General features: G+C 46.5%; 2 protein-coding genes across 2 annotated transcripts; both read left to right on the forward strand.

The window, feature by feature from the left end:
* The first annotated feature begins 19790 nt into the window (after positions 1–19790).
* On the forward strand, positions 19791–20831 carry LOC119321338. Its single transcript, XM_037595058.1, has 2 exons — positions 19791–20144; positions 20397–20831. The coding sequence occupies exons 1-2, from the start codon at positions 19791–19793 to the stop codon at positions 20829–20831; spliced, it is 789 nt and encodes a 262-aa protein (XP_037450955.1).
* Positions 20832–25651: 4820 nt separating this feature from the next.
* On the forward strand, positions 25652–27272 carry LOC119323853 (protein SRG1-like). Its single transcript, XM_037597564.1, has 4 exons — positions 25652–25889; positions 25947–26212; positions 26508–26835; positions 26952–27272. Exons 1-4 carry the CDS (start codon positions 25686–25688, stop codon positions 27147–27149), a joined length of 996 nt encoding a protein of 331 aa, XP_037453461.1. The 5' UTR covers positions 25652–25685; the 3' UTR covers positions 27150–27272.
* Positions 27273–72089: the final 44817 nt, after the last annotated feature.

The raw sequence follows: 72089 nt of genomic DNA on the forward strand, positions 1-72089 counted from the left end.
GGCCTTGGGCCGGTTCGGATGGGAGGCTGCAGGAGGGCGCGCTGGGCCTCGAGGGAGTTGGGCCGCGGCCGGGCCCACGTGGCCGACGCAGGCAACGGCGCAAGGAGCAACCGGCCTTGGCCCGAGGCCGAGGCGAGGCTTGACGGCGGCGGCGGGACGAGGGAAGCCGGCGGCGGGGTGAGGGATGGCCGGAGGAGGGGCATCTGGGCGAGGACGGCGAGATCCGATGATTCTCGGCCGGAACTGACGCGAAACGGCAGCGGCAGGACGATCTCCATGGTGGCGGCGGCTACCTAAAGGAGGAAGGGGTCGGCGGGGTGAGCACGAGAAGTGGAGGAGGAGAAGGTAGAGAGGAGGAGGCGGGGCTCCGGCCTGGCGTTGGCGCTCGCCGGCGCGGCTGCCGGAGTTGCTGGCGGGATGCGCGAGGCGGCGGCGGTCGGGGTCCCCTGGAGGCGCGGGAGGGAGCTCCTCCCTGGAGCAGGCGGCGCGGAGCGGGCACCTTGGGCCCAGATCGGCCCGGGGCGGGCCGCGGATGGGCTCGGGCGGATGGGGGCACTGGAGGGAGGCGCAGGGGACGCGTGGAAGGCGGGGAGTGGGCGCGGGGGCGGCGCGGCTGACTTGGCGGCGGCGCTGGGTGGTGGCTGGCGGCGGGGGCAGCGCCAAGTGGTGGGCAGGAGGTGGCCGAGCACAGAAAATGAGGCGCCGGCGGCTGGGAGGTTAGGGGAGGAAGCTAGGGGTAGGTTTAGCCCAAAAATGGCAAGGGGAGGGGGTTTATATAGCAGTTTTTGGCTAGGGTTTGGTCTAGGGGGGTTTTGGAGCCCTCCGATCTCGATCGGGAGGTTCCGGATGCGAGGGGGGTTAGGCAGGCCTAGGTGGGCTGTGTAGAGGGGGTTGGGCTGAGAGAAGAGGGGAGAAATGAGCCCGGCAACTGTTTCAGAGACCGAAACGTCCGACGAATATACCGACTATATCGCGGTTATATATTTAACGGTTGGGCGGTCTAACGAACTCCGAATACGATGAAACTTGGCAGGCGCTCTGTCTACACTATAATAAGACCGCACGACAAGTTGCATCCCATTCCGAGAACATTTTTATGCCACTTATAAAATAATATTTTGGAGGTGCCACGGGCGCGTGCGAGTGTGTCTGGGCTCAGAACGGACAACGGAGAGAACCGGCGGAACACGAACGGATGCAAGTTTTATAAAAACGATGCCGATGCAATGCGCATGATGCTATGAGATGAGATGCCTGACATGAACAAAAAGCAAAACGAAAGACAGAAACCCAACCACGGAGGAAAAATAAATCACATAGCCGGAAATGGCAAGAGTCGGAGTTACGAATATGGAAAGTTGTATCCGGGGTGTTACAACACTCCACCACTACGAGAGGATCTCGTCCCAAGCTCTAGGATGGTACCGGAGGGAAAAGGAAGAGGAAGAGAGGAGGTAAACTAAGTTGCTTCTTTGACAAACGAGTGAAACCATGAACCTTGTGAGGTTGAGCAAAATGAAAGAAAGAAAACAACGAAGATGAACAAGATTGCAAACAATCCGTTAGAAAAGAGGAACAAGGAACATTATGAGAACTTGAAGGTTGAAAAGACATGAATGACGAGCACAATGGACAAGAAGGAATTGAAACCACTCTGGTTGAAATGAGATAAGAATGAATAAGAATGATATAATTTTGACAGCACTCCGACTGAAAAGAGAAGCAAAACTTGATAAGATGAGAGAACTCGAATGAAAACACGACACTCCGGTTAAATGGATAAGCATGAAAAGAACATGATCCTCACAAAACAAGATGATGAGTGAAGAGAACAACATCACAATGCCTTCGGAAGAAAGAATAGAAGATAGATCACTGGAATAAAAGAATGGAGAATAAAATGCCAACTTCTGCCACAAATGAGCTTGGAAAGCACCCTTCCGAGAAGGTTATAACGAAGTTGTTGGAAAACCAAAAACGAAAAGAATAAGCTTGTAGTGGGCTTATGGAAACATCTCAACATTATGAGGTGACATTCTTCCACTAAAGAAAATCAATTGCTTGTTTGAGATCAAAGAGGAGATGGAAACTTCTTTCGCCGAGAGGATAGGAGAAAACTCGGATCATTGATAAGCACCACAAATAGCAACATTCCTTAGGGAAATCTTTAGGTGAAATATAACCCAAGATAACTCCAAAGAAGAGATTGATGGATTTAAAACACCCCATTCTTGACAACATGTGAATCGAGAAACATGAATGGAAATTGTCCAGAATGATATAACACCACCTCAAAAAGATAAGGTAGAACGAATTGCACTTCGAAATGCAAGATGAAGAATACTTGAACTCCTCAAAACAAGACATGTGTTGAGAACCATGTTTATTTTTGAGTATAACTTGGCAGATCATAGATTCGAGAGAAATCTTGAAGAACAATTGAAGAATGAAAAGAATCCTTGATGAACCACCATGTAGAGCCTCCATGAAGAACTCCGGTAATGAAAGGATGATAGAAAGAAAGAGAAGTTGGAAACACAAGGTGAAGCCTTGCAATGATTTAGATGGAGCTTTGCGATGATATAACCGAGAGAACTTGGAACTCCGGGAAGAAAAGATGAAACATCTCGAATCGACAAATGTGACATGATGAACAACTCCGGAAAGAAGAAACTAGATTACTTGGATGAAACAATAATAAGAATTACGTTAAGCCTATCCTTCACCAATTTAAATTGATGACAGGCAACGGATTTGGCATACTACTTATTCTTGTAGAAAGGATTAAGAGAGATATAGTGTAAACTTGAGAAGGTCTTGATGGAACCACCGGTGGGATTTGGAAACAACGAATATTTGATATCATAACGGAGGAACAGAAATCCTTCTTCGGTCTTCAAATGTTGAGAATGGTGATGAGAACCACCATGAATTGTTGAGATACTCCGAGAGAATGAAAAGCGAAGGGGGTTGAGCCAACGATGAAAAATGATTTGAAATTGATCTTGGAAAAGATCTGACTGATGAAATTCATTCTTACATCACACTTGAAAAGAATTAGGAATGACTCCAGAATAACTAGAAGAGTCAAGTAAGATCCTGGGAAAAGACCTGTGGGTTAGGGCCCACTAAAAGATACACTGTTGAACATTTGATTGAAAGGGGGGATTGCACCGGTTGAATTAAATGACTTGAATGAGATAACAACCTCAAAATATATTGAACGTATTGAGAATGGAAACACAAGTCTTGTGAGATATCTTAGCACTCCAAAACAAATGAATAGCCAGAGGTGAGTGATTGAGATGTGCATCGGCATGAGAAAGCATTAGAAATGAGTAAAGGAATATGATCAACACTGAAAGCTTGAAATTAATCCACCGGAGAAGAATACGAGAATGAAGAATGATGAACTTGAAGCTCGTGAGCATCTTCACGAGGGATCACCGGATCAGAACATTGATTGAAAAGAGTGAATAGACTTCACATGAATAAATGGATACTTGATTAACATATATGAGTCCTTGCAGAAAAAGGGTGGGAGGGCGGGAAAACAAAGACAACTTGGGACGGATGAAACGGATACCGTTGAGAAAACTTAGAATTGATCTTGCGGATGTTGAAAATGATCGGATCCACTTGAAGAGAAGCACGCCGGTTGGAAAAGAATTAACATGACAACCTCAATGATCAAGAAGGATTAGCACTCCCATAGAAATATGAGAACACCATTTAGGAAAGGTATGGATTCAACACTTGACTTTGAAGCAACTCGAATACCACAAATAAAACAAAACAAAGGATTGGCTTGCAGAAATAAGCCGGAACAAACATATGATAGAGATTTCGTCCGAAGTTTTCGTGGTGGGTCCCACACGGGCTCGATTGTACAGCACCATCATGTACAAGGCAGTGCACATGACATAGAAGTGTCCCTGAACCAGCATAGCCAAGGGTTCTTTCAGACACAACGAGACCACTGTAAAAACGACCGTGGAAAGGCGGACCACTAGACATCGAATCCCAATCTCATATCATGCATCTGTCGAAAAGATATTCTAGGAACTACTTGAATTCCCACCTATATAACTCCCAAAACTTTCTGCTTATGCAATCTGGTGTTGGGGATACAGGGGAAGCAATATATCTCACCCAAACTATGAATACCTACATCCAGCTGTATCGATCCGTCAACACATAACCAAGAAACCTTCGGAAATCGTGTACCTCAACCTTCGAAAAGCATCCGTTATACGAGTTATGGCAATACTCCCGAACTCCCCAGTACTGGGTGACGTCGAGGTTATCTCACCAACAACTGCATAAAAGAGATTTTCGATGTCGGCAAAACTCAGGTATTCCAGAACTGCAACGATAAAATTGTGACGACAACACCTCGGAGCTCAACTCCCCGGGTCGATGCCACATAATAGACAGGAGGCACCAAGAACAATGTTCTCGTCACAAAATCATCGGAACGATTCCAAGATACCCGCGTGATCCTAAAAAAAATTTAGTGAAATTTGAGGAGAGGAAAGTCAAAACATCTACGTCAGGAGACCTCACCAGAGCGACGAAGGGGGCTGAGGAGTAAAAAGAATCCTACTCTCTGATATATATAATCCTAAGACTCAAAATTGTTTTCTTCTAGACTCAACAATGGCCAACAATCAAGGGGGCTCCTATGGTCGGTCGAGGCTCTGATACCAACTTGTCACGCCCAATATGCGACCCTATCCAAAAGGAACTCGAAGGTCCCACCAAGGATAGACCCGCATATTGAAACGCTTTTGCAAGGTGGATATCATTACATCAACATTACATAATAGATGGGGATACATACATAAGGCATACAATGCCACACGAATACAACATCACAATACATCAGAGCATTATCCGACTATGGATGAAACACAAACAGAAACTCAAACGACATCCACCCTGCTAGCCCAGGCTGCCGACCTGGAACCTATCCCCTGATCGAAGAAGCAGAAGAAGAACTCAACGCAAGCAAGCATCGCTCTCGTGTCATGATCATCGCATAAACCTGTACCTGCAACTGTTGTTGTAGTAATCTGTGAGCCACGAGGACTCAGCAATCCCATTACCATGGGTATCAAGACTAGCAAAGCTTAAAGGGAAAGGAAGGGGTAAAGTGGTGAGGCTGCAGCAGCGACTAAGCATATATGGTGGCTAACATACGCAAACAAGAGCGAGAAGAGAGCAAGCGGAACGGTTGTGAAACTAGCAATGATCAAGAAGTGATCCTGAACTCCTACTTACGTCAAACATAACCCAAAAACCGTGTTCACCTCCCGGACTCCGCCGAGAAGAGACCATCACGGCTACACACGCGGTTGATGCATTTTAATTCGGATCTGGTGTCAAGTTATCTACAACCGGACATTAACAAATTCCCATCTGTCTATAACCGTAGGCACGGCTTTCGAAAGATTATACCCTGCAGGGGTGTCCCAACTTATCCCATGACAAGCTCTCGCGATCAACGAAGGAATAGACCTTCTCCCAAGAAGACCCGATCAGACTCGGAATCCCGGTTTACAAGACATTTCGACAATGGTAAAACAAGACCAGCAAGACCGCCCGATGCGCCGACAATCCCGATAGGAGCTGCACATATCTCGTTCTCAGGGCAACACCGCATGAGCAATCCGTACAACTAAAACCAGACCTCAAGTTTCCCTGAGGGGGCGCTGCAAAGGGCTCTAGTTTGGACCAACACTTAGACAAGCTCTGGCCCGGGGGGGGGCTGTAATAAAGATGACCTTTGGGTTAATTACTCCCAAGGGAAATATAGGTGGTGGTGAGGCAAATGGTAAAACCAAGGTTGGGCCTTCCTGGAGGAGTTTTATTCAAAGCGAACTGTCAAGAGGGTCCCATAAATCACCCGACCGCGTAAGGAACGCAAAATCCGGAAACATAACACCGGTATGACGGAAACTAGGGCGGCAAGAGTGGAACAAAACACCAGGCATAAGGCCGAGCCTTCCACCCTTTACCAAATATATAGATGCATTAATAATATAAGAAATATTGTGATATCCCAACCAAAATCCTGTCCACCATGGAGCAATCTTCAACTTCACCTGCAACTAGCAACGCTATAAGAGGGGCTGAGCAAAGCGGTAACATAGCCAAGCAATGGTTTGCTAGGAAGGGTGTCAAAGGTTAGAGGTTCATGGCAATTTGGGATGGCTTGATGAGCAAAAGATAGGTAACGCAGCATAGCGATAGAACAAATCAACTAGCATAGCAATGATAGTAGTGAGATCCAGGGTAGCGGTCATCTTTCCTGAAATCCCACTAGGAAGAAGAACGAGTCCATGAAGAAGACGAACGGGAGTAGTCGAACGAATCCTCACAATCGCAACATTACCAGAACTAAGAAGCAACACCAGAAAGAAATAAACAACATGGTAAATGCACGAGCATAATCATGGCATGATGCACAAACAAGTATGATGCATGACCGGTTTAATAAGGCATGGCATGGCAAAGTGCAACAAGCAGTACTACAAGTTAAGTCGAGCTCAATATGCAATGAGTTGCATCTTGATGAAACACCACATCTGAGTTATTTAGTTCACTCTCGTTTAGGTACACAACCATGTTAAATGTTGTTAAATATGGCAAGGGGTGAAGCATATGAAAAACTTCCTACTTAGACAAGTTTAAATGAGGCCGGAATAACAAACAACAAGTCCGGAAAATCCCCATATGCATATTTTAGATTCAGTACTGTTCTTCCCTAAACACCATTTTATTGTTGTTAAACAGGAAAATAAAGTGCACCATGTTAAACTAGGCATTTTTCCACCCCATTTACATATAAAGTTTATTTAAAACCGAGCTACGGTTATTTAGTTATGAATTAAATCGTTTTAACATGGCATATTAGCAAATTTAAACAAACAGCAAGTTAAACATTTTAAACTTAGATGAAAGTGGCATATTATTAATCTACACAATTTTCTAAGCATTTTACATATATGAATTATTTACAAAAGATGCATGGTTTGCGAGATATTAAATGCATGAATATTGAGGGGTTTTCTGCAAATTCGTTAATTCTACGGATAATGTTAAAATCGTTGGACAGGGAAAAAAATAGCAACGGGCCGAATCTAGTCAGCCCACAAGTGCACAGGAGGGGGATCTGGAGGGGGCTGCTCACCTTGGGCCTTGGGCCGGTTCGGAGGGGAGGCTGCAGGAGGGAGTTGGGCCGCGGCCGGGCCCACGTGGCGACGCAGGCAACGGCGCAAGGAGCGACCGGCCTTGGCCCGAGGCCGAGGCGAGGCTTAACGGCGGCGGCGGGACGAGGGAAGCCGGCGGCGGGGCGAGGGATGGCCGGAGGAGGGGGATCTAGGCGAGGACGGCGAGATCCGGCGATTCCCGGCCGGAACTAACGCGAAACGGCAGCGGCAGGACGATCTCCATGGCGGCGGTGGCTACCTGCGGGCGGAAGGGGTCGGCGGGGTAAGCACGAGAAGTGGAGGAGGAGAAGGTAGAGAGGAGGAGGCGGGGCTCCGGCCTGGCGTTGGCGCTCGCAGGCGCGGCTGCCGGAGTTGCTGGCGGGATGCGCGAGGCGGCGGCGGTCGGGGTCCCCTGGAGGCGCGGGAGGGAGCTCCTCCGTGGAGCAGGCGGCACGAAGCGGGCACCTCGGGCCCAGATCGGCCCAGGGCGGGCCTCGGATGGGCTCGGGCGGATGGGGGCGCTGGAGGGAGGCGCAGGGGACGCGTGGAAGGCGGGGAGTGGGCGCGGGGGCGGCGCGGCTGACTTGGCGGCGGCGCTGGGTGGTGGCTGGCGGCGGGGGCAGCGCCAAGTGGCGGGCAGGAGGTGGCCGGGCACGGAACATGAGGCGCCGGCGGCTGGGAGGTTAGGGGAGGAAGCTAGGGGTAGGTTTAGCCCAAAAATGGCAAGGGGAGGGGGTTTATATAGCAGTTTTTGGCTAGGGTTTGGTCTAGGGGGGTTTTGGAGCCCTCCGATCTCGATCGGGCGGTTCCGGACGCGAGGGGGGGTTAGGCAGGCCTAGGTGGGCTGTGTAGAGGGGGTTGGGCTGAGAGAAGAGGGGAGAAATGCAGCCCGGCAACTGTTTCAGAGACCGAAACGTCCGACGAATATACCGACTATATCGCGGTTATATATTTAACGGTTGGGCAGTCAAACGAACTCCGAATGCGATGAAACTTGGCAGGCGCTCTGTCTACACTATAATAAGACCGCACGACAAGTTGCATCCCATTCCGAGAACATTTTTATGCCACTTATAAAATAATATTTCAGAGGTGTCGCGGGCGCGTGCGAGTGTGTCTGGGCTCGGAACGGATAACGGAGAGAACCGGCGGAACACGAACGGATGCAAGTTTTATAAAAACGATGCCGATGCAATGCGCATGATGCTATGAGATGAGATGCCTGACATGAACAAAAAGCAAAACGAAAGACAGAAACCCAACCACGGAGGAAAAATAAATCACATAGCCGGAAATGGCAAGAGTCGGAGTTACGAATATGAAAAGTTGTATTCGGGGCGTTACAAACCTATGGCCCCCGGGACTATGTTTTTATCATATAAGTTTCCAATCTATTTTATTTTGCATCTTTAATTTTCAATCTATATCATAAAAATACCAAAAATATTAATCTTATCTTATTATCTCTATCAGATCTCACTTTCACAAGTTACCGTGAAGGGATTGACAAGCCTTTATCGCATTGGTTGCGAGGTTATTGTTTGTTTGTGTAGGTGCGAGGGACTTGAGAGGAGCCTCCTACTGGATTGATACCTTGGTTCTTAAAACAGAGGGAAATACTTACGCTACTTTGCTGCATCATCATTTCCTCTTCAAGGGAAAACCAACGCAGTGTTCAAGAGGTAGCAATATCACTACAAGAAAAATGCTCATCTATGACAAAAATTAGTGACCGCAATTTAATTAGTCATAGATCCATGACCAAAATTCACAAATTAGTCATGAAGGGTGTAGAAGGGCTCAACCCCTATAATCTCATGACAATTCGGAGCCAAAAGGTCATTATTTGATTTCATAGAAAGGTCATAAAGATATGAATGGTGCATACTACCTTATTTCAGTCCATAATGACCAAAATATATCATCATAAAAACTTGATAATGGTGAGTAGATGACAACTCAGCAATTTTGTCTATGTGGCGGACATATACGTGATGAGTGGGCCTTCTTTGGGCCAAAACTGGACGTGTCCCTTTTTCTGAACAAAAGAAAAAAAACAGGGCCAAGTTCGTGACTTAGAAACGAAACCTAGAAAAAGAATCCCCAATCGTGTTCGGCGGCGGCGCGGCTGACAGCGGGCGGCGCCGCGGCCGACCATCACCTACGCCGGCCAGGCAGCAGGTGGCGCCGCGGCCGACCATCATCTGCACCAAGCGGGGAGAGTGCGGCGCCGTGGCCGTCCATCATCGGGTGGCGGGCAGCGCCCGGCAGCAGAGGGCGTCATCTGCGGAGTACAGACGGTGGCGGACGGCGTCATCTCCAGAGCGGGCTGCGTAGGGCGGCGTCATCTCCGTTTCTAAGTGCTGCAGTCGAACAAAGCTTCTGTTTTGAAGCTACAGGTAAGTGCTCTGAAGCTGCTGTTCTCACTCAGCACACAAGCTTACTCCTGAGTATTGTAGCTCTTTTCATTCTCTGATCATTTGTGTGGGGAAAAGTACTCTCGTGCATGATATTAAAATACTGTGGCATATTGTGGCGTACTTAAATCATCTCAACTCTACTGTGGCCTATTGTAACTCTACTATATGTTTACCTGCCATCTCAACTTTGCATCGATATTACATTATTAATGGTTCAAAATTTGAGAAAATTTTCCATCTTACACACATGCATGATATTAAATTGTTATGTGAAAAATCTACTCTTTCTATCATGGTCATATCTGCTGAATAAACCCAAGTGTGCACTAGCTAGTGTTTATTTCTTCAGTTTCGTCAGTTTCGTCAATTTCGTCAGTAGTTTGAGGTTGTTTTCTGAATAAACCCAAGTCTGCATAACTCACTCTCCTTTGCATTGCAGACTATGCAAGGAAGAATTGCGGCAGGAAGATAGTCATAATGTTGATGAAAGGCTTGAGAAAGGATTTGCCAGATGGTTTCAGAATCATGTGACTTCTTTGCATGTGGAGAAGAGAGAAGAGGTAAGTGATGATCTATATGCTTTGGCATGTGGACCAGCTTCTGGAGTCTTATCGTATTCAGCATGTGTTATTGAGGGTGTCTGGTACCACACAACGGACCGTGAGAAGAATAATAAGGCGCAAAACAGTGGAGTCATGGTTGAGGGAACCAATGATAGTGAAGTCAATGATGATGGAGAAGAGGAGATCATTGACTTCTATGGTCAACTGAAAGAAATCATCAAGTTGCAGTATAACTCTACCCATGGTGTCAATCATTCAGTTGTCTTATTTCGTTGTGATTGGTTTGATCTGGATGCCAAAAAGACAGGACTTAAAGATGATGGACATTTCAAAAGCATCAATATTGGAAAATGCTGGTATAAAAATGATCCTTTTATTCTGGCAACACAGTCAACAAAGGTCTTTTATTTACAAGACACAAAGTATGGTGGAGATTGGAGAGTTGTGTAGAAATTTCAGCATAGACATTTGTGGAGTGTGACTTCCTGAACAAGTGCTCAACTAAGATGGACCTCTTTGTCATTCTGGAGCGTGTTGGGATCAAGGAAGATGGGTGACCAAGGAAGATGCCATGAAAAAAAGATGCCATGAAGTGGTTCCAGGTCAAGTATGAGTGTGTCATCCTGAAGAAGTCCCATGGTAGCTAGTAACCTTTCGAGTCATTGAGTTGTTGTTAGAGTTTAAGTCAGTCACACTTCATTTGGAATTCTGGATCATGGAATCGTATGTTTATTGGTACAAAGCTGCACTACTAATTTTACCTAATCTGTTTATTGAAGCAGTTGGTTCTGACTTAGTGTTGTGTGGGTTCAGACGTTGTAATGTGTGGGTTCAGACATAGTGTTGCGTGGCCTTGGTTCAGTTGGGTTCAGAAACAACAGTCAAATAGAGAACCTTGGTTCAGTTGGGTTCAAGGATCCTTCTAGAAACGTATTTTTGAAATTCAAAACAGAACCTAAAAATGTTTTTTTTTGTTTTTTTCGAAAAAGTGACGAAATATTGGAAAACATGAACAAAATTAAATGATATTTTGATTCCTGAACAAAATTTTGAAAACCCGAACAATTTTTGAAAAGATGAACAAAAGAATTCAAAGTAATTGTAAACAAATTTTGATTCCTGAACAATTTAATTTTTGACTATGATTTTTTTTTTTGAAAAGTGAATTTATTGTATCGTGAACAACATTCTAAAGAAATTGTGAACAAAGTTTGATTCCCGACATTTTTTAATATACGACGAACAATTTTTATGGACAGTGAATTTTTTTAATGCATGGTAAACATTTCCGGAACATTGCTGCGTACCTATTTTTTTAGCCCTTAAAAGACCCATTTCTTCTGGCTCACCCGGTTGGTCATCAGGTCCGTCATCATACAACAAAGTTGACCATACATAAATGTTGATTCCGCATCCACACACCGAGGTAGGCCATTGCTCGCATGTTAGTAGGGATGATGACCTAGCTATTGTAGGTCGAGGACGAACCGGAGCAACAAGTAGATGTGGAGGTGGAGGCTCGAGAGTGGGATCAAATACGGAGGAGATGCAAGTGCGGGAGGTGGAGGTGAAGGTGGGAGGGTCTGGGACATTTGGATGGCCCTCGAGAGGAGGAGGAAGAAGAATGGGAGAGGGGAGCAAGGTAATGAGGATGTTGTACCCCATTATTCTAACATACATCGTTTGATCTTACCACCATCACTGCCTCCTCCTATCTGTCCACATGTCTACTTTTTCTTGTGACCCGTTGCAGAATACTCTGTCATGCCTTCATGTTGGGAGGTAAATGGGCATGTAAGGATTTGTTTCTCCCGGTGCAACGCACGTGCATTTTACTAGTATATTTAAACTCCCAAGATCATAATAAATTCATATGAACTTGGGAAATTATATATAACCAGGACACATGCCCGTGTGCTGCAAAGGGAGAGTCTGTAAAAAGGAACATGTAGAAATTAGAAAATCAACATAAACCAAACTCTACACACTCAGGACAACATCTTCCACTCTGAATTGGCATCGCAGAATGGAGGGACGGCGGAGGCGGAGGGACAGGGGCGCGACGGCGGCGGAGGGATGAGGGTGTGGTGGTGGGGGAGGGATGGGGGTGCGGCGGCAGTTGAAACCCTTGGGCAATTGTTGCTTTATTATTAGGTAAAGATATATCATATTGTTCACAAATAACCGAATCTTGATAATAAATTCCTTTCCCCCTAAAAAATGAATCTTGATAATAAATTCATTTCCCCCTAAAAAATATAATGAATGCCATTAATCCCATGACTCGTTCTCTTTCCCAACCACACGAGAGGCAAACGAGGAAGAGAAACCGTTGCCCCCTCTGACGATGACATGTACCTAGGGTAAGGTCTTATTCAACACTCCAAAGAAACAAAGCTCCTGAAGCACAGAGACATAGGGTTTCCCTCTCCTACGTACCCCCTACCTCTATTGTCAAATCTGTTCCCGTGACACCCTCCATCCACCGGCGAAGCTGCTGGTCCCTACCTCCATCTGTCGCTCCGGCAGCGGCTACAGGTGGGGACCTCGGCGCCATGTTATTTCACCGTCAACTTGTTCGCTCCAGCCGACACAAATGCTCCATCACCATCGCAAACCCTAGATTTGAAGTAACCCCGATGAAAAAATGTGTGTGGAAACCAGCAAGCTCCGACAACCCCGTGTCAAGACACCGCGCCCGAGGAAGCAAGATCGGGCGCCCCTGCACGATGTTATATGAAGGTTTTCTTTTTTTTGATTTTTTAATTTGTTAGTCGGTTTCAAAATGCAGTCAAAAATGCCGGCATAACTGTTCATACCTAGGGATTAAATATTGTGAAACTCTTGATGAAATAGATATTTGTGTACCTAATTTTTTTTAAATAACAAGTAAACTATAAGGGAGTTGTAGTTCAAATTTTCATAAAAATCACTTAATTATTTTTTCCTCCCGCCACACATAAAAATAACAAGTAAACTATAAGGGATTTTTACCTCGCGCCACACCTAATTTTTTTTCCGCTGCTGCCAAAATTTTTCCCGCTCCACACATGAGGGTATTTTTGTCATCACAGAACACCACTACACGCCCGCACCGCACGATACGAGGGTATTTTCATCAAAGTAATTTAGCCGCACCGCACCATACCGCCGCTCCCGTCCCCCAAATCCCCAAATCCCCTCGAACCCTAGCCGCCCCTCTGCCCTCCCCACGAACCCTAGCCGCCCCTCGAGCACGAGCCGCAGCCGATCCAGCCACCGGCAGGGCGGCGCGAGCAGCGCCCGGTCCTACCACCGGCGGGGCGGCGCGACCTTGACCTCTCCAGGTACAGGGCCTCCCCACCGGCGGGGTTCCTGTGCTTCCCCGCTCCGGCTCGCCCAACCCCGCAACACACACTCCACCACCACATCTCTCTCTCTCTCTCTCTCTCTCTCTCTCTCTCTCTCTCTCTCTCTCTCTCTCTCTGCACCACCACACTCCACTGTTTCTCACTGTATTTCTTATGTCGTGGTGAAGGTTGCAGAGGTGGAAGGAAGCAGAGGACGGCTGCTCATGGAGGTGCCCAAGTACAAGCAGACCATCTTCTCCGTCCTCCCCTAGGTAACTTCATCTTCATCCCACATCCAAGTAGGTGTTTCGTTTGAACTAAATTTGATTCAGTTTCCGGACAACTAGGTCTGTTTTTATCTGGCGTTGCGGGAGTCTAGATAGCTCTGCAATAGTAGACTCATGACGTGACCACGCAGCTCTAGTTCTGCTAGTCCCCATTGAAAATTCTGAATCTTCATCAGTTCTGCACTGGCTGTTAATTTAAATATTTAATCCTATTGCTACACTTAATTTCTGCAAATTTAATGAACTGGACAACTGAATGCAAATGTATTTTATTTGCACTTGCTCTCAACTGAATATTGTACGAAGACATGATACATAAGCAATCTTTATCAATAGCTAAAAATGTGTAGGCTACAGCTTGTGTGTGATAGTGTGACTGATGTCAATGACAAGTAGTGAAGTGCTTGTGTCTACATACTATTATATCTGCAACTGTTTATCTACCTTTCAAAGCATCATCCCACTTTATATTTTTAATAACTTGTAACTGCTATGCTGCTCCCTAGGCCATTAACTCGTCCAGCAAGCAAGGCAAGTAAACCAGGCAACAACCAAGCTGACTAGCACAGTTCCAGTTCCCGTGAGATCTACTATGACAAAGATGACAAGGAGCAAGAAACTTGCAGGTATACGACTTGTTTGTTTAGTGTGCTGTTTGGGTTTCTATGGACGTGAATTGTGCTTTGTATAGTTTCGTGCCTAGCTAATGTTTGTAACCTATTAATCGAAATTTACGTCTTTTAGGATTGCTAATAGTTCGCTCCTGATATGTACTCTGTATAAAAAATAAAATAGTTCGCTCCTGATTTGTATTTGTATTCTAGGATTGCTAAGAAACTCGCAGCTCAGTTGTTTGTGTTGTCTTGCTTCTCCTATGCATTTCAACCATTAAGTCTTACAATTATATTTTTTGTTCATGTAAAGAAGCGCCAACTACTGAATATGAGAAGATTAGGGCTAAAAATATGATGAGGAACAACCGAATATTCCAATCACTTGGCATCGCTGCATTAGGTATGATGGTTAGGAACTCAAATCAAATGCAGCAAGGTAGTGCCATCACCGGTGGGGACTCAGCTTCTGCCATAACACAACAAGGCTCAAGCTCTGAGTACAGTCCTGACGATGAGGTCATTGAGGAGGATGAAGTTGATGATATTGTAGTGGAGAAGGAAGATAAGGTGCTAATTCTACCTTTGTTTTTGAGGGATGAGGGCTATTTGTATGCTATATGTGCTTGAGTGCTTTTACTAATTTTTGAAAGACATTTTTTTGCATGAGATCTAATAGTTGTCTCTTTTTTATTATAATGCTTTGAAGGTTTCTAAGAAGGCAAGGAAGTCAATCAATAAAAAGACTAAGAAGAGTTTTGATAAACCTTCTGAGATGGCTCCAGGAAAAACAAGGGTGATTGCTCCAGCCTCAGGAGGCTCAAAGAGGGTGCTACCTGGTTTGAACTCGGATGAACATGAATCTGCTCGAGTCACTAGGCAAAAAACAAAGCTGTCTCTAACCAACCATGAAGAAAGTCTTGTGCAAATGGATGTAGGAAGCCCAGCAAATGTGGATGAAGGAAGCCTCCATGTGCACGTGGATGTAAGAAGCTCAATGCACGAAGATGAAAGAAGCCTGATGCATGAGGGTGAAGTAAGCCTGATGCAGATGGGTGAAACAAGCCATGTCCCATCTACTCTGTGCACAAATCAGCCAATTGAAGTTCCTGAGTTCTCTGACCAACAGCTTGACCAACAACGGCAAATGGACGTTGAAGGCAAGTAATAATAACACATGATCAGTTATGAAATCATGAAATGCAAACTTGATTTATGTTAACTGTATGAATGTCTCAAGAAGAAGCATTTTGACAATGTACCGGCCAATCTAGTGAGTGTCAAATCTCCTGATAAGAATGTGACAGATGCGGAGTGGCAAAGGCTGGTCAAGATGTGGTCTATCGCAAGGCACAAGGTATTCATACTGTAGTTCTATGTGAAGGAGTTCATTGTGTCTATGTTTACCATTGTGCTTGTTTTATCTTGCCATGTTCATACGATAGCTATTTAGCTGGTATAATAATGATGATGTGCTTGTTTACCATTGTGTCTATTGTGCTTGTTTTATCTTGCCATCGTTGTGCTGCTTGGAGAGATGATGATAACATTGTTTTCATGCTATTATGGCTGCATACACTTTTGAACTGCAACTTGGATTGCAATCTGTAGGAGCCTTTATGGTTGCTCCATTAATTCTCATGTTTCTTTTTCCATGGTAGGAAACCTGTCAGTCGAACAAGGAGAACCGTTCCAAAGTTAAGTTCCATCAGAAAACTGGTTCTCGCCCCTACATTTCCCATGTGCAAGCTTTGGTAAGGATCTCTCATGTTATCATTTGCTACTACAGTGATTTTTTCAGTTGTTTCTTATTGTTCCATTGTGTCGTGAACAATTTCAGAAAGAGGCTCGTAAGGGTGAAGAGTTGACTGCGTTTGATCTATTCAAGGAGTGTCACAATGGCAAGAAGACTGGTTTCTCTGAGCCAGTTAAGAAGGCGATAGTAAGTTTCTAGTATTCTTTTTCGTGTTGATGAGGCTTGTTTACCTCATCCTTGTTACACTTGATTGCATTATATGACTTCTGCTTGACGGATTTGATAGAGATGGTTTTTTCAAAGTAGTACCGTATATGATTCATGTTTTGTTATAGTTTGTTTGTACCAGTCCTCTATTTCATTGCATTGCATATTCATTTTGGTACTAGAAATGAGACAATATTCAGGCAATTTTAGTTCTTGTTGCAGTCCAGTAGGTATTGCTTGTCGTTGGACACTGTTAATTAAGAGAGAGCGTTGTATGCTCTTTGATTATTTGTCTAGTGATTGCCTGAAGCATCTATCTTCCCATCTTTCGGAGTGGAGAAACTCTGTCATTTCATATACGATCTGAATGAAATGTTTAGGACTTGTGGAAGTGGATTTCTCTGATACTATATACTGTACTAAAGAAACAACATATGCGCTCCTGAAACGTACTACATTCTTCGCTGCTCCATATTCCCATTTAAGCTAAACAGAGATGCACATAGTTGCCTAATTTAAATTTCAACAATGGTTTGTTGTGTATGCTTACCTGTTTAATAAACCTGGTGCCATGCTTCTTTCATGTAGCTGATAGTAACTTGCAAAAAAAAGTGATTCCCAAGGATGATTAATTCTGCTTGCCTGCTTCAAAGTTTTCAAATAACTAGTTAATTAGTAGCATGGAGACTGGATTATTATTTAGTCAACATTCTTGAGTAGTTTGCTTATAAAGTTTCCTAGTTATTCAGAACCAACTGCAATGACATGTGTGTGCATCTTTCTTTAAATGTCAGGCTGACATGGAAAAAGCTATGGAACAAGGGGTACCAGAAGGTGGAGAACCAAAGAATGTTGCTGCTGTTGTTGCTGACGTTCTCACTAAAGAATGTCCCTCCAGCACATTCCTTCAAAATGTTGGCCTTGAGTCGAGCTCCAAGAAGAAGTTCAACAAATCTGCAGCTGCTTTGGATGCTCATGTACAAGAACTAGAGTATAGGCTTGAGAAGGAGAGGCGAGTCGCTAAGCTGATGCGAGAGGAGCTTGTTGAGGTCAAGAAGAAATCAGAGGAGACCGAAGCTGCACGCGCCGTAGAGTACCAGTTGTTACTGCAAAGAGTTGAGGCCACCGATGCTAGATTTGCGCGTCTCATGGATCTATTCGAAGGTAAAATAGTTTAGTACGGCGTGGTTGATGTTGGCTTTGGGACTTTTGATGTTGAGTTGTTTTGACCTGGGGTTGATGAGTTTCTTTGACTAGACATGTGAACCACAATATGGACCAAAGATTGGCTGTGGCTTGATGAGGTTGTGTTTTGGCTGGTGCGTCTTAATCTTATGAACATGGTGTACTGATACTAAGCTACAGGCTATGTTATTTTGGTTGGTGCATCTTATGAACTTGTGGTGTAATGATACTGTTGGGCCTAAGTTAATGAAATCTTGGAGAATTGTATTGGTTGACTGCCAAACTATGCAATGATTTTTTTTGAGCTACTGTTGGTTATTGGCTGGACCGAAAATACTAAATTTTATGAGTGGGCTGGCTCGTCTCAAGGCCCAATATAGATTTTTTTGATAGAAAAAGATTCATATATTTTTTGTTGGTTAGAGAGAAGGGCTGGCCCAATTAATGATAGATTGAATAAATGGACTGCACATTGCCTGAGCCCAAGAACTAACATTAAAAAGTCGTGGCCCAAAAATAAATGTAAAAATGGGCTAAATTATTGGGCTCAGCCCATTAAAACAACTGATTTGGACTGATCCTACGTGGCATCCACGTCATCATTTTTTCCATGTCAGTGCCACGTTTGTTCAGCCACATCAGATCCTACGTGGCCTAGGCTCATTAGTAATGACCATAATTTTGGTCAAAGATTTAACGACGAAAATTTTGGTCAAGGGCGGTCATGACTAAAATTCCAGAAAAGGTCACGTTTGTTCGTTCTTGACGGTCAACTGTTGACCTTCCGAATTTGGTCAAAAAAGGTCAATAAATGAAAGCAATGACGAATTAACGACCAAAATGGGGAGTCATAATTAACCGTATTTCTTGTAGTGTATCCACATGCATATCAACTAGATACTGGTTGACTGTTCTCGTAGTTTTCTGATATGCAATTTTCCTATCCATATGCAGCAGTTGTATTTGTATATGACTTAATTAGGCTTCTAATGTGCAAGTTTTTTTGGATCCATTGTACCTTTGCATGACCAAATGCATGTGCAAGTTTTTTCGTCATCCTGAAATCTATCCAGTTTCTTGTTTTGTACTACTACCAATTTTTAGGAAAGAAAGTCATACCAAACTTAAATAGGTATATTTTCCTTATGCAGTTATGCCTCGTCTTCCCTTAAGTGTGAGGCGTGGAAGGAGAAATGCAATATTTTTTAATCTGACCACTTCCATTATGCTTGTATACTATTATGTGTGGTTCATGTTTGCATTAGCTTATAGGAGAAAATGTTGGCAAATAGAAAGGAGAATTAAAATTAGAGAGTTAAGGGGAGAGAACTTGTATCGACTAATTGGTGAGAGCGACGCCATGTGTATAAGTCAACTTCGTATGGATAGGAGAACATTTCATATATTATGTGAGATGGTGAGAGATGTTGGTGGACTAAAGGGTACAAGGAAAACATCATTAGAGGAGATAGTGGCATCATTCTTGTATGTATTATCACACCATCTCAAAAATAGGTTCTACACATGATGGTCGGGTTCTTAGGGATGCCATCTCACGGCAAAATGGGTTGCGTGTCCCCGAAGGCCAATATTATCTTGTCGATGCTGGATACACAAACGCAAAAGGATTTTTAGCTCCATATCGAGGTCAAAGATATCACTTGGGTGGTTGGACACCACAAAATCCACCTCGTAGCACAGAAGAATATCTCAACATGCGCCACACTAGAGCCCGAAATATAGTAGAAAGGTGCTTTGGAAGGCTAAATGGTCGGTGGGGGATTTTGAGGTCTCCTTCCTTTTTTTCCCATGAAGACCCAATGTCGAATCATCATGGCATGCACACTCTTGCATAATCTTATATTGCAAAAGATGTCTGTCGACCCACTTGATATCAACGAGCCAATAATACAAGAAACATTAGAAGACGTGGAGGGAGAATTGGACCAACCAGAATTCATCACATCTATCTCAACTTCGAATGAGTGGACAAATTTTTGGAATGAACTTGCTCAGGGCATGTATAATAGACATAGGGCTGCTAGGGCGCATTGAGGTATAAGTTGTTTCTATTTGTTCCCTTCTATATATATTTCCATCTTATTTACATTTGTTCCCTTTCAATTATATTTGCAACCTACAATTGCATGTTGTTTGCATTTGTTCTCTTTCATATATATTTGCTATCTCATTTGTACCCATTATTGCTTGTGCAGATATGGACCGTCTGGATAGCTCGAGCACGTCTCGTGGAAGAGGCAAGAATAAAAGGAATTGGTCTTCTGATGAGGACGACGAGCTTATTAAAGCTTTGTATGAGTTATCTTTGGACCCGAGGTGGAAAGCTGATGGTGCCTTCAAGGGTGGATACCTGGGGATATTGGAAAAGCATCTTGTTGAAAAGTGTCCAGGCCATGGTATCACTGCATCTCCGCACATTGAATCAAGAGTGAGGCACTTCAGGAAGAAATTTGGTGCCGTTGAAGTAATGCTATCCAAAAGTGGATTCACATGGGATGGAAGTCGAAAGATGATTCAGTGCGAGAAGGCACAATATGAAGCTCATTGTCAGGTAGATCACTTGAACCACTAAAACTGAATTCCTTAGTAATGCTTTGTGCTGAATTTCCTTGCTATTGTACCTTAGTTACCTGTTATTGTAGTGTTTTCTCTTCAGTATTTTCTGTATTTGGATCATCCCTTGCTGCCTTGTTAGTGCTACTATTCCTAAGATGTTCAAGGAGAAAGTAGTACCGTTTCTATCCCGTGTTATTGTCCTTGCTATTGAAAACCAACTTTCTTCTTTTGTAAAAAAAACATATAGATTCACAAGGAGGCTAAGGGATTGTATGGTGTAGCATTTCCATACTTTGAACAATTGGCTGCTATCTATGACAAAGACATTGCAACAGGAGAAAATGCGGAAGGCTTTGGAGAGGCAGTGGGAAACTTGGAGAAGGAAATTGCTATGGAGGAAGAAGAAAATGAGGAAGAGGACATGATCTCAATAGGAACAGCTCGACGGTCCATTGACACTTGCTCTATTGATACAACTAGTTCGAACAGGCAGAAAAAGGAGCGAAGGCCAAAGAGGGCGACGGGACCAAGCGATCCATTTGCAGCCATGCTTCAAGATGTTAATAGCCAGCTGAACAGCATGACACAATGTGGGTGCAATGGCAACATCATTTACAGTAGCAATGGCACAATAAGAAGCAGCAGAAGACCCTCAACAGAAATCAAGAGAAAATGCAATTAGTGAATTGTCTAGGCTTGCATTTACTGGGAGCGAGATCGTTGAAGCTGCAACAATATTCGCTAAAGCTCTAGAGCACATGAACATGATGCTTGTGCTTCCAGGCATTCTGAGGAGGGACTTCGTCCTGAAAATGATGTCCGGTATCCCTTTTTCTAAACTCTCTTTAATAATATGCACTATCTTGTGATGCAGTTTTTGTTTTTCCCGACTGTTGATTCGTGATCTAACTAGGTAGGTTGCTGAAATCAATGAAGTAACAAGGTGAAAATGTTCAAGAACTCATGTGTGACCACATTTTTCTAATATGTGATATCTAGACTGCCATATAAATCTGTATGATAGTTGATAAATTATGCTCCTGTTACATAACTAATTTATAACACATTTTGTTATTCTTGATTGAACTTATTTGTAAACCTTGGGGGTTGATAGCATCCTGACATTTATCACCATGAGTGGCTCAAGTGAACTAAAATTTCACTAGTACAGAGCGGCGTATATAAGCAAGAGTGGTTATTTGCAGTATATATAAGCCAAACTTGTAGTGACATAGTGATGTGGTGTTTTTGGTTGGTCATATATAAGTCAAACTTCTGCTGAAGTTTTTTTCCTTGTATCTAACTCCTGCTTATTGGCTCCTCATTGGTAGATGAAAGAAAAAAGCAAGGTTGATGGGAAAGAAGGTCCTTTTCCAATAATGGTGTGACATAACTGGTGTGTACAAAATCCACCTCATTTTACTATTGTTATATATTTGTCAAAAGTGTTGAAAAGCATGGAGTAGATCTCATCCTTTCCACCATATTTTAGTATATGTTCTTGCAGTATACACCATTGTAGTCTGTGTTAGCTAAGAGAGTGCTTTTCATTTCATTGGTCTTGCAGTATACATCATTTTCCTATTGTTATCTTTGTCAAAGTGTTGAAATGCATGGAGCAGATTCCCACCTTTTCCTTCGTCAAAGTGTTGATGAGAAAGAACAATCATGTTATAGTTGCTATTAATTTTATTATTATTGGTTGTTTCTTGTGTGTTTCTTTATCCTCATTTTAACTCGTGCTTATTGGCAGATGAGAAAATAAGCAAGGTTCATTAGAAAATGGGATCAGTGTTGTGGCGTGGAAGATGAAGATCCATGGAAAAGCTTCTTTGCAAGATTGTGAACTTGGCCTTTCTATTTATCCTATAATATAAAAACAGTTTTAGGGACTAATTTTGTAGTTTATTTCAAAGTGTTGTCGAATTCCGAGTCCGTATCATTTTCATTTTAAAAATGTGTAATATCGTTAAAGTGGAGCCAAATTCTGGTTAAAAGATGTCTTTGTATTGGATGAATGCAAAAATATTTCTAAATTGTGTGCTTGTCTGATGCATGTGAAAGCCCATGTTGTGTTCTGTATTGTGAAAGGTGCCTGTTATTGTGTCAAATCAAACACTATTTAGGTACATGTTTCCTTTACACTGTAGAACCAAACAAAATAGGGTTTGTCCAGTCTGGTGCTGTTACAGTCCGTAATCAGGTTCCATTTACGTTTACGTTATCACTGGACGAAACAAACACCTCCATAGAGCAACTCTAGCAGATCCCGCATCCCGCCGGCCCGCAAAACGCGTTTGCAGTTCGCGCAAAACAGCTTTTGCGGGTCGGCTTGGGCTGGCACAGATGCAGACCCCCAAACGGATCCGTAAAAAAGTATATTCGTGGAATATACTTTTTTACGGGTCGGCTTTGCGGGGTCTGCTCTTTGCGCTGCTGCATCCCGCATATTATCAGCCCGCGAATATCAAATACAACATAATTCAACAATCGAAAACAAACTGAATTATTCCAATCAAACATAATACAATAATCATCCGCATTACAAATAATTATTCAAATAATCGTAGCAAACTTAAATAGTGCAATACAATATTTGTCATGAATACAAATACAAATGAATACAAAAATAAGTCACTGTCCAGCCCTTTGCCAATGGTGCTCAATGAGATCTTTCTGAAGTTGAAAGTGGGTGTCTGTATTTTCAATCTCCTTGTATGTCTGAAGAAAAGCTCTAATGCGGTTTGGGTCTCTTGTTGGTTTGACACGGCTACCCACATTGTCGTAAAAGAATTCTAAGTTCAACCCTCTCTCATCTTTAAGAATCATATTGTGCAGGATAACACAGCATGTCATTATGTTCTTTAAGGTTTTCTTATCCCAAAAATGAGCAGGACCACGGACAATGGCAAACCTAGATTGCAAAACACCGAATGCTCTTTCAATGTCTTTTCGGGCTACCTCTTGCACCCTTGCAAATTCACATTGTTTTTTTGTTTTGAGTTCTTTGATGCTCTTGACAAATGTGCACCAAGGAGGGTATATACCATCTGCAAGATAGTACCTTTTTGTGTATTCGTGCCCATTGATACTGTAGTTGCAAGCAGGAGCATCACCACTAGCAAGCCTAGCAAATAAATGAGACCGTTGCAACACATTGATATCATTGAGAGTGCCCGGCATACCAAAAAAGCAATGCCAAATCCATAAATCCTCGGATGCTACGGCCTGTAGCGCAATTGTTGCATCATGAGACTTGCCACAATACATTCCTTGCCAAGCCTTGGTACAATTTTTCCAATTCCAATGCATACAATCAATGCTACCTAGCATGCCAGGCCAACCTCTCCTCTCATTTGATGCCATTAATTTCTTTGTGTCATCTTCATTGGGTGCCCGAAGATACTCAGGACCGAAGACACGAATGATCACTTTCGAAAATCTACGCACAGACTCAATTATGCTATCTTCACCAATGCGAAGATACTCATCGGCATAGTCAGCCGGAACGCCATATGCAATCACCCGCATAGCTGCGGAGATTTTTTGATATGCACTAAATCCCTTTAAGCGCGACATTTCTTCTTTGAGTAAAATACCGGCAATTTGACTCGCAAGCTTTAACAATTTTCACAGAGGGATCGGCGCATTCGGTACCTTCTCCGGAAGAGGTGCGGAGGATATGTAGGATTCTCCGCGAAATAGTCTTGCATCAACATCTTGTTCCCAAGATGGCGATTCCGACGAATGCACAAACGACCGACAGTCGATCCTCGTCTCCTCTTCCGGTGCTCGTCTTCATGCTCCTTCACGGCAAGCGCCATGACTAATGTTTGCTGCCGGAAGTTCGCAAGCATGCTCTCAACATCCGAGTCGTCCGAATCGGACGAATCGGATAGCAAGAACTTCTCGCACGGGGTCAACTCCATCTACACGCACACCGGCGCGTTAATCTACTACGCAGCTCGCAAAAATCACAAAAAAGGGACTAACCGGTGGCGGCTGATCCCAGGCGGCGACGAGGGGGTGCGCTCAACGGTGGTCGATCCCCGGCAGCGGCGGCGACGGGGGGCGGCTCTTCTCGCCGGATCCGGAGGGGCGGTGCAGCGGCTCGGTGAGAGAGGGTGTGGGGCGGCCCCGGGGCGCGATTCCGCCCGCAGATATATGGCCGGAATCGGCGGCGGCGGGTAGGCGGAAGCAAAGGGCGGGCGGCGGCGGAAGGAGGAGGAAAGCGCGCGGGCTGAAATGTCCCTCCCGCCAACTGCTTCTCTCTGATGCAGGGCACCGCAGTCGCGAGGGGGAAACCCGCGTTTTTCCGGGTTGGGGCGGAGAATTTGCCGCGCCCCCCAAAATTTTTTGCGGGCCGGGGCGGGATGCGGGGTCTGGTCGGGCAGGCTTTCCAGCCCGTACCCGCATTTTGGCGGTTATTTTGCGGGTCGGGGGCGGATGCGGGGTCTGCTAGAGTTGCTCTTAATGGAGGTGCGTTTGACTCTCCCCGCTGCCCTGCTGCCTCAAGGCACTACGATTTTGGCTCTGGAATTCCGGCACCACCACAAAACAGAGACATACAAGACATGTATGCAGCCGATTCAGTCAATGAATTCTTGACCTACTTGCTTGAAGAGAATCCAATTCATGAATTCTTTTCATACAATAAGAGTGACTACTTGAAGATTATTGAGTGGTAAACATTGACAGAACTTCAGACCATCTTAGGTTAGGCATTGCATTCTGAATTTGTGAATTTCAGCTGAAAAGGGCAAACAACAATCAGCATCCCCGCCACTGAATAAGCTCTGTTTGACAAACAAGCAACTTGTCAGGACTTCATCTGAAATAATGATGCCTGGACATCCTTCCTGCCTTTTCGAAACGAATACTACTATACTCTAGCTGTTACAGTGTATCTGTGTACGCTATACAATGTTTTTTTTCCGCAAAGCTATGCTATACAATGTATTCACCCCTATACAACAGCCGTTTTCACTTGGCCAAAAAAAATAAAGAGAGACTAACCGTAGATACTGCCACTGGGATTCCTTGAGGTGCCTGAAGGTGTGGATGGCACAATGAAACTGAATGGTCAAGTCTTAGCTTAGTCGCAACCCGACTGGACGATGATATGAGTTGTGACTGACAAATCAAAGAGGAGTGGCATGGAGTGAGTGAGCGCGTCATGCATGATCTCACGCAATGTAGGGAAGGCACTTTCCATTTTACCTTCTTCTTTTTTGCGACAATTTTTACCTTCAACTTCAGTAAGCAGGCAGTATTAGTAACCGGACACGTGGTACCCAAGAAGAGAACACAGCTCCTATCTTCAACTTAAGTAAGCACCAGTACTACTTTATTATCGAAAAAAAGTAAGCACTAGTAACCCAACACGTTGGTACCCAAGATTATAATTATATACTGCCGTCTTCCCTCTTCTCTCCTTCATCTTCCTCTCCAAGTTTAGCTCCCCTTACATATAGACCTCCATCCTTCGGGATACCACGGCAAGGTTGTCACAGTGACCAAGAACATAGCTCCCTCGATGGTGCGGACGACGGTGCAGGAGCTGGCGGCGGCCGTCGAGGAGCCGCCACGGCAGTACGTGGTGCACGAGCGAGACCAAGACCACCTGCTGGCCGCTGACGAGATGCCGGACCCCATCCCTCTCATCGACCTTAGCCGGCTCACGGCCGCCGACGAGGCCCACAAGCTCCGAGAGGCCCTACAAACCTGGGGCCTCTTCCTGGTTAGTACCTTAGTTTGTAGCTAAAACTATTCAACTTTTGCTGATGTTTTTATGCAGGTCACCAACCATGGAATCGAGGAGTCTCTTATGGATGCCATGATGAGCGCGTCGAGGGACTTCTTCCGGCAACCGTCTGAAGAAAAGCACAAATGCAGTAACTTGGTAGACGACGGCAAGCACTTGGAGGTGGAAGGCTATGGAAATGACAAAGTGGTTAGCCCCCAGGATCAGGGCCTCAGCTGGAACGACCGGCTGCATTTGAGAGTGGAGCCAGAAGACGAGAGGAATTTTGCCAAGTGGCCCACTCACCCACAATCTTTCAGGTTAATCACCTACTCCCTTACCTTCATTCAGTGTCGTTTCACATTTCTAGTACTCCCTACGTTCCAACATGAAAGGTGTACTTTTGTGAGCTTCTCTTGATGATGTAGAGTAGTTTTGTAGTTACTTGCGGTGTAGTTTTGTGAAATTTATTGATTAATTGCTTTCTTTAAAAGATATTTAGATCTTTTCGAACAAAAAAATGGATATTCGGAGTGAATTCATAGGAACTGAATAAGGAAATCAAAATGTTCAATTGACTATAAACTAATAATTCTGGAGTGTTTCTGTGTACAGAGATGTGTTACTTAAGTACGCATCAAGAACCAAGAGAATAAGAGACCTTATATTGCGATCAATAGCCAAGATCTTGGACCTTGATGAGGATTACTTCGTCAACCAAATATCAAACAAGGCTCGTGGGTTTGCTAGGTTCAACTACTACCCCCCATGTCCGAGACCTGACCTAGTTTTGGGCATGAGGCCTCACTCTGATGTTGGTCTCCTTACCATCCTTTCTGTCGACCACGACGTTGGTGGCTTGCAAGTTCAGAGAGATAGGAAATGGTACAATGTTCCAGCCAAGCCTTATACGTTGGTGATTAACTTAGCTGACTGCATGGAGGTATGAAGCTAAGCACTTGCTCTCTTGAATAATTTACAATCATCAGTGTACATAATATCCTATTTCATGAATCCTAATGATTCGCTGACTTGTATGCAAATATTTGACGCATGCAGATAATGTGCAACGGAATCTTCATGAGCCCAGTTCATAGGGTGGTGACGAATGCCACGAAGGAGAGACTTTCACTGGGCGTGTTCTATGTTGTGGATGGCGAAACGGTGCTGGAGCCGGCACCTGGTTTGCTGGATGACAAGCGACCACCAAGATATGGAAAATTCAAGGCCATGGATTTCGGTTTTTCTTTCGACTGAACATTTCCGTTAAGGAAAGAGATTCACCGAGACCCTGAAAGTACCAGTTCAATGTATTAACTAGTTGGCTTGTAATAGTGATTACCTACATATGGAGAATAATTAAAGAGGTGGTTTCTCTTCTGTGAGTGGGTTTTCTAACTATAATATAATGGCCTTTCTTAGCAGTGATCAGTCGAAGATTGAGTCATATACTACATTATATTTATATTGGGAAAGACAAAGCTTTTTCAAGACGCAGAAATTTTTATCACTCCTCCCTTCCCCCGCGCCGCTCCCTCCCCGGGCGACATGGGCGGCGACCCCCGCCCCCTCAGCCTCCGCCCCTCCCGCCTCCTTTCTCCGCCTCGCCGTCACCGGTGGCCTCCAGCAGGCAAAGCATGCGCGGAGCCGGCGGCGGCGGGGCGCTTTTCTGGCTGCTGCTCGCTCGCGGGAAGGGGATTCGGCGTGTGGGCGGCGGCTAGCCGGCGCTTGGCTCCGGGGTGGCGTCCTGACTCGCGGTGGAGGAGGTCTCCGGCGGGAGGCGCGGGATCCGGACGCGGAGTTGGGCGCGCTGTTGCGAGCGGCGGTCGCGGTCGTGGCGCCCGTGCGGGCCCGATCTGGATCCTCGCGAGATGAGACCCCCTGCTGCGCATCGTGGAGGGGCCCTTGCTGCGTTCTCCGGCTTGGTGTCGTGGTGGTGCCGTCTTGTGTTTCGGCTGACGGGCGGCGGATCTGGCAGCTCGTCCAGCGAGTTGGGATGGGGTGGCGGCCCCCCCTCCCTGCTCGGGATTCCTCTTTGGCTATGCAGCGTGCGGCGGCCGTGCGGTGGTGGCCTTCGGTTGCTGGGGCGGCGGCCCCAAATTTGGTGGTGCGGCGGCTACGGTCGGGGAGGTGGTGTGTGTCTGGTTGCGGTGGATCGAGGGATCCTGCGGCCAGAGTGAGGTTGGTCTCAGCAGGGGTGGGGGTTGGTAGGCAGTAGTCGGTGGTAGCTGGTGGTCGGCGCAACTCCAGGAGAAATCCTAGCTTCGGTCTCCATCGGAGCCGGTGACGGCGGCGCTCGCGAGTCCCGCGATCTTTCTTGGAAGCGTCATCGTGGAGGTGCTCTTGCTTCTCCCCACTGCTTTGGCTCCGGAGGGAAACATCAGATCCGCTGGATCGGGCGATTGAGGCGTCTTCGCGTCTTTCTCCTCCTTGGGGGCATCGTCTCGGAGCCGGCTACGACTGGGAGACCGGTGGATGGCGGCATCTTCGCCGCATTGTTTGCGGCATCTTCGCCATGTAGTTTGCTGAGGCGGCCTTTTCGGGGGCGCAGATTTCTGTTTGGCAACGATGATGGCGTCGAGAGGAACTTTGGTCATGGCTCGGGCTTCGGTAGCCGGATCTTCCCGGCGTGTCCGAGGTGCTCTTCCGGGCATGGTCGGCGCAAGTCCTGCATATTTCCCTTGTGATGATCGTCGTCAGAGTCGAAGCTGTCCGTTGTTCGTGCGTGTGGCCTTCTGTTCGCATGTGCTGTCATGGTTTCTGGTGCAGCTGTTTGCGGGTCGGCTTCGACGATGAAGGTCTACGGTGAAGTCGGAGTCGCCCGTTCGGAGGTAGCCGGTGATGACGATGACGCTTGCGACTGCTCGGCGGATGTCTTCCCTCTTTGTAGCTCTATGATCCCATGTCGGTGGCCAGGTTGGCCGGTGGTACCCATTTTATGTGGGTTGATTGTATCGGTTTTAGCCCATTTTCTGTTAATTAACTGGGCAATTCTCACTCCTTAATCAATGAAAATGGCAAGTCTTTTGCCTTATTTCAAAAAATATTTATATTCCAAACAAATAAATATACAACACTTGTTATAACAATTCTCTATATCTAAATAGCTAGCCCCCACTAACTGTTTCTCTCAACATGCAAGCATGCCATATCATCACACAACATGCATGAGAAAAGGCCCACCTCCACTACCATTTGTCTCTCAACATGCAAGCATGTCACCTTATCATGAAATATGCATGGAAAAAGACTCATCTCAACATGCAAACATACATGAGAATTTTCGTTCTATTAAGTTACTTATATTTAATAAACATTTTACAACTATATAGTAATCAAACCAAATAAATTATATGTATTTTCAGTTTTAGCTTTTTATATCATTACTTCAAATATTCATGTTACAAAATATTCTCGCAACAACGTGCAGGGTATCATCTAGTATGATGTACCATGTACCCCTCCGCTATGCAACCACTGCTATACATCAGATCATCTTTGCCTCCTGTCCACCCAAAGATGACCATGTTTTGCTCAAGGTTCTGAAGGCTGCTCCAGGGATGTAACCTTGCTAGGCCTATCTTAGTTCTTTGGTTTCCCTTCTCTTTCTTCTTCGTATTTCTGCCGCCGCCTAGCTGCCCGGGGGTTTTCGCCTAAGTCGCACAAGGGCGTCCGCTCCTTCTCCCGCCCTGTGGTCACCGTCGCCTGAGTCGCACGGGGGCGACTGCTCCTTCTCCCGCCCTATGGACGCTCATACTGACTCATACTAACACTTATGGGTCCGGAGCAGCTGTAATGGCACTTGTGGGTTCAAACATCTCATACAGACCGATTTTGGTCCGGAGCAGCCGTACTGACACTTATGGGTCTGAAGCAACCGTACTGGCACACGTGGGTCCAGATGACTCATACTAACTGTTGGGAAACGCGGTAATTTCAAAAAAAATCCTACGATCACGCGACATCTATCTAGGTGATGCATAGCAACGAGAGGGGAGAGTGTGTCCAGGTACCCTCGTAGACCGAAAGCGGAAGCGTTTCAATAACACGGTTGATGTAGTCGAACTTCTTCGCGATCCAACCGATCAAGTACCGAACGTACGGCACCTCCGCGTTTAGGACACGTTCAGCTCGATGACGTCCCTCGTACTCTTGATCCAGTTGAGGACGAGGGTGAGTTCCATCAGCACGACGGCTTGGCGACGGTGATGATGATGTTTACCGGGGCAGGGCTTCGCCTAAGCACTACGATGGTATGATCGAGGTGTGTAACTATGGAGGGGAGCACCACACACGGTTAAGAGAAACTTGTGTCTTTGGGGTGCCCCCTGCCCCCGTATATAAAGGAGGGAGGGAGAGAGGCCAACCCCTTAGGGGCGCGCCAAGTGCATGGAGTCCTACTAGGACTTCCAAGTCCTAGTAGGAATCCTTTCCCTTTTAGGAGTAGGAGAGAAGGAATGAGAGAGGGAGTAGGAAAGGGAAAGGGGGGTGCCGCCCCCTTCCCCAAGTCCAATTCGGACCCATGGGGGGGCGCTACCTCCCCTTGGCCTACCTCCTCTATTTCCCGTATGGCCCAACAAGGCCCATTACTTCTCCCGTGAATTCCGTAACTCTTCGGTACTCCGAAAAATACCCGAATCACTCGGAACCTTTCCGATGTCCGAATATAGCCTTCCAATATATCGATATTTACGTCTCGACCATTTTGAGACTCCTTGTCATGTACGTGATCTCATCCGGGACTCCGAACAAACTTCGGTCATCAAAACACATAACTCATAATACAAATCGTCATCGACCGTTAAGCGTGCGGACCCTATGGGTTCGAGAACTATGTAGACATGACCGACACATCTCCGGTCAATAACCAATAGTGGAACATGGATGCTCATATTGGCTCCTACATATTCTACAAAGATCTTTATCGGTCAAACCACATAACAACATACATTGTTCCCTTTGTCATCGGTATGTTACTTGCCCGAGATTCGATCGTCGGTATCATCATACCTAGTTCAATCTCGTTACCGGCAAGTCTCTTTACTCATTCTGTAATACTTCATCCTGCAACTAACTCATTAGTTACAATACTTGCAAGGATTATAGTGATGAGCATTACCGAGAGGGCCCAGGGATACCTCTCCAAAACACGGAGTGACAAATCCTAATCTCGATCTATGCCAACCCAACAAACACCTTCGGAGACACCTGTAGAGCATCTTTATAATCACCCAATTATGTTGTGACGTTTGATAGCACACAAGGTGTTCCTCCGGTATTCGGGAGTTGCATAATCTCATAGCCCGAGGAACATGTATAAGTCATGAAGAAAGCAGTAGCAGTGAAACTATAATGATCATAATGCTAAGCTAACGGATGGGTCTTGTCCATCACATCATTCTCCTAATGATATGATCCCGTTTATCAAATGACAACACATGTCTATGGTCAGGAAACATAACCATCTTTGATTAATGAGCTAGTCAAGTAGAGGCATACTAGGGACACTCTGTTTTGTATATGTATTCAAACATGTGCTAAGTTCCCAGTTAATGCAATTCTAGCATGAATAATAAACATTTATCATGATATAAGGAAATAAATAATAACTATATTATTGCCTCTAGGGCATATTTCCTTCAGTCTCCCACTTGCATTAGAGTCAATAATCTAGTTCATATCGCCATGTGATTTCACCAATAGTTCACATCGCCATGTGACCAACACCCAAAGGGTTTACTAGAGTCAATAATCTAGTTCACATCACTATGTGATTAACACCCAAAGAGTACTAAGGTGTGATCATGTTTTGCTTGTGAGAGAAGTATAGTCAACGGGCCTGCTAATTCAGAGCCGTATGTATTTTGCAAATATTCTATGTCTACAATGCTCTGCACGGAGCTACTCTAGCTAAATGTTCCCACTTTCAATATGTATCCAGATTGAGACTTAGAATCATCTGAATCGGTGTAAAAGCTTGCATCGACGTAACTCCTTACGACGACATCTTTATCACCCCCATAACTGAGAAACATTTCCTAAGTCCTCACTAAGGATAATTTTGACCGTTGCCCAGTGATCTACTTCTAGATTACTATTGTACCCCCTTGTCAAACTCATGACAAGGTACACAATAGGTCTGGTACACAGCATAGCATACTTTATAGAACCTATGACTGAAGCATAGAGAAGGACTTTCATTCTCTTTCTATCTTCTGCCATGGTCGGGCTTTGAGTCTTACTCAATTTTACACCTTGTTATACAAACAAGAACTCCTTCTTTGACTGGTCCATTTTGAACTCTTTCAAAAACTTGTCAAGGTATGTATTCATTGAAAAATCTTATTAAGCGTCTTGATCTACCTCTATAGATCTTGAAGCCCAATATATAAGCAACTTCACCGAGGTCTTTCTATGAAAAACTCCTTTCAAACTCTCCTTTATGCTTTCCAAAAAAATTCTACATCATTTCCGATCAATAATATGTCATTCACATATACTTATCAGAAAGGTTGTAGTGCTCCCACTCACTTTCTTGTAAATACAGGCTTCACCAAAAGTCTGTATAAACCATATGCTTTGATCACACTATCAAAGCGTCTATTCCAACTTCGAGAGGCTTGCACCAGTCCATAAATGGATCGCTGGAGCTTGCACACTTTGTTAGAACCCTTTGGATTGACAAAACCTTCTAGTTGCATCATATACAACTCCAGAAATCCATTCAGGAATGCAGTTTTGACATCCATTTGCCAAATTTCATAATCATAAAATGCGGTAATTGCTAACATTATTCGGACAGACTTAAGCATCCGCTATAGTTGGGAAAATCTCATTGTAGTCAACACCTTGAATTTGTCTAAAACCTTTTGCAACAGGTTGAGCTTTGTAGATAGTAACACTACCATCAGCGTCTATCTTCCTCTTGAAGATCCATTCATTTTCTATGGCTTGCCGATCATCGGGCAAGTCCACCAAAGTCCACACTTTGTTCTTATACATGGATCCCATCGCAGATTTCATGGCCTCAAGCCATTTTGTGGAATCTGGGCTCATTATCACTTCCTCATAGTTCGTTGGTTCATCATGGTCTAGTAACATGACTTCCAGAATAGGATTATCGTACCATTCTGGTGCGGACCGTACTCTGGTTGACCTACGAGGTTCGGTAGTAACTTGATCTGAAGTTTCATGATCATCATCATTAGCTTCCTCACTAATTCATGTAGGAATCACTCGAACTGATTTCTGTGATGAACTACTTTCCAATTCGGGAGAAGGTAAAATTACCTCATCAAGTTCTACTTTCCTCCCACTCACTTCTTTCGAGAGAAACTCCTTCTCTAGAAAGGATCCATTCTTAGCAATGAATATCTTGCCTTCGGATCTGTGATAGAAGGTGTACCCAACAGTTTCCTTTTGGGTATCCTATGAAGACGCACTTCTCTGATTAGGGTTCGAGCTTATTAGGTTGAAACTTTTTCACATAAGCGTCGGAGCCCCAAACTTTAAGAAACGACAACTTTGGTTTCTTACCAAACCATAGTTCATAAGGCGTCCTCTCAACGGATTTTGATGGTGCCCTATTTAAAGTGAATGTAATTGTTGAAAGGATCGATATAGTTGACTAGAGGGGGGGTGAATAGGCAACTAACAATTTTTAGCTTTTCTTTACCAACTTCAACTTTGCATCAAAGTAGGTTGTCTAGATATGCAACTAGGTGAGCAACCTATATGATGCGATAACAACAAGCACACAAGCAAGCAAGATATGCAACACAAGATAAGCTTGCACAAGTAAAGGTGAGAGATAACCAAAAATGGAACCAATGGAGACGAGGATGTGTTACCAAAGTTCCTTCCTTTTTAAGGGAAGTACGTCTCTGTTAGAGCAGTGTGGAGGCACAATGCTCCCCAAGAAGCCACTAGGGCCACCGTATTATCCTCATGCCCTCACACAATGCGAGATGCCGTGATTCCACTATTGGTGCCCTTGAAGGCGGCGACCGAACCTTTACAAACAAGGTTGGGGCAATCTCCACAACTTAATTGGAGGCTCCCAACGACACCACGAAGCTTCACCACAATGGACTATGGCTCCGCGGTGACCTCAACCGTCTAGGGTGCTCAAACACCCAAGAGTAACAAGATCAGCTAGGGATTAGTGGGGGAAATCAAATTTCTCTTGGTGAAAGTGTAGATCGGGGCCTTCTCAACCAATCTCGAGCAAATCAACAAGTTTGATTGGCTAGGGAGAGAGACCGGGCGAAAATGGAGCTTTTGGGGGAAGAGGTAAGTCAACTTTGGAGAAGAAGACCTCCTTTTATAGAGGGGGGAACAATCCAACCGTTACCCCCCAAAACAGCCCCGCAGAGGGCGGTACTACCGTTGGCCCCAGCGGTACTACCGCTCCCCCTCGCGGTACTGCCGTGCAGTCGGGGAGGGCGAACAGATGGGCAGAAAATGGACCCAGTGCGGTACTACCACGGAGGTAGGGCGGTACTATCGCTCACGAGCGGTACTATCGCTTCTACTGCCGCTGCTTAGTGCCGCACAATCCGACACAAGAGGCGACCCCCTCGAGTCAAGGCAGTAGGAGCCCGGTACCCAAGCGGTACTACAGATGAGGACCCCGAGGCGGTACTACCGCTGTAGAGCGGTACTGCCGCTTGTGGCTCTTGAGCGGTACTATCGCTGGGCACCGCAAGTACTACCGCTGGGACCCAAAAAATGCACATAGGAAGGAAATGAAAGCTCCACCGAAGCGGGAAGGTTCAGAGGGTGCGAAGAGGATGTGTACGTGCTGATTCCACCCTAGCCTTACCAAAGCAGATCCCCTCTTGATAGCACGGTGACTCCTATGAAACCAGTCGACCAAAACAGAAACGAAAGAGCTACACCGTCTTTGATAAAAACTCCGAGGGGAAGGAATCGTCTCGTGCCAAAGGATGAATCTATGAAATGCTCAAAGCACACGACTAGTCTGCAAACGTGTTGTCATCAATCACCAAAACTACATCGAGAGAGATATGCCTTAACAATCTCCCCCTTTTTGGTGGATTGATGACAACCAGGGATTTGCACAAGGATAGTACAAGAATGTAAAGATACTTAGAACTACAAAATATAGACGGGCTCCCCCTGAATGTGTGCACCTAAATAGTGGTGCCTTTGGAATGCAAGGCACACACATTAGGATCAACACTCCCCCTGTATTTTATAGTACAACAACATAAGCAACAAGTAAACATGGCTTAAAAGCATAAGGGTACGTGTGAGCAAGGTATATAATCGGATAAGCATGCAACTCACAAATTACCAAAGTACTTGATGGAGATAGATAATAAAGGATAAGGTAGCATATGTCTCACACCATATGAACTCGAACTACGTCTCACAAGCACAAAACCAAACAAAGCAAACGATGAGAGAAAAGACACAACTCGGCAACGACACAACAAACCACAAAGACACAACCCGGCAACGACACAACTCCCTAGACTCTCTCCCCTTTTGCATAGAGACACCAAAAAGGCAAAGAGCGTTGCTACGGCTCCAGGTGATAGCAAACTGAGGATCTCGAGCATCACATCCCAATGGGATCGTCTGCACCGCCGTCATTGGTAGGAAACTGCTCGGTGCCTGAATCGGTCCACGGGCAGTGCTGCTGAACCCACTCCTCCTCATCAGTGATCCTTCCCTCAGATCCGCTATTAACAGTTGCACCCGACTGACGCATGAGCTCCTTGTGACGGCTGCGGGCCTTCTTCTCAGAGACATTAGACATGTACTGGCCATGAGACTCCATGCAGAAAAGTTTCTTCATCTTGCGCTTAATCTTCTTTGCCCAAGAGGGCTCCACTCCGGAGGGTTCATAGTCCTCATCATCATCGGCCTCAGCCTCGCCCTCGGTCTCCATGTCAGCAGCAGTAGATGGACATCCAGACTTAGGAGCCGGGGTGCCCCAGTTGTCCTTCTTCCTCAGATGCTTGATCTCATGAGAAACCAACTCTCCAGTTTCCAGCATAACCCTAGGATAGACATGTGCCCAGGCCTTCTCAATGAGCAACATGAGAAACGGGCCATATATCGGGCACTTGCGCTCAGAAACGGCAGAGAGAAGTTCAGAACACATGACATGGGAAATGTACAGGGACTCGCCAGTGTTTGCTTCCTTCTCATGCTGGCAGAAGAGAAGCATGTCCACGAGATAGGAGTGGACCATATCCAGATTCCCGATACGAGGGAAGAGAGCCTCTCGAAAAATGCGATGAAGGATGTCTAGAAAGGCAGGCAACTCATAGGTCTCCTTCTCATTCACGGGGTGAATCTTCACAGTACAATAGGGCCAGAGGGCTTGCTTGTGAGTGGAGGTTGCATTGCGGTGAGGGCGGAAGCCGACTGGAGTCTCAAGCCCGTGATCTTCCACCCCAAGTAACTCCATGAAGGCTTTCCACTTGACACAAAGCAACTTGCCATTTTTCATCCAGGTCAGAGTCCTTTCTTCATCAGTTCCAAGATGGATAGTGGCAAAGAAATGAGCCACCAAATCTGCATCAAAGTCCTTGTTGAACTGCATGATTCTGAGAATGTTCAGCTGAGAGCACATCTGAAGGGCTTCGCCAAAGTACTCAGGATCCTTTTCCATAGCATCCGTGTCGATGGAATGCACATCAACATAGAGATTCTTCTTAGCCTTGATCACATCAAAGTAGATGGCAAACTGAAAGCGGTTCCAGAACGGGCGGTTGACCAAAGTGGGTTCTTGGTCTTCCGCATAGGGGTTGCGGCGACGCCTTTCCCGGAATTCCTTGGTAGTCATCTCAGTCACAGTCTTGCCCCTCGGCTTTGGCTTGTTGGCAGGCTTCTTCTTGAGTTGAGGCGGAGGTTGAGCACTTGAGGAAGCACCCGTTGTCAAAGAGGTGCGGTAGCGCTTTGACGTTGAACGTCCGGGGTTGACACGGCGAACTTACTGCTCAGGATGTTCATCACCTGGAACCAAACACACGAGCAGAAGGAACAACACGGAAGAAAGAGCATAATCCTCCAAACAAAACAACATGGATCAAACAGTGGTAGGACAATGATGGAATTGGGCATCCAGCAGTAGTACCGCGACCCAACCGCGGCAATACCGCTCGAGCGGTAGTACCGCGCAAGATGAGCGGTAGTACCTCTCTAGACGGGGAACGGCAGTTCCCTACTGCCGTGGACAGATCCGGCACTACCGGTGATGCCAAATTCAAAAATAGTCCTACCAAACATCAATCCAAAAGGTCTAGATGCCATCTCCATCCTACTCAAGCCTCGACTTAGCCAAAAATCGAGAAAAGCAATGCCTATTGCCCCTAACAACTACTCCCTCCGTAAACTAATATAAGAGCGTTTAGATCACTACTTTAGTGATCTAAACGCTCTTATATTAGTTTACAGAGGGAGTAGATGTGAGATTCTGGTCAAAAAAAACAACTAGATGTGAGATCTAGGCAAAGAGAGAATGGGAATGGGGGCAATACCGGCATCCATGGCAAGAGGACGCGGTGAGGATAGATTCCACCGAAGGAACTGGAGAGGAACGACATTAAGACGGCGGCCTGTGCAAGCCCTCCTGCGGTGAGACATCGCTGGAGTGATGAATAAGACGAGCGAGTGGAGCGAATGGGTATGGGGGAGAAAAGCAACTCCCCCTGCCCCAACATAACCCCCCATCGCCCGCCCCATAGCGGTGTTGACGCTTGGGGTGGGTGGTAGTACCGCTTGATGATCATCAGCGGTAGTACCGCGCACCCAGCGGTAGTACCGCTCAGCCGCAAAAAGACTGGCCCAAAAGGCTAAGCTCAGGAAAAGAAAATGACTGGAAACGAGAGCAAACACACACGCAAAAACCAACACAAAGAGGATGAGAAACACACTCCTCTCCAAGAGAGGGCGGTGGCTGAGGCCACCTATGTTTGAGTCCGGAGGTATGGCGCCGCGAAGATTTTAACCTTGGGCCCATGACCAACACTCATCTTTGAAGCACAAGTACCATAAAAAATGGCTAATGTGAAAGAGTTTGATTAATTTATGCATAATGGGGGAGGGAAAGTTCATTGAGAGAACAACACTCCCCCTATGTCCATGCCTACACCTAGACAAGAAAGCATGATGAGTATGGTGGGGTGTGCAAGGGTTCAAGCCACATTGCTCGAATCAATGATATTTAGCTCATGCCTTAACTCACGAAATCTTGCTTCATCCAAGGGCTTCAAGAAAATATCTGCAAGGTTATCATGAGTGTTGACATACTTGAGCTTGATCTCCCTTCGCCTAATGTGATCCCGGATGAAGTGATATCGAATCTCAATATGCTTTGTCTTGAAGTGTTGCAGCGGGTTAAGAGCGATCTTGATGGCACTTTCATTGTCACACCAAAGAGGCACTTCGTCACAAGTGACACCGTAATCCTTCAAAGTTTGCCTCATCCATAGGAGTTGAGCACAATAACTACCGGCAGCCACATACTCTGCTTTGGTGGACGAGATAGATACACAAATTTGCTTCTTAGAAGACCAACTCACTAGAGAGCAACCAAGTAATTGGCACCCTCCGGAGGTGGACTTCCTATCCACTTTGTCTCCCGCCCAATCTGAATCTGTATATCCCAAAAGATCAAAGTTGGCTCCTCTTGGGTACCATAAGCCAAAGTTTGGGGTATGAGCCAAATATCGAAAGATTCTCTTGACCGCCACAAAGTGTCTTTCCTTAGGTGCGGCTTGAAACCGTGCACAAATTCCCACACTCAACATGATATCCGGTCTAGATGCACAAAGGTAAAGCAGGGATCCAATCATGGAGCGATATGCCTTTTTGATCCACCGCTTTACCATTGGGATCAATGTCAAGTTGGCATTTGACGGGCATTGGAGTGGAGGCCGGCTTGACATCACTTAGCTTGAATCTCTTGAGCATGTCTTGAGTGTATTTGTCTTGGTTGATGAAGATTCCTTCTCTTCTTTTCTTGATTTCAAACCCGAGAAAGAACTTCAACTCTCCCATCATAGACATCTTGAACTCTGAGGTCATGAGAGCGGCAAATTCTTCATTGAAGGCTTTGTTAGGGGAACCAAAAATAATATCATCAACATATGGTTGGCACACAAACAACTCCCCTTTGACCTTCTTAGTAAAAAGAGTGGGGTCGACTTTCCCGATTTCAAACCCACGATCTTGTAACAAGTCCGTAAGATGCTCATACCACACACATGGGGCTTGTTTAAGGCCATAGAGCGCCTTGTGGAGCTGGTTCACATGATCAGGGAAATAGGGATCTTCGAACCCGGGGGGTTGTTTGACATACACCAACTCATTAATGGGACCATTAAGAAAAGCCATCTTCACATCCATTTGTTGCAACGTGAAATTATGATGAGAAGCATAAGCAATCAACAAACGAATAGATTCAAGGCAAGCAACGGGAGCAAAGGTTTCACCGTAGTCGATACCCTCGACTTGGGAGTAGCCTTGTGCCACCAAACGAGCCTTGTTGCGAACAATGATCCCATGAGCATCTTGCTTGTTCTTGAATATCCACTTGGTTCCAATGACATTATGATTCCCGGTTGGCCTTGGCACTAATTTCCACACTTGGTTACGCTTGAAGTTGTTGAGTTCTTCATGCATGGCATTGAGCCAATCCGGGTCCTCGAGCGCCTCATAAACCTTTTGGGGTTTGACACAAGAAACAAACACATGATGTTCACAATAGTTTGCTAATTGTCTACGAGTGCTTACCCCCTTTCTTACGCTTCCAACCACATTCTCCATGAGATAACCTTTGGTAGTGAGCTTGGAAGCAATCTTCGCGGCACGATGCTCTAATTCCTCCTCGGATGTGAAAAGAGGAGGGGTAACTTGATCATCTTGAGCGTCGTCTTGAGCTTGTTCTTGATCTTGAGTTTGCTCTTGATCTTGAACTTGCTCGAAGGGGAGAACTTGAGCTTGGGCATCATTTGGTGGTTCACCACCATCTTGAGGTTGATCTTTCCCTTGATATTGTTCATGAGGTTGAGGGCCTTCACTTTGTTCTTCAGAAGCGTGTGGGTCTTGGGTTGGTGATGGCTCCACTTGAGTGGAGCATTGTCATTCTCCTTCGGCCACAAGGGGTTCCTCAATGGGTAGGATATGACCAACACCCATTCTTCTTATGGCTTGGGGAGGAATTTCATCACCTACACCACAAGTACCACTTTGCTCCACTTGGGAGCCATTATTCTCGTCAAACTCCACATTACACGTCTCCTCAATGAGTCCGGTGGACTTGTTGAGGACACAGTAAGCATGAGAGTTTGTAGCATAACCAACAAATATGCCCTCATGATCTCTAGCCTCAAATTTAGAAAAACGAACACCTTTCTTGAGAATGAAACACTTACACCCGAACACCCGGAAGTACATGAGGTTGGGCTTGTTACCAGTGAGTATTTCATAAGGAGTCTTGTGCAAGCCTTTGCGGAGATAGAGCCGATTGGATGCATGACATGCGGTGTTGATGGCTTCGGCCCAAAAGTTGTAAGGAGACTTGAACTCCGCCATCATGGTCCTTGCCGCATCCATCAACGTCCGGTTCTTCCTCTCCGCGACACCATTTTGTTAAGGGGTATATGGTGCAGAATATTGATGCTTGATCCCCTCATCACTAAGAAACTCATCCAAGGTGTAGTTCTTGAACTCGGTGCCGTTGTCACTCCTTATTGTCAAGATCTTTGCATCATGTTGACGTTGAGCTTCATTTGCAAAGTCGATGACGGTTTGTTGAGTCTCACTCTTCCTCTTGAAGAAATATACCCAAGTGTATCTTGAATAATCATCCACAATCACCAAGCAATACTTTCTACCTCCAAGACTATCAAAGGATGGAGGCCCAAAGAGATCCATGTGAAGGAGCTCCAAGGGTCTCTTTGAGTAGATGATAGTCGTGGGAGGGTGAGCCTTCTCATATAGCTTTCCTTCGATACAAGCACTGCAAGCACGATCTTTGGCAAAACTAACATTTGTTAGTCCACGGACATGGTCCCCCTTGAGAAGACTTTGCAAAGATCTCATATTGACGTGGGCTAAACAGCGATGCCAAAGCCATCCCACATCAACTTTAGCCATTAGGCATGTCGCGGTCTTAGTGGGTCGCTCTGAAAAGTTAATCACATAAAGACCGTTCTCGACATGCCCAACAAAGGCTACTTTAACAGTCTTGCTACACAAGAGGGCCATGGTATCAATATCAAAGAAAGTGGCAAACCCATGAGTGCAAGTTGACAAATGGAAAGTAGATTGTAAGCAAGGGACTCAACAAGCATGACTTTCTCGATCGTTAGATCATGAGAAATGACAACCTTGCCAAGACCCAATACCTTCTAAGACGAGGCATCACCCAACTCGACATTGGTGGGCATAGAAGGGATCTTGTGCACGTCCACCACCAAGTCCTTGCTTCCGGTCATATGATTTGTTGCTCCATTATCGAGCAACCATGGTCCCCCACCGGAAGCAAACACCTACAAGAGATCAATGCTTGGTTTTAGGTACCCACTTTGTAATGGGTCCTTTGATGTTAGTAACAAGGGTCTTAAGAACCCAAATAGACCAATCAATGTACTCATAAGGAGAACCAACAAATTTAGCATAAACATGTCCATCACTAGCATGGCACAACACATAAGAAGGGTTAAAGTCGTCGGCTTTGTTGGAAGGGGTGGCATTGCCCTTTTTGACATCACCACCCTTAACATTGTCCTTCTTCTCCTTATGAGCACCCTCTTCCTCCTTCACAAAAGTTTGCTTGAGAGGGGGAGGTCGTTTGGTCTTGCCGTTCTTCTTCTTGTTCTTGGACTTGGGTGCGAACCCAACTCCCTCCTTGGCCACAACTTCCTTTTGATTGCTCAAAAGGTCACTGAGGTTCTTCTCACCTTCTATGCACGTCACAAGGCCTTTGTCAAGTTGCTCCTTCAACTTGGCATTCTCCTCCACAAGATGCACATGCTCACAACACGGGTTAGTGGCATTTGCATTGTCAATTAATACCATATGAGGAAAGGTGGCTTTTCCTTGGTTAGCTTCACTTGGAGTTGATCATGAGACTCCTTGAGGCTAGCATGATCACCCTTCAAGACCTTGTGGGCCTTGTCAAGTATATCAAACTCCTCCTTGAGTCTAGCATGGTCAACACCAAGTTTAGCCTTCTCGGAATTTAGCACACGAGATACAACAAGAGCATGATCAAGATATTTCTTTAATTTAGCATGGTCATTGTTGTGTGACTCCTCAAGAACCAAACGATGGCCACGCTCTTCCTCGAGAACATTAGAGAGATCTTATATCTCATCGACATAGTCACGACTATGACCTTCCATCTTAGAGATGGTTTCTTCATGAGCCTCGATCATGTCATTGGCTTCACCAAGTTGTTACAAGAGAGCAACGAAGTGCTTCTTGGATTTGCCCTGGAGCTTACTCATAAAAGACTTGAATTCATTCACTTCCTCATTAGACCCCTCACTTTCATCAATGCCATCCGTCAAGGTGGGATTAGTAATGATGGTGGTCTTGATGTTGGGGGTTACCCTGTTGGTGGCTTTAGCCATGAGACACTTGGCGGTGATGTTCTCATTGGGTGAGTCAAAGAGGGATACCCGTGGAGTTATGGCAATGGCAACGGAGGCCACAGCCATGGCTTCACTATCTTCATCATCATCGTCATCCTCATGGTATTCTTCTTGAACCACCAACCCTCGAGTAGGAGTCTTTTTGGTGAAGTTGTTCTTGTTGGGGAAGACTTGGCTTTGTCTTTTCGGATGAGCTTGCTACCATTGTCTTCCCGCTTCTCATAAGGGCAATCCACAACAAAGTGGCTCACATTGCCACAATTGTAACATGTTCTCACATGTTGCTTGCCCTTGAACCCACTTGAGTTGTTCTTGTTGAAGTTGGGCCTTGAGTTCTTCTTGCTCCAAAATTGTCTTGAAGCAAGAGCCATGTGCTCATGATAATCATATTTTGCATCTTCGGGGTTGCTCTCCTCATCTTCCTCTTCTTACTCTTATTCCACAATAACCTTGGCCTTGAAGGCAAGGTTGGGCTTCTTTGCTCTTTGAGAATGCAACGCTGCGTTGTCGGTGGTCTTGTCCAAGATCCTCATTGCCACAAACTCATCCAACACTTCATTTGAGGACAAGGAGTGGAAGTCCGGTCTTTGGCGGATGACGGAGGACATGGCCTTGTGATAAGGCATCATTGCTTTGAGGAACTTGCACTTGATCCAATTGTCATACGTGTCCTTTCTCCCATGATCTCGGAGTGAGACCGCGAGTTTGGTTACTCTCCGAAAGAGCTCACGAGGTTCTTCATCTTCTTTCATTGCAAAATCATCGGCTTCATCTTGCACCACTTCATAGTTGGAGCGTTGAATGCTTGCGCTTACCCTGTAGAGAGAAACAACACAATGTCATGCATCTTTGGCCATGGCGAAGGGTCGAAGATGAGGGCGATCTTCGGGTGGAATTGCATCTTGGATGATGAAGAGAGCATTCTCATTGAATTGATTATCCACGGCTTCTCTAGGGGTGAAGTTGCTTCAGTCATGTGGATAGAAACCTTATTCAATGATTCTCCAAAGATTAGTATTCACATGATTTAAATGACGCTTGAAGCGATAAACCCACGAATCAAAGTCCTCATTTTTCACAATCTTAGGAGGAGGGCCGGCATGATTTAAATGAGTAGAGGGAATCGGTCCTCCATAAATTGGAGGTTCCACATGGGCAAAGATGCCGGTGCCATTTCTACCACTAGTAGAAGGACCCTTTTCACTATTAGCTTCCCCCTTGTTGGAGTTAGCATCTTGTCACCTTGTTAGTGGGATCACCCACTTTCATCGGCGAGGTAGATAGTTTAAGTCCTTCTAAGAATTTATTAAACATGCTTTCAACCTCGGTTGTCATGGAGGTTTTCAATGTGTCCAAAGCCACATTGAATTCCTCACGAGAAACCGCGATTCCCCCATCGACCATAGACGAGCTCGGATTCACACCGGAGTGCTCCTCTCCACCGTCTATGGTGTCAACCATACTCTTCAGACGGCAAAGTCCTTAATAAAGAGACGAGGCTCTGATACCAATTAAACGGATCAATATAGTTGACTAGAGGGGGGGTGAATAGGTAACTAACAATTTTTAGCTTTTCTTTACCAATTTCAACTTTGCATCAAAGTAGGTTGTCTAGATATGCAACTAGGTGAGCAACCTATATGATGCGATAACAACAAGCACACAAGCAAGCAAGAGATGCAACACAATATAAGCTTGCACAAGTAAAGGTGAGAGATAACCAAAAGTGGAACCGATGGAGACAAGGATGTGTTATCGAAGTTCCTTCCTTTTTAAGGGAAGTACGTCTCCGTTAGAGCGGTGTGGAGGCACAAAGCTCCCCAAGAAGCAACTAGGGCCATCGTATTCTCCTCGCGCCCTCACACAATGCGAGATGTCGTGATTCCACTATTGGTGCCCTTGAAGGCGGCGACCGAACCTTTACAAACAAGGTTGGGTCAATCTCCACAACTTAATTGGAGGCTCCCAACGACACCACGAAGCTTCACCAAAATGGACTATGGCTCCGCGGTGACCTCAATTGTCTAGGGTGCTCAAACACCCAAGAGTAACAAGATCCGCTAAGGATTTGTGGGGGAAATCAAATTTCTCTTGGTGGAAGTGTAGATCGGGGCCTTCTCAACCAATCCCGAGCAAATCAACTAGTTTGATTAGCTAGGGAGAGAGATCGGCCGAAAATGGAGCTTGGAGCAACAATGGAGCTTTTGGGGGAAGAGGCAAGTCAACTTTGGAGAAGAAGAACTCCTTTTATAGAGGGGGAACAATCCAACCGTTACCCCCCAAAACAGCCCCGCGGAGGGCGGCACTACCGCAGGGGGCAGCGTACTACCGCTGGCCCCAGCGGTACTACCGCTCCCCCTCGCGTACTGTCGTGCAGTCAGGAAGGGCAAGCAGATGGGCAGAAAACGGGCCCAGTGCGGTACTACCGGAGGTAGGGCGGTACTATCGCTCACGAGCGATACTACCGCTTCTACCGCCGCTACTTAGTGCCGCACAATCCGACATGAGAGGCGAACCCCTCGAGTCGAGGCGGTAGGAGCACGGTACCGCAACGGTACTACGGCTGAGGACCCCCAGGCGGTACTACCGCTGTAGAGCGGTACTGCCGCATGTGGCTCTTGAGCGGTACTACCGCTGGGACCAAAAAAGTGCACATATGAAGGAAATGGAAGCTCCATCGAAGCGGGAAGGTTCAGAGGGTGCGAAGAGGATGTGTACATGCTGATTCCACCCTAGCCTTACCAAAGTGGATCCCCTCTTGATAGTATGGTGACTCCTATGAAACCAGTCGACCAAAACAGAAATGAAAGAGCTACACCATCTTTCATAAAAACCTCCGAGGGGAAGGAATCGTCTCGTGCCAAAGGATGAGTCTCTGAAATGCTCAAAGCACACGATTAGTCTGCAAATGTGTTGTCATCAATCACCAAAACTACATTGAGAGAGGTATGGCTTAACAATTGTATCTAATGCATAACCCCAAAACGATAGTGGTAAATCGGTAAGAGACATCATAGATCGCACCATATCCAATAAAGTTCGGTTATGACATTCGGACACACCCTAACACTGTGGTGTTCCAGGTGGCGTGAGCTGTGAAACTATTTCACATTGTTTTAAATGAAGGCCAAACCAATAACTAAAATATTCTCCTCCACGATCAGATCGTAGAAACTTTATTTTCTTATTACGATGATTCTCCACTTCACTCTGAAATTCTTTGAACTTTTCAAATGTTTCAGACTTGTGTTTCATTAAGTAGATATACCCATATCTGCTCAAATCATTTGTGAAGGTCAGAAAATAATGATACCCGCCATGAGCATCAACACTCATCGGACCGCATACATCGGTATGTATTATTTCCAATAAGTTATTAGCTTGTTCCATTGTTCCGGAGAACGGAGTTTTAGTCATCTTGCCCATAAGGTACGGTTCATAAGCATCAAATGAGTCATAATCAAGTGATTCCAAAAGTCCATATTTATGGAGTTTCTTCACACGCTTTACACTGATATGACCCAAATGGTAGTGCCACAAATATGTTGCACTATCATTATCGACTTTGCATCTTTTGGCATCAATATTATGAATATGTGTATCACTACAATCAAGATTCAATAAACCATCAACATTGGGTGTATGACCATAGAAGGTTTTATTCACGTAAATAGAATAACAATTTATTCTCTGTCTTGGATGAATAATCGTATCACAATAAACATGACCTAATCATATTTATGCTCAACGCAAACACCAAATAACATTAATCTCGAAAGTATAGGGAGTGTGTGATGATGATCATATCAATCTTGGAACCACTTCCAACACACATCGTCACTTCACCCTCAACTAGTCTTTGTTTATTTTGTAACTCCTGTTTCGAGTTACTAATCTTAGCAACCGAACAAGTATCAAATACCCAGGGGCTACTATAAATACTAGTAAGGTACACATCAATAACATGTATATCAATATACCCTTGTTCACTTTGCCATCCTTCTTATCCACCAAATATTCAGGGCATTTCCGCTTCTAGTAACCATTTCCTTTGCAGTAGAAGCACTCAGTTTTAGGCTTTGGTCCAACTTTAGGCTCTTCATGGGAGTGACAACTTGCTTGCCATTCTACTTGAAGTTCCCTTTCTTTCCCTCTGTCCTTTTCTTGAAACTAGTGGTCTTGTTAATCATCAACACTTGATGCTCTTTCTTGATTTCTACCTTCATCGATTTCAGCATCACGAAGAGTTCGGGAATCATTTTCGTCATCCCTTGCATACTATAGTTCATCATGAAGTTCTAGTAACTTGGTGATGGTGACTAGAGAACTCTTTCAATCACTATCTTATCTGGAAGATTAACTCTCACTTGATTCAAGCGATTGTAGTACCCAGACAATCTGAGCACATGCTCACTGCTTGAGCTATTCTCCTCCATCTTTTAGCTATAGAACTTGTTGGAGACTTCATATCTCTCAACTCGGGTATTTGCTTGAAATATTAACTTCAACTCCTGGAACATCTCATATGGTCCATAACGTTCAAAATGTCATTGAAGTCCCGATTCTAAGTCGTAAAGCATGGTGCACTAAACTATCAAGTAGTCATCATATTAAGCTACCCAAATGTTCATAACGTCTGCATCTGCTCCTGCAATAGTTTTGTCACCTAGCAGTGCATCAAGGACATAATTCTTCTATGCAGCAATGAGGATAAACCTCAGATCACGGACTCAGTCCGCATCATTGCTACTATCATCTTTCAACTTAGTTTTCTCTAGGAACATATAAAAACATAGGGAAGCTATAACGCGAGCAATTGATCTACAACATAATTTGCAAAATACTATCAGGACTAAGTTCATGATAAATTAAAGTTCAATTAATCAAATTACTTAAGAACTCCCACTTAGATAGACATCCCTCTAGTTATCTAAATGATTACGTGATCCATATCAACTAAACCATGTCCGATCATCACGTGAGATGGAGTAGTTTTCAATGGTGAACATCACTATGTTGATCATATCTACTATATGATTCACGCTCGACCTTTCGGTCTCCAGTGTTCCGAGGCCATATCTGCATATGCTAGGCTCGTCAAGTTTAACCCAAGTATTCTGCGTGTGCAAAACTGGCTTGCACCCATTATATGTGAACGTAGAGCTTATCACACCCGATCATCACGTGGTGTCTCGGCACGAAGAACTGTAGCAACGGTGCATACTCAGGGAGAACACTTATACCTTGAAATTTAATAAGGGATCATCTTATAATGCTACCGCCGTACTAAGCAAAATAAGATGCATAAAAGATAAACATCACATGCAATCAAAATATGTGACATGATATGGCCATCATCATCTTGTGCTCATGATCTCCATCACTGAATCATCATCATGATCTCCATCGTCACCGGAGCGATACCTTGATCTCCATCGTAGCATCATTGTCGTCTCACCAACTATTGTTACTACGACTATCACTATCGCTTAGTGATAAAGTAAAGCAATTACATAGCGATTGCATTGCATACGATAAAGCAACAACCATATGGCTCCTGCCAGTTGCCGATAACTTTGTTACAAAACATGATAATCTCATACAACAATTTATATCACATCATGCTTTAACCATATCACATCACAGCAAGCCCTGCAAAAACAAGTTAGACATCTTCTACTTTGTTGTTGCAAGTTTTACGTGGCTGCTACGGGCTTAGAAGGAACCGTTCTTACCTACGCATCAAAACCACAATGATTTTTTGTCAAGTGTACTGTTTTAACCTTCAATAAGGACAGGGCGTAGCCACACTCGATTCAACTAAAGTTGGAGAACAGGCACTCACTAGCCACCTGTGTGCGAAGCACGTCGGTAGAACCAGTCTCGCGTAAGCATACACGTAACGTCGGTCTGAGCCGCTTCATCCAACAATACCGTCGAATTAAAGTATGACATGCTGGTAAGCAGTATGACTATTATCGCCCACAACTCTTTGTGTTCTACTCGTGCATACAACATCTACGCATAGACCTGGCTCGGATGCCACTGTTGGGGAACGCGGTAATTTCAAAAAAAATCCTACGATCACGCAAGATCTATCTAGGTGATGCATAGCAACGAGGGGGGAGAGTGTGTCCACGTACCCTCGTAGACCAAAAGCGAAAGCGTTTCAATAACACGGTTGATGTAGTCGAACTTCTTCGCGATCCAACCGATCAAGTACCGAACGTACGGCACCTCCGCGTTTCGCACATGTTCAGCTTGATGACGTCCCTCGTACTCTTCATCCAGTTGAGGATGAGGGTGAGTTCAGTCAGCACGACAGCGTGGCGACGGCGATGATGATGTTTACCGGTGCAGGGATTCGCATAAGCACTACGATGGTATGATCGAGGTGTGTAACTGTTGAGGGGGGCACCGCAGACGATTAAGAGAAACTTGTGTCTTTGGGGTGCTCCCGGCCCCCGTATATAAAGTAGGGAGGGAGAGAGGTCGGCCCCTTAGGGGCACGCCAAGTGTACGGAGTCCTACTAGGACTTCCAAGTACTAGTAGGAATCCTTTCCCTTTTAGGAGTAGGAGAGAAGGAAAGAGAGAGGGAGTAGGAAAGGGCAAGGGGGCGGTGCCCACTTCCCCTAGTCCAATTCGGACCCATGGGGGGGTGCGCGCCACCTCCCCTTGGACTGCCTCCTCTATTTCCCGTATGCCCAATAAGGCCCATTACTTCTTGGATGCGTCTAGCGAGCAGTCGTGTGCTCTCTAGCACTCCACGGCAGCCGGCCGTAATAGGAAAACTAGTGTCCTGTGTCCTGACTAGGAAAGTCGCATTTTGTGTCTCTACCTGGTCCTCACATGAGACAAACCTCAAAAGCATCACCCAGCGCACTCCCCTTCTTTTCTCTCCTTTACAGTGTCCTCACTTCATTCCCATGTGCTCTACATTAATAAAGTAGAAGGGCAATTATTGCATTCCAAGAAAAATCAAAAAGCTATAACTTTCAAAGCACAAGTCGAAATCAAGATCCATTTTCAGTGTTGGAACCCTCGCGACGAGATCTTTAAAACTAGACCCCATTTATATATGTTTCGATGAAAATTTTTTCACTGCCAACTAGTTGTACTACATGGTGCAACTTTTACACCATGGGATGCAACTTTTTTAAAAACAACGTTGGTGCTACCACAACCAACTATAATATTGCATGGGTGCAATTTTAGTGCTACATGAACCAACTTCACCAGATGAGCAACTTCATTTGTTGTCCCCTCCACCTGCCTAGCAGATGATGTGCAACTTCGTGTGTTGCTCGACCAACTGCATAGTACTTGATGTGCAACTTTCCCCCTTTCTTGTGGATGTTCATTTTCCAACTCCCAAATTATCCATGTCAGTGAGATGTGCAACTTCATCTACTATCCACGCCAACTGATTAACAAGCGATGTGCAACTTTATCTACTAACCCTCCACCTACCTAGCAGTTGATGTCCAACTCCGTATTTTGCCCGCCAAATGCCTTGTAGTCGATGTGCAACTACCCCCTTACTGCATAGATGTGCATTTTTCACCACTCCTAATTATCCTTGCAGTGAGATGTGCAACTTCATCTGCTGTCTGTGCCAACTGACTAACCAATGATGTGCAACTTCATCTGTTGTTTGTGTCAACCGACTAAAAAACGATGTGCAACCATTGTAGCCCATGCATGATCAACTATGCCGACGAGAGTGCGCAACTCCGCGATCGTGCATGTGCGACTATGCTGACAAGAGTGTGCAACTCTGTGGTCGTGCATGTGCACCTCAACAGCCGTGTGGGCAACTATGCCGACAAGAGAGTGTGCAACTTTAAGCCCCGTGCGTGTGCGACTATGTGGACAAGAGTGTGCAACTCCACAATCAGGCGTGTGCAACTCCCGCAGCCTTGTTCATGAGCAATTATGTCGATGAGAGCCTACAACTCCGTGGCCATGCATGCGACTAGCCGACTATGCCAACAAGAGTGTGCAACTCCCGGTGTTGTGCACACTGTAACTATGCCACCACGTGTGTGAGTGTGTGTGTGCAAGTTTCGTAGTCATGCGTGAGTTACTATCCAAGGAGAGTGTGCAATCCCGCAGTCCATGGGTAAGCAACCATACCAACTAGAGGTATGGGACTCCACAATCGTCATGAACTACTATCACTAGTAGAAAACAGGGCTTTGGTTCGGTCCTGGCCAGCCCATTAGTCTCGATTCTTCACGAACCGGGACCCATGGGGGTGAGGGAGTCCCGGACTAGGGGGTGTCCGGATAGCCGAACTACCATCATCGGCCGGACTCCAAGACTATGAAGATACAAGATTGAAGACTTCGTCCCGTGTCCGGATGGGACTTTCCTTGGCGTGGAAGGCAAGCTTGGCGATACGGATATGTAGATCTCCTACCATTGTAACCGACTCTGTGTAACCCTAGCCCTCTCCGGTGTCTATATAAACCGGATGGCCTTAGTCCATAGGACGAACAACAATCATACCATAGGCTAGCTTCTAGGGTTTAGCCTCCTTGATCTCGTGGTAGATCCACTCTTGTAACCCACATCATCAATATTAATCAAGCAGGACATAGGGTTTTACCTCCATCAAGAGGGCCCGGACCTGGGTAAAAACATCATGTCCCTCGTCTCCTGTTACCATCCGCCTAGACACACAGTTCGGGACCCCCTACCCGAGATCCGCTGGTTTTGGCACCGACATTGGTGCTTTCATTGAGAGTTCCTCTGTGTCGTCACCGATAGGCTCGATGGCTTCTTCGATCATCAACGACGATGCAGTCCAGGGTGAGAACTTCCTCCCCGGACAGATCTTCGTATTCGGCGGCTTCACACTGTGGGCCAATTCGCTTGGCCAGCTGGAGCAGATCGAAGGCTACGCCCCTGGCCGTCAGGTCAGATTTGGAAGTTTGAACTTCACGGCTGACATCCGCGGGGACTTGATCCTCAACGGATTCGAGCCACAGCCAAGCGTGCCGTACTGTCATGATGGGCATGATTTAGCTCTGCAGCCGGACAGTACCCTGGAGGCCGCACTCGAACCCGCTCCGATCTTCGACTCGGAGCCGGTTGCGCAGACCAAGGATGGATGGCTAGACACCACCTCGGGGGCTGCAACCTCTACGGCGATAGAGCCGAACACCGATCTTGTCCCCCATGAAGCTCGTGACTCCGAGGTGTCGGACTCCGGTCCTCCCGCGCCCCCTCCAGTCGAATCCGATTGGGCGCCGATCATGGAGTTCACCGCGGCGGACATCTTTCAACACTCACCTTTTGGCGACATCTTGAGTTCGCTAAAGTACCTCTCGTTATCAGGAGAGGCCTGGCCGAACTGCGGCCAGGATGGTTGGGATGCGGACGACAAAGAAATTCAAAGCCCACCCACCACCCACTTGGTAGCCACTGTCGACGACCTAACCGACATGCTAGATTATGACTCTGAGGACATCGACGGTATGGACGACGATGCCGGAGACGACCAAGAACCAGCGCCCACCGGGCACTGGAAAGCCACCTCTTCATACGACATATACATGGTGGATATCCCAAAGGATGGGAACGGTGAAGGAATAGCGGAGGATGACCCCTCCAAGAAACAGCCCAAGCGCCGGCGTCAGCGGCGCCGCTCTAAATCCCGCCATAGCAAGAATGAGGATTCCGGCACCAGAGACAATAATACACCGGATAGCGCCGAAGACAACCCACTCCAGCAAGATCCAGCACAGGAGGAGGGGGATGCCAGCCCTCATGAGAGAGCGGCCGAAGAAGAGGTAGAGGACTATATGCCTCCCTCCGGAGACGAGGCAAGCCTCGACGACGACGAATTCGTCGTGCCTGAGGATCCCGTCGAACAGGAGCATTTCAAATGCAGGCTTATGGCCACGGCAAACAGCCTCAAGAAAAAGCAGCAGCAGCTTAGAGCTGATCAAGATCTGCTAGCCGACAGATGGACCGAAGTCCTCGCGGCCGAAGAGCATGAACTCAAACGCCCCTCCAAAAGCTACCCCAAACATAAGCTGCTCCCCCGATTAGAGGTGGAGGCATATGATCCCGCTTCACCAGGAGACAATACGGCTGATCGACCACCCCGTGGTCGCGATAGAGAGGCCTCAAGGCCCTTCACTAGACCCGTACCCCGGCATCGCTCGAAAAGCACAAGGCCACAGGGGAACACTCCGGACCTGCACGACATATTGGAGGATAAGGAAAGACAATCAAGATCGATCTATGGATCACGTGGGCGCCCCACGATACGTGACGATCACCGTCACCCCGAACACAGTAAGTCCGGTCGGGCTGAACACAACAGACAAAGCTCTTTTGAGCTCCGTCGCGATATCGCCCAGTATAGAGGCGCCGCACACCCACTGTGCTTCACAGATGAGGTAATGGATCATCAAATTCCAGAAGGGTTTAAACCCATCAATATTGAATCTTATGATGGCACAACAGACCCCGCGGTCTGGATCGAGGACTATCTCCTCCACATCCACATGGCCCGCGGAGACGATCTTCACGCCATAAAATATCTCCCACTCAAACTTTAAGGACCAGCCTGGCACTGGCTTAACAGCTTGCCAGCAGAGTTAATCGGGAGTTGGGAGGACCTGGAAGACGCATTCCTCGATAACTTCCAAGGCACGTACGTGCGACCACCAGATGCAGATGACCTAAGCCACATAATTCAGCAGCCAGACGAATCGGCCAGACAATTCTGGACACGGTTCTTAACCAAGAAAAACCAAATCGTCGACTGTCCGGATGCCGAGGCCCTCGCGGCCTTCAAGCGTAACATCTGCGACGAGTGGCTTGCCCGGCACCTGGGACAGGAAAAGCCGAAATCCATGGCAGCCCTTACATCACTCATGACCCGCTTTTGTGCGGGTGAGGACAGCTGGCTAGCACGCAGCAACAACCTCAACAAAAATTTTGGCAGTCCGGATATCAAGGACCGTAGTGGCAGGTCGCGTTGCAACAAAAACAAATGCCGCATTAACGGCGATAACAGTGAGGATACGGCAGTCAATACTGGATTCAGAGGCTCTAAACCCGGTCAACGGAAAAAACCATTCAAAAGAACAACTCAGGGTCCGTCCAATTTGGACCGAATTATCGACCGCTTGTGCCAGATACATGGCACCCCTGAAAAGCCAGCTAACCACGCCAATAGGGACTTTTGGGTGTTCAAGCAGGCAGGCGAGTTAATTGCCAAAAACAGCAACAAAGGGCTACATAGCGACGACGAGGAAGAGACCCAACCGCCGAACAATAGAGGACAGAAGGGTTTCCCCCCACAGGTGCGGACGGTGAACATGATATATGCCACGCACATACCCAAAAGGGAGCGGAAGCGTGCACTCAGGGATGTATACGCGATGGAGCCAGTTGCCCCGAAGTTCAATCCATGGTCCTCTTGCCCGATCACCTTTGACCGAAGGGACCACCCCACCAGCATTCGCCATGGTGGGTTCGCCGCATTGGTTCTAGACCCAATCGTCGATGGATTTCATCTCACCAGAGTCCTGATGGACGGCGGCAGCAGCCTAAACCTGCTTTATCAGGACACGGTGCGCAAAATGGGCATAGACCCCTCAAGGATTAAATCTACCAAGACGACCTTTAAAGGCGTCATACCAGGTGTAGAAGTCAATTGTACAGGCTCAGTTACACTAGAAGTGGTCTTCGGATCCCTGGATAACTTCCGAAGCGAGGAGTTAATCTTTGACATAGTCCCGTTCCGAAGCGGCTATCATGCCTTGCTCGGACGTACCGCGTTCACAAAGTTCAACGTGGTGCCGCACTACGCATACCTCAAGCTCAAGATTCTAGGCCCTAGAGGAGTCATCACGGTCAACGGAAACACTGAACGCTCCATCCGAACGGAGGAACATACAGCGGCTCTCGCGGTAGAAGTACAAAGCAGCCTTTTAAGGCAATTCTCGAGTCTGGCTGCCAAGCGGCCGGAGACAGCTAAGCATGCCCGGAGTAACCTACAACACGACCACCTGGCACGTTCCGAGCACGCGTAGCAGTGCGGCCCCAACCCCAGCCCCTGTAAAACATTAAGACAGACCCTTCGCGTACTCCATTACGCTCTGAAGATACCATGGGCATGGGGCAAGGGGCTCGACGACGATAAGCCCAGACTGCGGCTCAACCGCACCAGGGGCTCTTAAGTGTGTCATTTCTTTTTCTTTTCCTTTTATTTTTTACCTACAGGACTCCGTTTGTCAGAGGCCCTGTTCGGCAGCAGACATGCCGAACCCACGATGCAACAGCCAGGGAAGGAGAAAGGCTACAACGAAAACCCAGGTGGTCTGCATCATGAGCATTAAATCTGTTTTATGCATTATTCCGTAGCCTACCCCTGGAGGGGGACATGTTAAACAGTCCCATCCCTTGCTTACCGCGCCACTTGTATCGTCCTGCACTTACAGCAGTTTTTATTGAATAAAGCAATGCAGCATGTTTTTGCTTCTAATTGCATTTCTTTCTTACACATATGTTCATCTACGACATGTTGCATCCGTACGTTTTGGTACGGCTAAATACACCAGGGGCTTATGTTTCCCGCGTTATGGTGTGATAAGTCCGAACACTTTCACAAGTGCGGCACCCCGAACTTATAGCATTATATGCATCGGCTCCGAATCATGTTCTTGGGTCAATAGTTGGGTTTGCCCGGCTCCCATGTTTTGGTACCTTACGTTCCGTTTTATCGGCTAAGGTAGCACTAGGAGAACCACTGCGATTGCGCCCAGTTGAGCTGGGTTAACGCCTCAGTGGAGAAAGCTAAAACTGACCGTCATGATGAGGCGAGAGCTGGTCGCTGTTCGAGAGGTTCTTTGCGAGTCCCTAAAGACTTATGCCGCTTCGAGCGAGGAGCCGGATTCTGTCCGGCCAAGGCGTGGATAGCGCCCCAAATTCGGCCTTCCGAAAACTAGGGGCTTCGCCGAAATTTAAAATTATAGAATTCTATGGCTAAGTGAGAGTGTTCAAGCATTATAAGTCCGGTTGCCTTGTTCGTTGTGTTGAGCGCCTCCCTAGATGGACCCAAAAATGGGAACAAGAGCGCTCGAGTTTATCCCGAACACCCCAGCACTCGTGGCATGGGGGCTGAAGCCGGCGACTTGCCATCTCTTAGATTTGATAAACAGCCGCACAGAAGGTAATATTTTAAATTAACAAGCGTTGCTTAGCGCATATGAACCAAGTTTTCAGTGCACAGGATAACAAAATGTGAGTCTACTCAAATATTACATCTTTGGAGCACTCACCCGCAATAGTGCGGGCGCCCTTCAGCACACTCTTATAATACATCTCGGGCGTACGATACTCCTTGCCCTCTGGTGGTGGGTCTGTCACAAGTTTCTGGGCATCCATCTTGCCCCAGTGCACCTTTGCGCGGGTAAGGGCCCGACGGGCACCTTCAATACAGGCGGAGTGCTTGATGACTTCAACCCACGGGCACGCATCCACCAGCCGCCGCACCGGGCCGAAGTAGCTCCCAGGCATGGCCTCCTTAGGCCACAGCCAAACTATGAGGCCCTTCATGGCTTGTTCGGCCGCCTTGTGAAGCTCGACCAGCTGCTTCAGCTGGTCGCTAAGGGGCACCGGATGTTCGGCCTCAGCATACTGAGACCAGAAGACCTTCTCCATCGAGCTCCCCTCCTCGGCCCGGTAGAATGCGGCAGCATCGGACACGCTGTGAGCAAGATCTGCGAACGCTCCTGGAGAGTTCCGAATTCGAGTAAGCGACAGGTAATTAACACTCACATGCTTACTTTGCATGAAAAATGCCTTACCCGCTGCTATTTTCTTTACCGCCTTGATCTCCTGGAGGGCCTTGTAGGCTTCGGCCTTAGCGGCTTTGGCACTTTCAAGAGCCGTTGCAAGCTCAGACTCTCGAGTCTTCGAGTCACGCTCCACGCTCTCATGTTTCCTCACGAGATCCTGGAGCTCTTGTTGTACCTCCGCCACCCGCGCCTCCTGTTTCTCTCGCTCGGTGCGCTCCGCAGCCGCATCGCGTTCGGCCGCGGCCACCGCCTCCTTCAGGGTCGCCACCTCGTTAGTGGCCCCTGCAATACCCCAGTTATCCTTGTCATTTTTCTTGCAACCAAATCCTTTTCTGTAAGGTACAATTTTCATAAGGTATTACTCACCTTTTTCCTCGAGCTGCTTCTTGGCATGGCCGAGCTCGTTCTCGGACCGCTCGAGGTTTTCCTTCAAAGTTTTGACCTCCGCAGTCAATGCGGCAGAGGTCAGCAGCACAGCCTGCAATCCCATTGACATATTTTCATGACTCCTGCGTTTATCTTTCTAAAGATCCTCAGTCCGGCTTTTCTTTCCGAACACCGAACCGAGCATTAGGGGCTACTGTCTATGCGGTACCATTTTACTTATATTGAAATTCTTACCTCAAAGCCTGTTAGAAGGCTGCTGCAGGCTTCGGTCAGCCCGTTCTTGGCGAGCTGAACTTTCTGAATCACCAAACTCATAACAGTGCGGTGTTCCTCTTCAATAGAGGCGCTATTGAGCGCCTCTAGCAAATTATTCGGCACCTCCGGTTGGACGGAGGCAGCCGGCGTCGCGGTCTTGCCCTTCTTACGAAGGGGTCGCCCGCCGGACTCCGGAGCCACTATGGGTTCCGGGGCTGAGTCCGGTGCAAAGTCCGGGAGGTTGTCCTGCGACACCTCCGGGGCCCTCTCCTCCTGGCGGGTCCCTTCCTGGGATCCCACCTCGGCATCGTCCGCATCACGGGGGGTGGAGGCAGTCGGAAGAGAATCCATATCCGACGCCCCTAAGGACTCGCTCGACAAAGTGGGGAGATCATCCTTAGGCGGACTGCAGGGTTCTATGCGGCATTAGAAAGACATAATGTGGCGGAAAACAAAAACCTTGAAGTTATTCGGGAGTCCGGATACTTACGATCTCGCCAGAGGCTTGGCCCTTGGAGGCCAGTCCTCGTCGTCGTCACTGGCGTTGGCGGAACAGTCCGGGAGAAGAGTTTTTCCCCTCTTGGACCCTTCGGCCTCCCTTGTTGGGGAGGCCTTCCTTTTCTTCCCTCCCCCCGCTGGGGGAGAGGCTTTCTTCTTCTCCTCCTCGCCTTGGTGGGAGGAGTCGGCCTTAGATTCATCGTCCGATAGCACCTGAAAACGAGAACTCTTCCGAGTCCCCGTGGCCTTCTTCTTGGCCTTCTTCTCCGGCACCACATGGGGTGCCGGAGCCAGCAGCCCCGTTAGGCGGGCGTCAGCTGGGTCCTCTAGCAATGGGGCCGAACAGATAGCCTATGCGGCCTTCTTCAGCCAGTCCTGTCAAAGGAAAGGGAGTTTAGATCCCGCATAGAGTCAAACTATGAATAACAAGTGTTCCGTAAAGGACAATATCACTTACCTCGTCAGCTGGACGCTGCGAGCTGAATCCGCGATCTTCGGTAGCGGATGCGGGAGCCTCGGCGCCCTTGAACAGCACCTTCCAGACCTCTTCGTACGTAGTATCAAAGAGCCCAATCAAAGTCTGGTGTTGCGCTGGATCGAACTCCCAGATGTTGAAGCCCCGTCTTTGGCACGGGAGAATCCGGCGGATGAGCATGACCTGGACTATGTTGACAAGCTTGAGCTTCTTGCCCACCAGCTTCTGGATACAGGCTTGGAGTCCGGTCAGCTCCTCTGAATCCCCCCAGATCCGGCCGCTCTCTTTCCAGGAGGTGAGCCGTGTGGGGATGCCGGATCTGAATTCGGGGGCCGCTGCCCATTCGGGATCACGCGGCTCGGTGATGTAGAACCACCCCGATTGCCACCCCTTGATGGTTTCCACAAAGGTGCCCTCCAGCCACGTAACGTGGGACATCCTGCCCACCATGGCGCCTCCGCACTCCGCTTGGCTGCCCTTCACAATCTTCGGCTTGACACTGAAGGTCTTGAGCCACAAGCCAAAGTGGGGTTGGATGCAGAGGAAGGCCTCGCACACGACGATAAACACCGAGATGTTGAGAATAAAATTCGGGGCCAGATCATGGAAATCTAGGCCGTAGTAGAACATGATCCCCCGGACAAAGGGATGAAGCGGGAAGCCCAGTCCGCGGAGGAAATGGGGAAGGAATACTACCCTCTCATGGGGCCTAGGGGTGGGGATGAGCTCTCCCTCGTCGGGGAGCCGATGCGCGATGTCGCTGGACAAGTATCCGGCGCTGCGCAGCTTCTGGATATGCCCCTTCGTAACGGAGGAGGCCATCCACTTGCCTCCCACTCCGGACATATTTGGAGAAGGTTGAGGTGAGATGTGCGGGCTTGGGCGCTAGAGCTCGAGTTCACGGAGATGGATAAGCCAAGGAGAAAGAAGGCGCAGGTAAAAGGATTGGATCTTTATCCCCTTATATGGGCGGACGGAAACATGCATCCCCACCGGCCTGATAAAGCTCTCTTATCTCCCAAGCGCCGCAATCAATGGCGCGGTTGGGTTACCCACGTCTGTATTGATGGGAATCCCGGAATAAGGGGAACACGATCTCTGCTTCGACAAGACGTGCCAAGGAAACTGCCTCGCTAAACGCGCTGAGATGGAACAATAAAAACAATTTGAAGGCTTGGTAGTGGTGTGATGTTACGCCACAAAATACGTCAGCAGATTGAACTTGTGTAATATTATTCTCTCTGCGGTTGTATGTGGAATGTATTTTGCAGATCCGGACACTATCCTGGTGTTCACAATCTTCTATAAATTATTCGGAGGAGGAACCCGCCTTGCAATGCCGAAAACAACATGCACGCCGGACTCGTCGTCATTGAAGCCTGGTTCAGGGGCTACTAAGGGAGTCCCGGACTAGGGGGTGTCCGGATAGCCGAACTACCATCATCGTCCGGACTCCAAGATTATGAAGATACAAGATTGAAGACTTCGTCCCGTGTCCGGATGGGACTTTCCTTGGCGTGGAAGGCAAGCTTGGCGATACGGATATGTAGATCTCCTACCATTGTAACCGACTTTGTGTAACCCTAGCCCTCTCCGGTGTCTATATAAACCGGATGGCCTTAGTCCATAGGACGAAAAACAATCATACCATAGGCTAGCTTCTAGGGTTTAGCCTCCTTGATCTCGTGGTAGATCCACTCTTGTAACCCACATCATCAATATTAATCAAGCAGGACATAGGGTTTTACCTCCATCAAGAGGGCCCGAACCTGGGTAAAAACATCGTGTCCCTCGTCTCCTGTTACCATCCGCCTAGACGCACAGTTCGGGACCCCCTACCCGAGATCCGCCGGTTTTGACACCGACAGGGGGCATTAGACCCGGTTCATGCGCTCAGGGGGCCGGCAGGGGCCTCGTGGGCATTGGTCCCGGTTCGTTTGGATCCATTTGTCCCGGTTCATGGCACGACCCGAGACCAATGGGCCGCGCTCCTGGCCCACCACCATTGGTACCGGTTCGTACCTTGAACCGGTACCAAAGGGTGTCCTTTAGTCCTGGTTCATGCCATGATCCGGGACAAATAATTTGCCTATATATACCCATCGCCGCTGCAGAGCACTCCACAGTGCTCTATTTTTTTGGCCGGCGAGGGGAGGGCATTTGGGTACTTTAGCTCACCTCCTATGCACATGAGGTGTTCGATGAAATGCCCGAGCACACTAGTTAAGCTTTCGCCTCTCGAAGCTCGACCTCGGAGCTCCATTTTTCTCAAGATTTGTCTAGATTTAGCGGTCTATCACACCTCGTCCCCGTTTTCACCGCCGTTGATTGCCCGCGCCGATCTCGTCGCCGGCACCATCGTGGTGAGCCTCTTGTTCTTATCTTCTTTATGATTTTCTTACTTTAGATAGATACTTGTCTGATTTTCTTACTTTTGACACACGTAATTATATATAATGCATGCAGATGAACCGGCAATGGATGTATGGTGACAGGCACACCTCCGAGTACATTAAGGGCGTGCATAATTTTCTCAAAGTGGCTGAGGCAAACAAGCAGAATGGTTTTATGTGTTGTCCATGCCCTATATGTGGGAATACGAAGTCTTACTTTGACCGGAAAATCCTTCACACCCACCTGCTTTACAAGGATTTCATGCCACACTATAATGTTTGGACGAGGCATGGAGAAATAGGGGTTATGATGGAAGACGGTGAAGAAGAAGAAGACGATGACAACTATGTGCCCCCTGAATACGGTGATGCTACAACGGGGGAAGCTGCTGAAGATCAAGAGGAACTAGATGATGTGCCCGATGATGCTGCAACGGGAGAAGCTGCTGAAGATCAAGAGGAACCAGATGATGTGCCCGATGATGATGATCTCCGCGGGGTCATTGTCGATGCAAGGACGCAATGCAAAAGTTAAAAGGAGAAGCTGAAGTTTGATCGCGTGTTAGAGGATCACAAAAAAAGGTTGTACCCCAATTGCGAAGATGGCAACACAAAGCTGGGTGCCGTACTGGAATTGCTGCAGTGGAAGGCAGAGAATGTTGTGCCTGACAAAGGATTTGAGAAGCTACTGAAAAAATTGAAGAAGAAGCTTCCAAAGGATAACGAATTGCCCGACAGTACGTACTCAGCAAAGAAGGTCGTATGCCCTCTAGGATTGGAGGTGCAGAAGATACATGCATGCCCTAGTGACTGCATCCTCTACCACGGTGCGTACGAGGATTTGAACGCATGCTCGGTATGCGGTGCATTGCGGTATAAGATCAGACGAGATGACCCTCATGATGTTGACGGCGAGCCCCGTAGGAAGAGGGTTCCTGCGAAGGTCATGTGGTATGCTCCTATAATACCACGGTTGAAACGGCTGTTCAGAAACAAAGAGCATGCCAAGTTGATGCGATGGCATAGTGAGGACCGTAAGAAAGACGGAAGTTGAGGGCACCCGCTGACGGGTCGCAGTGGAGAAAAATCGAGAGGGAGTATTGGGCTGAGTTTGCACGTGACCCAAGGAACGTATGGTTTGGTTTAAGCGCGGATGGCATTAATCCTTTCGGGGAGCAGAGCAGCAATCACAGCACCTGGCCCGTGACTCTATGTATGTATAACCTTCCTCCTTGGATGTGCATGAAGCAAAAGTTCATTATGATGCTAGTTCTCATCCAAGGCCCTAAGCAACCCGGCAATGACATTGATGTGTACCTAAGGCCATTAGTTGAAGAATTTTTACAGTTGTGGAATGGAAACGGTGTACGTGCGTGGGATGAGCACATACAGGAGGAATTTAACCTGCACGCGTTGCTGTTTGTAACCATCAATGATTGGCCCGCTCTCAGTAACCTTTCAGGACAGGCAAACAAGGGATACCACACATGCACGCACTGTTTAGCTGACACCCAAAGTATATACCTGGACAAATGCAGGAAGAATGTGTACCTGGGCCATCGTCGATTTCTTCCGACCAACCATCAATGTCGAAAGAAAGGCAAGCATTTCAAAGGTGAGGCAGATCACCGGAAGAAGCCCGCCATGCATACCGGTGATCACGTACTTGTTATGGTCAATTATTTACACGTAATCTTTGGAAAGGGTCCTGGCGGACTAGCTATTCCGAGTGACGCTGGGGGACATGACCCATGTGGAAGAAGAAATCTATATTTTGGGACCTACCCTACTGGAAAGACCTAGAGGTCCGCTCTTCGATCGACGTGATGCACGTGATGAAGAACCTTTGCGTGAACCTGCTAGGCTTCTTGGGCATGTATGGGAAAACAAAAGATACAGCTGAGGCACGGGAGGACCTGCAACGTTTGCACGAAAAAGACGGCATGCCTCCAAAGAAGTATGAAGGTCCTGCCAGCTACGCTCTTACCAAAGAAGAGAAGGAAATCTTCTTTCAATGCCTACTTAGTATGAAGGTCCCGACTGGCTTCTCGTCGAATATAAAAAGAATAATAAATATGCCAGAGAAAAAGTTCCAGAACCTAAAGTCTCATGACTGCCACGTGATTATGACGCAACTGCTTCTGGTTGCATTGAGGGGGCTTCTACCGGAAAACGTCCGATTAGCCATTGTGAAGCTATGTGCATTCCTCAATGCAATCTCTCAGAAGGTGATCGATCCAGAAATCATACCAAGGCTAAGGAGTGATGTGGTGCAATGTCTTGTGAGTTTCGAGCTGGTGTTCCCACCATCCTTTTTCAATATCATGACGCACGTCCTAGTTCATCTAGTTGACGAGATTGTCATTCTAGGCCCCGTATTTCTACACAATATGTACCCCTTTGAGAGGTTCATGGGAGTCCTAAAGAAATATGTCTGTAACCACGCTAGGCCAGAAGGAAGCATCTCCATGGGCCATCAAACAGAGGATGTCATTGGGTTTTGTGTTGACTTCATTCCTGACCTTAAGAAGATAGGTCTCCCTGAATCGCGGTATGAGGGGAGACTAACTGGAAAAGGCATGCTTGGAAGGGACTCAATAATATGCAGGGACGGATATTCTTGGTCTCAAGCACACTACATAGTTCTACAGAACTCTACCTTGGTGACCCCGTATGTCGATGAACACAAGAACAGTCTGCGCTCCAAATACCCGGAGCAGTGCGACGACTAGATTACATGTGAACACATTAGGACTTTCGGCAGTTGGTTGGAAACACGTCTCAGAGGTGACAACACTGTTTGTGATGAGTTGTACTTGTTATCCAGGGGACCATCTTCGACTGTATTGACTTACAAAGGATACGAGATAAATGGGAATACATTTTACACGATCGCCCAAGATCAAAAGAGCACCAACCAAAACAGCGGTGTCCGCTTTGATGCAGCAACCGAGAGGGAAAAGGATACATATTATGGTTACATAGTAGACATATGGGAACTTGACTACGGACATGATTTTAAGGTCCCTTTGTTTAAGTGCAAAAGGGTCAATCTGTCAGGAGGCAGGGTACAGGTAGACCCAAAGTACGGAATGACAATAGTGGATCTGAACAATCTTGGGTACACTGATGAACCGTTCGTCCTAGCCAGTGATATGGCACAGGTTATCTATGTGAAGGACATGTCTACCAAACCGAGAAAAAGAAAAGATAAGGAAGCGAATAAATCATACGACGAGCCAAAGCGCCACATAGTTCTTTCAGGAAAAAGTGACATCTTGGGAGTGGAGGGCAAGACAGACATGTCCGAAGATTATGAAAAGTTTCATGAAATTCCTCCCTTCAAAGTCAAGGCTGACCCAAGCATCCTGATAAATGATGAAGATTATCCATGGTTATGGCACAATAAGGAAAGGACACAAGCGAAGAAAAAGTGAAGACTTTCTCCACAACTATTATGATGATACCATGCCAATTTTCAACCTTTTCATAGTTCATTTGAAATTCCTGTTGTAACAGACAAGTTTCCGTATGAAATCCTGATACTTCGAAAGAGATTGTCCATTTTGTACATGAAGTGCATCCAGTTTTTGCGGTAACCCTGTCAACTTTCTTGCACATGCTATGTGGATGAAATGATGATACCATGCCACCAACCGGGACTAATGGGAGGAATTGGTACCGGTTCGTGGCACCAACCGGGACCAATGCCACTCTTTAGTCCCAGATGGTGCCACCAACCTGGACCAGAGGCCTCTGCTTCCCGCCCTTTGGGCTACTGAAAAGAGGCCTTCGGTCCCGGTTGGATGCACCAACCGGGACCAAAGAGGGGCATTTGTCCCGGTCTGTGACAAGAACCGGGACTAAAGCTTCATGTATATAAGGCACACTTGTGAAAAATTTGGTTTGCATCTTGCACTTCGCCCCCGACAACGCACGCGGAGAGGACGCCGCCAGGCTGCCGGACGCCGTCGCCGTCGCCCCCGCCCCGGAGCCCATGCCGGCGCCGGCGCCGTCCGCCGCCCACGCCGTCACCGTCGGCCCCACCCGGGAGCCCCCGCCGACGTCGTCCGCCGCCCACGCCGTCGTCGCCAACGCCGTCGCCATCGCCCGTGCCCTGCTTCGCGCGCCTGCCCGGATCCTCTACACGCCGGCGCCGTCCGCTGCCCCCACCGTCGCCGTCGTCGACGTCGTCGCCGCCCCCGCCGTCGCCCTCGACGGCCGGCCCCGCTGTGAGCCGCCGTCGCCCCGGATCCTTTTTTCATTTTTTTCGTATATGAATTTTTTCAATGTATATATACTAGTAAGTGTTTAATAAAATTAGTTAGATTAGTTGAATTAGATGTTTTTCCATGTATTTTAGATTAGTTGAATTAGATGTTTTTTTGTCAATTTATGTATATATATGTGCATATTTAGAAAAAAATTGTGTTGAACTAGTTAAATATAATAGAACTAGTTAAACAAGTTTATTTTTAGTAAGTGCTTAGTAGTTGAACTAGTTGATTTAAAAAAACTACTTTATTTTACTATAGAAGTAGTTTATTTTAGTAAGTACTACTTTATTTTATTTATAGTAAGTGCTTAATTAGTAGTTGAACTAGTTGATTTAATGAAACTACTTTATTTTACTATATATAGAAGTAGTTTATTTTTAGTAAGTACTACTTTATTTTATTTATAGTAAGTGCTTAGTAGTTGAACTAGTTGATTTAATAAAACTACTTTATTTTACTATATATAGAAGTAGTTTATTTTTAGCAAGAAAATTAATAGGACTAGTTTTTTTTAGTTCAAGCAATTATTCTCGCATCGACGTCGACGCTGCCTATCCCGCATCCTCGTCGTCGACTCGGCGGAGGAGGCCGGCTTGATCAGAGGGGCCATGTCTGGGACTGGGCTCCGCAGGGCTGGTATTGGGAGGTGCTACCTTCCGGGGGGCGTAGGTTGGTGAGGAGCCAGCCCGTCGTTGACCCGATCCTTGTTTGGTGGCGGTCGCGTGGGCCAGTGACGGTGCCGAGGCTTCCGAACACCGCGGAGGTGGTACATCACCATGTCAGCGAGGAGGACGAGCACGTCCGTCGCTACATGGTTGCGTTGGAGGGCAGGTTCGACAATACCTGGCAGGTTCTTCAGGGATCTCACTGGAGCTATGATCCTGTGATGGTTCCTTCTCTTTGGGTGTCCACCGCCCGCGACGATACCCGTCGGGCACTACGGTTCTAGCTGTATTAGCGATGCTATATGTATGATAGTATTCGAGGAGTATTAGTGATAATATTCGACGATGTAACGGACACTAGAGATGATGTAATTTTGCTTATAATTGAATGCATGCTAATTTGAATACTATTTTATTTACGATTTGGTTTTGCTTATTGAGAATGCTCAAATTAATTGGAAAAGTACTCCTACTTTAAATGCTAAAATTGGAGAGCACTATATATGCAAGGCGTATGCATTTGATTACTTGATAGCTTATAGGGCTTTTGTTTTTACAGAAATCTAGGAGCCCCCTACATCATCCGCGTCGTCGTCCCTGTCACCGACTCCCATCCAACCTCTAGGTGAGACCAGCCAAATCTCCATGTCAATATGAGTCTTCGGTTTGACTTTAAGTCTGTCGAGTCTCCACCATATATGAGAGGACGAAGAATCCCGACTGTTGTCGTGGGGGTAGCTTCTCCTTCGTTCCCGTGTGCTAGACACAATTTGATGTAATGCACTCAGGAATAAAAGGAGGAGCTACCATCACCGACGGTCGCAAATGTCAGAGAGGAATCAGTGAGGGAGAGTCTCCAACCATATATGCATGAGAGGACGAAGAATCCCGACTGTTGTCGTGGGGGTAGCTTCTCCTTCATTCCCGTGTGCTAGGCAATTTGGTGTAATGCACTCGGGAATGAAAGGAGGAGCTACCATCACCGACGGTCGAATATGTACACCACGTGAGCTGAGAGTTTTCAAGAAAAGGCTTGACAGACCGATAGTCAACCCGTGATGAATAATAATGATCTAATTTAGGTTTTTTAGTACATATATTTAATTATACAAGTTTATTATTCGAATTATGAACATAGGAAATGTCGTACTCGGATGACGAAAATCGCCTAGGGGAGTGTGACTAGTGCCACGACGACCGAGGTATGTGCGACAGGTTTCTTGAGCTGGACGAAGATCGGCGCTTCAGCATTAAGCTCGAGGAGACCTTCGATGTTGAAACGGTATGCAACGACGACAAGAGTTTTTTTGTAATTAAGCACGACTTCAACTATTTCAACGTGTATTTTTCATCATTTTCAATTCGACTAGCTTATCTCATGCTATGCAAGACGATATGTCTTGGAGAGGATGGGATTTGAAGACCATGAAAGTATGGAAACAAAAAAAGTTCACCTAAGGACCCATCATGGTGTGGATTTTGAAGTAAAGTTGTACAATTCTGTGAGTGTAACCCATTTTGGTTGCAAAAATTGGAAAGCACTTTGCAAGATGTATGGTTTTGATGAGGGTATGCTTGTCACCATGGATCTTGGTGATTCTAAAATCGAGCAAGACAATATGGACATTTGGGTCCTTGTTGATGCGCTTCCAATTCTTTCCCTATGTGAGCTTCTCAAACATAGTTATTAAGTAATTTATATTGTTTACTTTAAAATAGTTTGACAACTTATTTCCATTGACAGCTTATTTTCATTCTTCAAAGAATGTGCGGAAGATGGTAGACAAAACCCACTACACCGATGGCTCCGAATTAACTTATTAGGAGAAAAATCATCTGATCGCATTTTGTAATTATCTTGAGAATTACAATATCTACATTCGAACTCCTCAACATTATGGTCAATACGTGCCACTAGTGCACGTGTTGAACTACGGTAACTATCATGGAGATACTCTGGTAAAAAAATTTACTATTACGACATCTGTGCATCTTTGCATACTTATAAAACTAGTATATCATTGCTAACTACGAAATTATTACTATGTTTTTCAACATATAATCCTGAATGATTGTGTGCCTCATCTGATGTATTAGCATGGTCACCTTCATGTTTTGAACATACAGCCAAGTCATCCTACGAATCTCAACTGTCCATACCGGATTTCTAAAAAAAAGCGGAGACATGACAATCAAAAAATGGAAAAATGTATGGACAGTCGTAAGGAGGTTCTTGAAAGCAAAAGGAAGCGAAGCGCAAGAATTGGAGACAGGATGATCTCCATTCTCCATAATGGAGAGTCGGGGTCTATATTGTTTTATGCTATTTTACCTTAAGGGTATTTAGGTTCTACCTGATACTGATGATCATGTGCTAAGAACAATTAAGTAGGGTTGGTTCGATGACTATGAGGATGATGATCGTATGACTTGTTATTAATAACGAGTAGAAGTTGTATGATGATGCATTGATTAGTAGGACTTGTTATTATATATGATGATGCATGATGCGAACATGAAGAGTTATTATATATTAGCTGGTGAAATGAACATAGCAGTAGCGTTGGTAAACCAAGCACGGAGATATAAGAGAGGACACTTCTCTCTATTAGCTAGCTAATAACAACCTAAATTAACCCCCAAAACCCCTAAACGAGCCCTTTCAAAAAAACTCAGCTTCAGCCAGCTGCTGACGCGTGGATGCCTTTTGGTCCCGGTTGGTGCCACCAACCGAGACCAAAGGCCCCCCTGCCTGGGCTGGCCGCAGCGGCCACGTGAAGGCCCATCTGTACCGGTTCGTGTAAGAACCGGGACTAAAGGTCTAGGGCATTAGGAACGACACTTTAGTCCCAGTTCATCAACCGGGACAAATGGCCCTTACAAACCGGGAAAATAGGCCCTTTATCTACTAGTGTATTTCACGGCACGTGTGCAACTGTTGTAGCCTCATGCGTGAACAATTATACCGACCGAGTGTGTAACTCTATGACCGTGCTTGTGCGACTATGCCGCCGCGCGTGTGCAACTACGATAGCTATCCAAGTCAACTGCCTAGCCGTCATTGTGCAATTTTGATTGCTGCATGGACCGTCTGCATAGACATGGGTGTACATTATTGCTTGTTCGCCCTGAACCATAGATTGTTTCTTGATATCGACTGCTACGCTATTCTACTCGTATCTAACTAGTAGCTAGCAATCAATTAACAAGATATGGTCTATAAAGCTAGAAGTATCACATGTGATTAACCAATGAAATGCACGGATAACATTTTTCCTAATCCCAAGCCATGCGTGTGTATTTAGCTTTATGATTTATATCACCTACGGAGATGGGGATTACAGGGAGATAGACAGATTGGAGGAGGCCGGCGTAGGGTCGGTGGTTTGCTAAGAGTAGTCAAACATGGAGTACGTGCGAGCTTCCATGATTTGGCTAGCGAGGATAGAAGTGAATCACGCCAGCGCAAGAGGAGCGGGTACCTCATCAACGATGAAACCGCCGCCCTCAACGACGGCGCTGCCGACGGGATCGCTTCATGTCCAACTCTGAGAAGGGGGAAACAAGACGGCAGCGCTTCTTCTCCGGTTCCCATCCGGCCTTCTCGTCGGGCACCTCCGGTCAGCCGCCTCCCCATCGATCTCCCTGGCGACGGTGGTGTGCTCTGAAAGAGGAAAGGGGATCGGGATAAGACGATAAGTGTTTTCTTCTGGAACAAAGGGACGAAGCGGTGTGCCTCTGCGCAGTGGCTTTTTTTTAGTTGAACCCAGCGTAGTGGCTTGTCGGGTCGCAGCGTACTGGTGGGCCTCACGATACGGATGCATCGAGCCGTCGAGGCGCAGCTGCCCAGTGTCACAAAATAGTGCGCATGCACTTTTAAGAATTTGGGTTACTTCTTCTCGTGAATTCCCGTAACTCTCCGTACTCCGAAAAATACCTGAATCACTCGGAACCTTTCCGATGTCCGAATATAGTCTTTCAATATATCGATCTTTACGTCTCGACCATTTCGAGACTCCTCGTCATGTTCGTGATCTCATCCGGAACTCCGAACAAACTTCGGTTATCAAAACACATAACTCATAATACAAATCATCATCGAACGTTAAGCGTGCGGACCCTACGGGTTCGAGAACTATGTAGACATGACCGAGACACATCTCCGGTCAATAACCAATAGCGGAACCTGGATGCTCATATTGGCTCCTACATATTCTACGAAGATCTTTATCGGTCAAACCGCATAACAACATATGTTGTTTTCTTTGTCATCGGTATGTTACTTGCCCGAGATTTGATCGTCGGTATCATCATACCTAGTTCAATCTCGTTACCGGCAAGTCTCTTTACTCGTTCTGTAATACTTCATCCCGTAACTAACTCATTAGTTACAATGCTTGCAAGGCTTATAGTGATGAGCATTACCGAGAGGGCCCAGAGATACCTCTCTGAAACACGGAGTGACAAATCCTAATCTCAATGTATGCCAACCCAACAAACACCTTCGGACACACCTATAGAGCATATTTATAATCACCCAGTTACGTTGTGACGTTTGATAGCACACAAGGTGTTCCTACAGTATTCGGGAGTTCCATAATCTCATAGTCTGAGGAACATGTATAAGTCATGAAGAAAGCAGTAGCAATGAAACTGTAACGATCATAATGCTAAGCTAACGGATGGGTCTTGTCCATCACATCATTCTCCTAATGTTGTGATCCCGTTTATCAAATGACAACACATGTCTATGGTCAGGAAACATAACCATCTTTGATTAACGAGCTAGTCAAGTAGTGGCATACTAGGGTCACTCTATTTTGTATATGTATGCACACATGTACTAAGTTTCCGGTTATTATAAATCTAGCATGAATAATAAACATTTATCATGATATAAGGAAATAAATAATAACTATATTATTGCCTCAAGTGCATATTTCCTTCACTAACACTTGTGGGTGTGTACCAACCGTGCTGGCACTTGTGGGTCTGGATGTCTCATACTAACTTGTACTGACTCGTAATGGCACTTGTGGGTTCGGACGACTCTTACTCACACTTGTGGGTGCTCACCAGCCGTACTGACGCGTTTAGGCTCATTTGGTGGAGGTGGAAATAAAGTGCTATGAGACTTGCCCTACGGGTAGACCCGAACGGTAGTGCTTGTACATGGAGTGTTTCATGCCATGCATGAAATGACACCCAATTTTGACATCAGTTGGGCATGCCAAGTAACCCCCTGATGTAGGGTGGAACCCTATGGAGATGATCTTTCATGTTTGGAGTGGATGCCTACAAGGAACACGAAGAACGAGCGGAAGAGCACGAGGGAAATCACGGGGAAAACACAAGAGAATCACTAAAACCAACAAGATTCGATTACACATGCGCTAGAACGATGAACACAAAGAGAGATACACGATCCACGATCAACAAAGGACGACACAAGAGGTAACCGGGTTCTTCTCCGTGAGGAGGTCTTGATAGGGGCCACCCATGAGGGGGTCTTGAGCTAGGTCACTCCAAGAGGAGGTCTTGATCTCCTAGTGGAGTGGATCCATGGAGCAAAGCTCTCATATGTCTAACATATCCTTTGCTAACCCTAACAAATGGTCTAGGTACGGAATATATAGGCATGGGGGCGAAGTGGAGGAAGAGGAGGCCCAAACAGCAATCACAACCGTCCATCCTGTAGGGCCCGTGCGCACGGGGTAAGTTGGGCCCGTGCGCACGGGGGTCCCGTGGGCACAGTACAGGCCCGTGCGCACGGGGTGCTCCAGCGCAAACTCTCTGAGTAGCCCGTGCGCACAAGGTCTTCAAGGCCCATGGGCACGGGGTCGCCTGGGAGGTGCAGAGTTGGTCTCGTTGTCCTCCTTCTTCCTTCTTGTGGCCTTGGGGTCCTTCTCCTACTCCTTTGGGGTGTTCTTCACCAGCTTGTGCTTCATATCTAAGGACACATAGAGCTCTTTGGTGAGGTAGCAGCAAGTCCAATGTATATTCATGATATTCTCGAAGAAGAGCGGGTTCACCTTAACTCTGGTAGGTCCGCTTGGGGCTTGATGTGCTATGAAGGTGTACATGGAGATGAACGTGGGATGCTCCGTATCATCTCCTCCCCCTTTGGAAAGATCCGACCTCGGATCGTAAACCGTATCGCCATGTACACGGTAGGCATGGATGTACCATAGGTCGATGTCGTGGCACTCCTCAACTTGAAGGTCCATAGGGTCCATCTCCAATGTCGGTCCTCCATCCAATAGATGTATCATGTAGACAACAAGAAGGAAACAACAATGAAAGAATGGTCCATCCAATATGCATATTTGAAGATGGCTCAAAGGGAAGGAGTTCACCTTTAGGAGATTCTCACAAATGTTGGTGTTGCACATCATGTACGCCTTCACATAACCAAAATGTGTATTTATGGTACCGCCTTGTGAATCCTTCAAAATGAAAGAACATGAGAAACACTTGGAAACACAAATGAGGTTAGTGCAAAAGCAAGACCTATCATTCGAGGGGCGAGATACCCAACAAGTGTATGCATCATGCTCATCATAAGAAAGGACAAGGGAGCATTTCATAGTATGTAGGCATATGATGCGAGAACAACCAAATACAATAGACTCAATCAAACAAGCATGCTTCACAAGTAAAGTGTCCAAGTCTCCAAGATCAATAAGCATAGCAAGTCGGCACTCAATACAAGGTGATATGAGAGATGCAAGTAATGGAGGCAATAGACAATGATCGATATAAATCATGTGAGAGGCATGAGCA

The sequence above is a fragment of the Triticum dicoccoides genome, chromosome 6B (assembly GCF_002162155.2).
Source record: "Triticum dicoccoides isolate Atlit2015 ecotype Zavitan chromosome 6B, WEW_v2.0, whole genome shotgun sequence".
In the NCBI taxonomy this organism is placed as follows: Eukaryota; Viridiplantae; Streptophyta; class Magnoliopsida; order Poales; family Poaceae; genus Triticum; species Triticum dicoccoides.

Coding starts and splice junctions, on each gene's coding strand:
- LOC119321338 (XM_037595058.1), top strand. CDS start 19,791: ATGGACCGTCTGGATAGCTCGAGCACGTCTCGTGGAAGAGGCAAGAAT. Junction 20,145..20,396: donor AATATGAAGCTCATTGTCAG/GTAGATCACTTG, acceptor AAAAACATATAG/ATTCACAAGGAGGCTAAGGG.
- LOC119323853 (XM_037597564.1), top strand. CDS start 25,686: ATGGTGCGGACGACGGTGCAGGAGCTGGCGGCGGCCGTCGAGGAGCCG. Junction 25,890..25,946: donor AAACCTGGGGCCTCTTCCTG/GTTAGTACCTTA, acceptor GTTTTTATGCAG/GTCACCAACCATGGAATCGA. Junction 26,836..26,951: donor ACTTAGCTGACTGCATGGAG/GTATGAAGCTAA, acceptor TGACGCATGCAG/ATAATGTGCAACGGAATCTT.